This window comes from Somniosus microcephalus, chromosome 12 (assembly GCF_052327205.1).
Source record: "Somniosus microcephalus isolate GS21.2 chromosome 12, FLI_Smic_1.0, whole genome shotgun sequence".
In the NCBI taxonomy this organism is placed as follows: domain Eukaryota; kingdom Metazoa; phylum Chordata; class Chondrichthyes; order Squaliformes; family Somniosidae; genus Somniosus; species Somniosus microcephalus.
In genome coordinates this window covers 166,680,813-166,752,901 of record NC_140998.1, presented here as the reverse complement: position 1 = coordinate 166,752,901, position 72,089 = coordinate 166,680,813, and the positions used below count along the sequence as shown (strand labels likewise).

Below are 72,089 nucleotides of genomic sequence, written 5' to 3'. Positions count from 1 at the left end.
CAAAGAAGAAAAGCCTTATATTGTCTTTTGTCTCCATTCTCCTGTAGCTATGTTGGAGGCCCATTCAGTAAAGACACCCAGGCAAGCATTTATACTGAAAGTAAAAAGAGTACGCAAAGGTCAGTTTGTCATTACTCTTCTGTGACCCAGACTAAAAGGTAAACGCACCCAGAGTTCAGGAAGCATTTCAGCAGCACCTGTACAGCTCCAAGTCCTGGGTGCTGTGGAAACCACCTTGTTTATACAACAGGGCAGGTTCTGCAGCAGCTGAACCAACATAATAACAGCTTTGCATGTACAATTGTTTTCAAGCTGCAACTGTGCATATGATGTGCAAGGTACATGCTGTCCAGCAAGCCCAAAACCACTTCACTAGCCAAAAGAATATACTGTAGTCGCACAAGGCCACTGCTTCTCATTGTAAATCTAATCTTGGTTACACTGTCAACGGGACAGAGCTGCCTCCAGAGGCACCCACAGAAGTCACTGGGCGATGCAAATTGCCTCCGAGACAGCAATTCCACCTTTTTTAACTTGACCGCACTGCAAGAGATCCCCTCAACAACAATTTTCATTTCTATAGCGCCTTTAACATAGTGAAACTTCCCAAGGTACTTCACAGGAGCATTATCAGACAAAATTTGACATTGAGCCACAGAAAGAGATATTAGGACATTGGTCAAAGAGGTAGGTTTTAAGGTGAGTCTTAAAGGTGGAGAGAGAAAGGTAGAGAGGCGGAGACGTTTCGGGAGGGAATTCCAGAGCTTGGGGCCTAGACGGCTGAAGGCACAGCCACCAACTGTGGAGCCACGAAAGTGGGGGATGCACAAGCTGAACACAGAGATCTCGGATGGTTGTAGGGCTGGAGGAGGTGAAAGATGATAGGGAGGGGTGAGGCCATGGAGGGATGTGACAACAAGCATGAGGATTTTGAAATCGAGGTGTTGGTGGACCGGGAGCCAGTGCAGGTCAGCGAGCACAGGGGTGATGGGTGAACGGGGCTTGGTGAGAGTTAGGACACGGGCAGCAGAGGTTTGGAGGAGCTCAAGTTTAGGGAGAGTGAGAGACCAGCCAGGAGAGCTTTGGAAGAGTCAAGTCTGGAGCTAATAAATGCATGGATGTGGATTTCTTAATAGTTTCTACAACTGTTCGAGGAAAGGAGAACTTCGAGCTCCAGGAAGAATATGTCAAATGAAATTTTTCATATATATTTTAATACTTCAAATTTATATTAAAATGTTATTTTGCAGTAGTGTATATAGATATAATTTATTTATTTGATACATTAAATTAGTACAGAAAACTGTTTACAACATAACTAGTAATAAGCATTTACCACGATTTATCTTCTGAATTAAGTGAATCATAAATAAACTCCATAATATATAAAATGCAATCTTCGGAGTAATTTGCAACAGGACTTGTCTGTCATTGTTCATAATTTATATTTTAATATTCATAAATACAGTCTTTATGAATGACTAAATTTTCTGTAGATCTCATTATTTCCCTAACAGACAAACCAAACTATCTGTTTAGATGTTAAGATATCAGAAAACATACATTATGGATTATTTTAACAAGCTTTTCCAGAAATTCAATACTCAAAGCACACTGGAAGGTGATGTGCTGATTCTTTTACGGGCATATCCATGACAGCAATACAATCGTCGCTTGCCTTTAACATCATATTTTTAAGCAGTATTTTACGTAAGCGGTACAAATGGCCAGTTACAAGTAAATTCACAATGGCCCGTAGGTATTTTCCGATGCCTACGGGTGTGTACACACCCATGAGGACCTCGCAAGTGCCGGTTTCGGGCATGCGAAGTGCATGCACTGAAAACCGGCACTTCCGATCTGTCAAGAATCCTCTTGACAGATCCTGCGCCTGCCCTGGAGAAGGGCCTCTGCGGGTGGAGAGTTCCACTTTCTGCAGAACCTCCACCCGCTGAAAACCCTTAAAAATCTTACACCTGGTAAAAGCAGGCATAAGGTCTGCTTATATCAACATAAGAGTTTAAAAAAGTAAACAAATATTTTTTTCCCCCACTCATTTATAATTTAAAAATAGTTGTTTATTTTTAGCCCTGTAAAACACATTTAATTCTTTTCAAAAAATTAAATGTTTAAAATATTTAGTTTAATGTAATTTTAACTAATTTTAAAAACATGATTTAAAAAAATGCATTTAATGTTTTGATGTGTTTTTTGAGTGATCCCCATTCATACATTTGACTGGTCTAAACTGAGAGACCTGTCAAAAGTATGAAGGGGGATTCCCTTCCTCCATTGGTTCCCCATGGCCCACGTGATCACAGGGATGCTTGCGGACCGCATGCGCCCCTGGGATACCAGGGCCCTGCGCATTTCGTAGAGCAGAGACCCAGGAGCGGAAATGTCTGGACCTCCGCAGCCCTCAGGTAAGGGCGTAGATTTTTCCCAGATCCGAGGCCTCCGATCGGAAAATACAGGCCAATATAGCACAAAAAGAGCAAAGTCATTAGAACTTTGGGGGGGGGGGGCTGACGTTTTTGCTAATTTAAGTCAAAGCAGAAATTAGAATGCAAACAACTTGCATTTATATAGTGCCTTTAGCACAGCAAAACAACCCAAGGTGCTTCACACGAGCCGAATCAGATAACAACTGACATCGAGCCACATTAGGAGATATTAGGCCAGGTGACCAAAAGCTTGGTCAAAGAGCTAGGTTGGAAGGAGTGTCTTGAAAGGAGGAGAGATAGAAGAATATCATTTTTTACTCAGTTTGGTTTTTTTGGCCAAAATTAACAAAAACAGAAATTTTTGGCCCTTTTACAACCGAGGCCAGTATATGTTTAAGCCAAAATAACAACAGAAAATGCTGGAAATACTCAGCAGGCCAGGCAGCATCTGTGGAGAGAGAGACCGCGTTAACGTTTCAGGTCTGGGACCCTTCGGGTCGGCAGTATTTTGCTATTGCATGTTTAAGCCACCTCCTTTAAAGTCGCAGTCTGCATTTTCAGGTAAAGACAGAGCCCGCATTTAGCCACCTATCTGCAGTATCTCAGAACTGCAATCTCCACTGACCTCCAGTTCAATCTGTGAACCGAAAGGCGCAAGATTCCAATACCAGAAGAGTTTATACTGTGAAAAGCTTTAGGGGGGAAGTCAGAGTACAAAACATGTCAAATGTTGCTAGAAGATATTTTTATAGAACTCACACCAAGTGCAGTGAGACAATTTCATCAGCCAAGAGTAGTGTTAGCTTTGTTCCAATGCTTACAGAATGTTTTTTAAATCAACTAGACAAAATACAACTAAAATCACAAAATACTGAAAGTGTACTATTTTATGCTTGTTGCTGATCAAAGTTTGAGGAAAAAAAGTGTGCAACATACACCAACAGCTGAAACGTTCCCTCCAGGGATATTCTGACACGGTACAGTACATGAAACACTGTGCAATGTTTAGCCGACAGACCAGTAAGTTATGTCTTTACCAAGTCCTCGACAGAACTTTTCTTTCCCTCTCAGGACAGAAGTGGTCTACAGTTTCAAAACTTAACCACTCCCAAACTTTTTTCTGTGTTTTTAAAATGTTGTATCTTTTAAAAACCAAAGGAGAAAAAAAGTTTACAATTATATTTCCTGTCTTTTAGACTGATGTAATGGCAATCAGATGCCATTAAAACATGTTATTACATCTGCACTCGTTAGTGTTCACAAAAACACTATGGTAAAACAACTTAATCAAACAATCATTGTTTATATTACAGGTTTGAATGCAAAAAAAATTAGAAAATATTTACACTAAATAAAAGCAATGATGTTGCAGGTAACATGAATTGGCTCAGTCCCCAATCCAGTACATATATTTTCCACAAATATATATTTACATTTATGTTTGACACACTGTGCAGATTCTAGCCTATCTGGAATACTCGATTACGAAGAAAGCCAATTCGAATGAGCAAACTGCTGCAATAATAATACCGACCAGATATGTAGTTGTAACCAAATTTGGAAACACTTCTCTTTTTAAAAGACAGCTGTTACATCCCCCATTCCATCCCCACCCAAAGCTACAAACTGAAGTGGTATTAGTCCGATTACAATCTCACGTACAGCACAAAGTTATTTAGTTCATTAGGATCTGTCACCAAGCAATCAGAGACAAACTCAATTCTGAATGAGACATTGGGGTGAACTCTGGAAACTATCCCTAAAGGGAGACAATTAAATTCCAGCGATCTATCTCCACAACTCCCTGCTGTGCAGCACTTTGGCAGAACTCAGTCTGAGAAACACACAGTCCCAACTTTATAAAGCCACAATTTTAAGTTACTTCCCCCCCACGACGAGGTACCACAGACCCCCCCTCCAAACTCCGCACTTGGCTTTATTATTTTGACAGATACTGGATGCTCCCACTCTCTCAACCCCCCACTTCCCCACTCACTCACCCCCCTCTCTCCCCCTCCACTCCCCACCCCTCTCCTCTCCTTACTCACTCACCCCTCCCCTCTCTCTCCCCTCATTCTCTCACTCACTCACTCCCCTCTCCTCACCCCTCCCCTCATCTCTCCCCTCATTCTCACTCACCCTCTCTCCCCTCACTCACCCTCTCTCCCTCACCTTTTGCTCAGAGGCCGGACCCTCACGGCCACTTTCACATTCGCCATAGATGAGGGGAGGGGGCGCGGGGCTAATTTACTCCGCAGCCCTCAGGTCTCGGTGTCATTTTCCGCGGTTATAAGCAGGCCTGGCTGCCGCTGGCCCCGGGGTTGCTGTTTGTCCGGAGTTTGCTCGGCCAGCCGCCCTCAGGCCGCTGCCTCCACTCCCATCGGCCGGCTCGAGCCGCTGCCTGCCCCAGAGCCGGTCCGCGTTGTGCAGGGGGCGGGGCGGGCCCGCTGTCAATCACAGGGACTGGGCGGGGCGCGCCCGCATTCAATCACAGGGGCTGGGCGGGGCGGGCCCGCCGTCAATCACAGGGAGTGGGCGGGGTGGCCCCGCTGTCAATCAGAGACTGGGCGGGGCGGGCCAGCCGTCAATCAGAGACTGGGCGGGGTAGGCCAGCTGTCAATCACAGAGACTGGGCGGGGCGGTCCTTCTGTCAATCACATGGAGTGGGCGGGGTGGTCCCGCTGTCAATCAGAGACTGGGCGAGGCGGGGGATGGGCCAATCACATCCAAGGGTGATGAATACATTGGGACGGAGGACAAGTGTGATTGGGGCGGGCGGAATAGGGGGCGTGACTGACAATCGAACTGCTCGTCATTCACACTGACTGCCCGGAGGCGGGGCCGTGTTGCTTGTCAATCAGGCTGTGGGTGTGTGGACCTCCTCTTTAAGCAACGTTGACTTATGCTGAAAATCTCACGGCCCAGACGGAGCCCATTCGGCCCGTTGTGCCTGTGTCAGCTCTTTGAAAGAATTGTCCCATCAGTCCCACTCCTCAGCTTTTTCCCCATAACCCTGCCAATTAGTCTTCAAGTACATGTCCAATTGCCTTTTGAAAGTTCCTATGGAATGTGCCTTGGAGCTAGTGTGTTCCAGATAATAATGTGTGGAATAATTTCTCCTTATTTCCCCTCTAGTTCTTTTTGCCAATTATTATAATCCGTGGCTCTGGTTAGCGACCCACTTGCCAGAGCAAATAGTTTCTCTCTACTTTCTCTATCACAACCCCATATAATTTTGAATACCTCTATTCGGTCTCCCATTAAACTTCTTTGCTTTAAAGAGAACAACCCGAGCTTCTCCAATCTCTCCCTGGTATCATTCTGGTAAGTCTCCTCTGTACCCTCTCCAAGGCCTTGACATCCTTCCTAAAGTGTGATGGCCAGAATTGTACACAATCCTCCAGCTGAGGCCTAACCAGTGATTTGTGAAGGTTCAGCATGACTTTGTAGGAATTAACGAATAACGGAGATCGACACAAGAGAACAATTAAACAGGTCTTTACTCAACGGAGATGCCACGAGGACTGCTTGGGCAGCCCCGTGGTTTGCGACGTGACGTCATCGCGTTTACCCGCGTTTTCCCGCGCTCTTAAAGGGGCCACACCCCGTACATGCAAACTCTATATACAAAACACAGTAATGCCTAACACAATGGTACAGGTTTAGGCTGGTGTTAGAACATCATTAAAGAGAATTATATACAGTTAGCCAGAGTCATTCAGTGGTTCTGCCACATGCACCCCCCCAGAATTCGCTTTAACGGACAAAGTCAAACGGTGAGAGGGTCTGACGAGCCTGTCAGAATGACTCCTGTATTCTCGAGGCGGAGGCTGCTGGTCGGCTGGCGGTCTGGCGGGCGGTCGCGCTTGGTCTCCCGAAACGACGATGGGTGGCCGACCCCGCCTTGGCGGTTGTGCTGTCTCGGCGGGGCGGTCAAGGTCTAAATGTGCTGGCTTTAAGCGGTCGACCGAAATGTGGTCCGGTTTACCACCGACATCTACCGAAGGTTTTGTCCCCTGCTTCCAACACGCGGAAGGGACCGGTATATGGGGCCTTGAGCGGATCCCTATGTGCGTCATGGTGAATGAAAACGTATTCAGCCTTGTGAAGCTCCGTGGGAACGTGTGACCTCTGCAGCCTGTGGTGCGAAGTGGGCACCGGTGCGAAACATCTGGCCGCCTCTTAGTGACTAGCAAGCTGGGCAGACGCGGACCATGGCTCCGTCGATGTTGGTAAGAAGTCCCGCGGGACTCGCAGCGGCTGACCATACACAAGCTCTGCTGAAGAAGAGTGAGGGTCTTCTTTGGGGGCCATGCGAAGGCCCAACAGGACCCACGGTAGCTTGTCTGCCCATCCAGCGTCCTGGAGGCTGGCCCTCAGGGCGGTTTTCATTGACCGGTGGAAGCGTTCGCAGAGGCCATTCGCCTGTGGTGCGGTGCAATTTGACACCGAGTCCTTGGGCCACTGCGTTCCAGAGTTCGGAGGAAAACTGCGGTTCCCTGTCTGACGAAATATCTGCGGGCACTCCGAAACGGGTGATCCAGGAGGAAATGAACGCCCTGGCCACGTCCGCCGAAGTAGTGGATGACAGGGGGACCGCCTCCGGCCATCTGGTGGTGCGGTCAACCATGGTCAGGATGTGTGAAAAACCATGGGAGGGTGGGAGTGGGCCTACCAGGTCCACGTTGACATGGTCAAAACGTCGCTCCGGAACTGTGAAGGTGGCCAACGGAGCTTTGATGTGGCGCTGTACCTTGGCCTTTTGGCAGACCACGCAGGTGTTGGCCCAGTCGCGGACGTCTTTATGCATACCATGCCATACAAATTTTGCTGACATTAGTTTCTGAGAGGCCTTCATTCCTGGGTGTGACAACCCATGTATGGCGTCGAACACTTTGTGGTGCCAGACGACTGGCACGACAGGGCGAGGATCCTGTACGGAGACGTCACACAACAGCATGGTACCTGCCGAATGGAACTTGATGTCGGCCAACTGGAGGCCAGTGATGGCCGTTCCGTAAGCTTGGACTTCCGGGTCTGAGGCTTGGTCCGCTGCCATGACGGTGTAGTCGATGCCCAAATGAACCATATTGACAATCGCGCGGGAGAGGCAGTCTGCCACCAGGTTGTCCTTACCGGCCACATGCTGTATATCCGTGGTGAATTCAGATATGTAGGTCAGTTGACGCTGCTGTCAGGCTGACCATGGTTCGGCGGTCTTGGCCATTGCAAAGGTTAGCGGCTTATGGTCCACAAAGGTGGTGAAAGGACGTCCTTCAAGTAGGAACCGAAAATGGCGGATGGCCAGAAAAAGGGCGAGCAACTCCCGGTCGAACGTGCTGTATGCTCTCTCGTTCTGCCGTAGTTGACGACTGAAGAATGCCAACGGCTGCCACGTCCCGTTCACCCACTGCTGTTGCACGGCACCGACTGCGTAGTCCGACGTGTCGGTGGTGAGGGCGATGGTGGCTCCTGGCAGCGGGTGCGCCAGCATAGTCGCATTGGCTAAGGCGCTTTTGGTGTCGGCGAACGCTTGGGCCATGTCATCCGTCCAGTCTACCGGGTTCTTGCCAGTCTTGCCCTTGAAGGCCTCGTACAGGGGCTGCATGAGTAGTGCCGCCTTAGGCACGAAACGGTGGTAAAAGTTTACCATGCCTAGGAATTCCTGCAGGGCCTTTACATTCTGCGGGCGCAGAAAGGATGTCACCACCTCTACCTTCGAAGGTAAAGGAACCGTTCCCTCTGAGGTGATGCGATGCCCCAGGAAGTCAATTTGGTGCAGGCCAAACTGACACTTGGCCGGGTTGATAATCAGGCCGTGTTGGCTGAGGCGTCGAAAAAGGGTGCGTAGGTGACAGATATGTTCTTCCTTAGTAGGACTGGCAATTACGATATCATCTAGGTAGACGAAGAGGAACTTGAGGTCCCGCAGCACGGAGTCCATCAGGCGTTGGAAAGCCTGGGCGGCGTTCTTTAACCCAAACGGCATTCGTAAAAACTCGAAGAAGCCGAATGGGGTGATGACTGCGGTCTTCTGGACGTCTTCTGGATGAACTGGGACCTGGTGGTAGCCCCGGACGAGGTCGACCTTTGAGAACACGGTGTTCCCTGCCAAATGGGCAGAGAAATCCTGAATGTGGGGGATCGGGTACCGATCAGAAGTGGTGGCGTCGTTTAGGCGTCGATAGTCGCCGCATGGCTGCCATCCGCCGCCAGGCTTCGGGACGATATGGAGGGGTGAAGACCGGGGACTGTTTGACCGGCGAATAATCCCTAATCATTCCATGGTTGCGAACTCCGCCTTTGCGACCACCAGCTTGCCAGGTTCAAGGCGCCGGGCCCGCGCGTAGACCGGGAGGCCGTTGGTGGTGATGTGGTGTTCCACACCATGTTTCGTGGCTGTGGAGGAGAATGTGGGTCTTGTCAGGTCGGGGAATTCGCCGAGCAGGCGCGCGAACTCATCAGGAGTCGGGAACGCACAGGAAACGGTGCGCGACGTAGTGTTACTGCGGTAACACGGAAGAGAATTAAAAGTTGCTGCGTTGATCAGCCGCCGGTTCCTAACGTCGATCAGGAGGCTGTTGGCGCACAGGAAATCCGCGCCGAGGAGGGGCTGGGAAACTTTGGCCGTAACAAACTCCCAGTGAAAACATTGCCCCCCCGAGGCACACCTCCACTCGCTGTCTGCCGAAGTTCCGAATTGCTCCGCCATTGGCCGCTTCAAGGGTGGGGCCGAGATTCCCCGTCTGCACATCGAGGGCGGACGCTGGTAAAATGCTGCACTGCGCTCTGGTGTCGCACAGAAAACGACGACCGGAGAGAGTATCAGTGATGAACAGCAATTTTCCCGCGTTGCCGATCGCCATCGCGGCCGCGGGGTGCCCGTTAGACCCGGCCCTCGGTGGTCACAGTGTCAGTTGTTTTTTGTTTTGTTGGGGAAAACTGCAGGGAGGGCGGCAACGCTTCACCTTCGCGCCGAACTGCGCGTGGTAGAAACACAGCCGAGCAGGCTGACGAGCTGGGGCGGCGTCTGCGGGGGATGGGTGCCTGGTGGCGGCGCAGTGCTGCCGAGTTACAGCAAAAGTTTGTCAGCATCCGCAGCGAGTGTTGCACAGTCTTCAACTTCAGATCTGGCCAGGGCAGCTTGTACCTGTTCAGGCAGTTGGCGGAGGAAAATCTCGCGGAATAGGAAACATTCCCATTCTGAGCCCAGGAGTATGAGCATTTGGCTCATCAACTCTGAAGGCTTGGAGTCCCTGAGCCCGGGCATAGTGAGTAATCGACGGGCGCGCTCCAATTTTGTGAGCCCAAAAACCTGCAGTAACCGCTCTTTGAGAGTTTCATACTTGCGCTCCGTTGGGGGGTTTTCGAGGAGGCTGACGATCCGAGAGGCGGTAGAGCTGTCGAGTGCGGAGACCACATAAAGGTACTTGGTCTGATCCGCATCGATGTTCCTCAGGGCGAACTGGGCCTCGACCTGAATAAACCACGAGGGCGCTTGCTGCTCCCAGAACTGCGGTAGCTTTAGCGAAACGGCGTTTGCTTCCATGCCGTGCTCTTCTTTTGTGAAAACGTTCACAAAAACGGGGTCACCAATGTAGGAATTAACAAATTCCTACGAATAACGGAGATCGACACAAGAGAACAATTAAACAGGTCTTTACTCAACGGAGATGCCACGAAGACTGCTTGGGCAGCCCCGTGGTTTGCGACGTGACGTCATCGCGTTTACCTGCGTTTTCCCGCGCTCTTAAAGGGGCCACGCCCCGTACATGCAAACTCTATATACAAAACACAGTAATGCCTAACACAATGGTACAGGTTTTGGCTGGTGTTAGAACATCGTTAAAGAGAATTATATACAGTTAGCCAGAGTCATTCAGTGGTTCTGCCACAACTTCCTTGTTTTTATATTCAATGCCCCTATTTACAAAGCCAAGTATCCCATACACTTTCTTAACTGCCTTATTAACTTGCCCTGCCACCTTCAAGGATTTGTGAATATGCACCCCCTCAAAATGGTACCATTTACATTTTACTGTCTCTCCATGTTGTTTCTGCCAAAGTGCATCACTTCACATTTATCTGCATTAAATTGCATCTGTCATGTGTCTTGTCTTTTCACTAGTCTGTCAATATCCTCCTGAAGTCTGCTACTATCCTGCTCACTATTTACTACATTGCCAAATTTTGTATCATCCACAAACTTTGAAATTGTGCTCCCTATGCCCAAGCAATGGTCCTAATACTGGGGGACCCCACTGCATACTTCTCTTCAGTCAGAACACAACCATTTACTACTACTCTCTGCCCCCATCAAATTACGTACCCTAGTTAACCAGCATCCCTTTGATACCATGTGCTTCTATTTTCCAAATAAGTCTGTTGTGTGGTACTTTAATCCAATGCCTTTTGAAAGTCCATATATAGAACATCTACTGCACTACATAGAAACATGTTAGGAATTCTTCACCCTCCTTGCCTTTTACTCTTTTTTTTTACCCCAGTCTATATTAGGGTAAGTGAAGTCCCCTACTATTACTCCTTTATTATTTTTACATTTCTCTGAAAATTTGCCTACAGATTTGCTCATCTATCTCCCTCTCACTATTTGTGGGTCTATAGTAAACATCCAGCAATGTAACAGCTCCATTTCTGTTCCTCAACTCTAACCAAATAGATCCAGTCTTTGAACCCTCTCGTACATTGTCTCTCCATAGAACTGTAATATTGTCATGAATCTTATCATGACTCATTAAGTAACATTGGGCGGCCAGCTGGTGGCGCCGTCCAAGGAGTATAAATACTCGGGCATGGGCCCAGCTTGCTCAGGATGTTTCTGTAACCTGGAACTAGTGATGTAACGAGAAATCTCATGGTTTTGAAACAGTTGATTAAAGCCTTGTTTTATACGCAAACCAAGCACTCAGTAGTCTTTTTACATCAATTATCCTTAAACAAGACTGCCACCACAGTAACCCAGGAGCAAAATCATTGGGGCATTCATTTTCTTTGAACAATTTTTAGTTATAAAAATATTGGAGCTGGTGGTGAGTGGAGGAGTCTGTTCCACTGGATGGGGCGGTTGGAGGTGGGAGGCCAAGTGATGAAACCTCCAGGAATATGTCCAGCCAGAGTCCACAAACCTATCCTGTACTGGTGCATCTCTCACCTGAGTCAGAAGGTCGTGGCTTCAAGCCCCACCCCAGCGACTTGAGCACATAACCCAGGCTGACACTCCAGTGCAGTACTGAGGGAGTGCTGCACTGTCAGAGGTGCCATCTTTCTGATGTGACATTACACCGAGGCCCCATCAGCACTCAGGTAAACATTAAAGATCCCATGGCATTATTTTGAAGAGCAGAGGAGTTCTCCCCAGTGCCAAGTTCATTATTTACCCCTCAATCAACATAACTAAAACAAATTATCTAGTCATTTACTTCATTGCTGTTTGTGGGACCTTGCTGTGCACAAATTGGCTGCTGTGTTTCCTACATTACAACAGTGACTATACTTCAAAAATATTTCATTGACTGTGAAGCGCTTTGGTACACCCTGAGGTTGTGAAAGACGCTGTAGAAATGCAAGTCTTTCTTCCTCATTCTACATTTTTCAGTACAGGATATACTTCAAATTAAAACATCCTGTAATTGTTACTTTTTGGTCATATCTATTGCTACCCATTTTAATGTTACCTTGGAAAAAAACAGTAAAATTATATTTCGGTAATAAAATATTGCTTCATAGTTTGTATATAAATCTTCTTTGGTGACAGTTTGTGTGTAAATCTGCTGTCACCCAACAATTTAGGACACCACCAGTACGAGAACATGATAAGCAAGTCACGGTGCTTGAATGAAAAGAATCCCTTCATGTAGAAGAATCTTTGATTTACAAATATATCACAATGTGCTTTGGGATTTCCTGGCTACGTGATCCAATGAAGCTGGTCATCACTTGATGAATCCGAACATGGCCACAAGACAATGAGTCAGTCACAGCACCAGCACATCTCAAAGGCACTGACCAAATGTAAGAACACGAATGGTGTAACTCCACCTACCCGGCACATGCAAAGCAATCTTCCACAAATTTCTTCGACACGCAAGCTTCATGTTAAGCTAACTTTCGTACGTGTAACTAAAAATGAAAGTGGCCAACAAATTTCATTCAAATATTCTTACGAAGGCAGTATTAAGAAATGTGACAATTGCGAATACTGGAAACAAAAAATGAACATTGGGTTTTGGTCAGCACTTGAAAGAGAAAGATAGGACCATGTCTCGATGAAAGGCACCATCTGAATCTTTAACCTGCCTTTCTCTTTCAGATTGACTTGCTGTACATTTCCAGCACTGATAATAAAACTAGCCATTGAAACCCAAATTGTGCTGTGGTTCAGAGCTATATACTGATCACAGGTGTTACTGCATTATAGGTTAATGCATTAAGGAAAAACTGGAATACCTTTACACAGAATCACAGACTCTACAGTGCAGATAGAGGCCATTTCAGCCCATCGAGCCTGCACCGACACATATCCCACCCTATCCCCATAACCCCATGTATTTAGTCCCCTAACACTAAGGGTCAATTTATCATAGCCAAATCAACCTAACCTGCACATCTTTGGACTGTGGGAGAAAACCGGAGCACCCGAAGGAAACCCACGCAGACACAGGGAGAATGTGCAAACTCCACAGACAGTCGCCCGAGACCAGATTTGAACCCGGGTCCCTGGCGCTGTGAGGCAACAGTGCTAACCACTATGCCACCGTGGTTAAATCTATAAACTATGGGAATTTGTTGGAAGGCTTTTTAACTTGACTCATGAGAGGAACAGCTGCATTCTGCCACCTGGTGGACATTTGATAAGAAATTTCTGTGCAGCAAGGTCCGTTAAGAAAATTAACGTGACTATTTAAATAAATGCCTATCTTCATTGCCTCTGTGCACAGAAAAGTTGCTGTGCTTAAGTACCCAGGACAAGAAAAGGCCATCAGGCCCAAACATGCCCACCCCCTTAGTTTCATCCCCATTAAATCAACCCCCCACCCCATCTACTGCGAAAGGCGTAGAAATAGGACCTGTAACTACTTCAGGAGTCCGGTGTCAAAACAATCCTTTCCCACCCTCGCCCTAGAAGGCTTCAAATCCCTTAATTATTTTCCAGAATAATTTACTCTAACCTTTCAGAAACTGTGATCAGCTGATTTTCCAGGAAAAGACTTGCATTCATAACTCGCATTTATATAGCGCCTTTAATGTAGTAAAACGTCCCAAGGCGCTTCACAGGAGCGTTATCAGATAAAATTTGACACCGAGCCACGTAAGGAGATATTAGGACAGGTGAGCATAAGCTTGGTCAAAGAGGTAGGTTTTAAGGGGGGTTTTAAAGGAGCAGAGAGTGAGAGGCAAAGTGATTTAGGGAGGGAATTCCAAACTTAGGGCCAAGACTGCTGAAGGCACAGCCTCCAATGGTGGGACAAAGGAAGTTGGGGGTGGACAAGCAGCCAGAATTGGAGGACAGCATCTCAAGAGCTCAACTATTTCAGGAACCAAGCCTGTTGCAAAACTCACTGATGCGGCGCTCTCACTTTGGTTTGTTTGAATAGTTTTCAGTAAGTTAGTTTTAGTTGCAAAGAGTTGTGTCATCCTGGGTAGACAACAGGTGTTTACACCTTTTAAATCCAACAGTTCCACCAGATTGAAGATCCAACAGACCATCTGGTTGTTATCAGCAGCATCTATCATTCACGTAGTTACATATAAGTGCATTGGGTCATTCACCTATTTTAAAGGTGCTATTTAAATGCAAGTTGCTGTTTCTCATCATTCCTTTAGGGCCTGCAGATTTTGGATTGTTGAGTGTCATCACTGTCACAGTACTACTTGTCTGAAAAACTCAGTTTTGGCCAACTGGGACTTTATGCTCGAAAGGCAGTCTCGGATCATCTCATGTGGAAAGGTTGCGGGTTTTCTCCAAGATCATATTCCCAGCCTGTGCACCCTCTTCATAAGCCCCACTTTGTCTCCCCTCAATGATCCCCTGGAGCACACGCACAGGACCTGCAACTGAGAGGGCGAGGCAAACAAATTGCTCCCCGGACACCTCCGATACTTGGGCCTCCATGGGAAATGGAGAGTAATCTCCGTTTGAATTTATCTGGAACCTGTGTCCTTCTGTTGCTACCGCCCCAGAGAATGGCAGAGAAAGGAAACGCAATGGAAATGGGCTGGAGGGGAGGTGGTAAATCAAACTCATGCCCTGCTCTGAAGTATTACAAGGAGTCGTGCCAATCTGAAAAGTTTAGATCTTGGTTTTAAAAAGTCAAACACTTGAAGAACCTTCAACAAAAAATCAGCAACTCGTATGATTTATCTTTCACATTTTCCTCATTTATTAGAAAATGGTACTTTAATAAATAGCTTAATAAAAATGTGTACAAAATGTTCATTTGCTTAGGGTAAGAGATTTAATACTATACAGCCAACCAAACAATGAATTATTCTGTTCACCCACTATTGACAGTATCAACAATCCCATGTGTTTCGAGTAAGGCCTCTGAACTGGCTGAAAAGACTTGCCTTGCTGTACAAAGTAATAAAATGTATTCATTAATTATATATACACACAACTGACGTGGCTTTATGGCTCAATATGCACTGGAGGTATTAGCCGCCCAACACACAAACTCATTACCTGAAGATTAAGCGATTTGCATGTTTGTGACAGAAAACTCGCGCTATGACAGAATACTGACACACTGGAATGCAATGACACAATTAAAAATACCGGCACAAAGTGTGCCCAGGACACAAGCACACATTTAAACGTAAACAAGTGCGTCGCAGAAACACTGCTGAGCCCAACTTGAGAGAGGCATTAAATGTAAGATACAACTTATATGATATAGTTTCACCTGTATTTAAAACCAGGTTAGAATCTCATTTACCTGCTACAGACAGTTACTGCTATTAAAACACACACGCACGCAAAAAAATCATTCACATCATGTTGTAAACAGCGTTTTGAACAAGTGTTGAGAACATGCTCAGAGAGAGTGCAGGAAAAACATAATGTACAAGCCATGATATCCCTTGGTATTGTTCAGATAAACAAATTCAACATGGGAAAAAGAACCAGAGGGGAGGTGAGGAGAATTTTTTTTTTTACACAGCGAGTTGTGATCTGGAACACGCTGCCTGAAAGGGTGGTGGAAGCAGATTCAATAGTAACTTTCAAAAGGGAATTGGATAAATACTTGAAAATGAAAAAATTGCAGGGCTATGGGGAAAGAGCAGGGGAGTGGGACTAATTTGGTAGCTCTTTGAAAGAGCACAGGCACGATGGGCCGAATGGCCTCCTTCTGCGCTGTGAGATTCTATGACCGATGTTTTGTCAAATTACACTATTTGATCGCGGGATCTTCAGCAGAGAATGAAAAAGGCAAACAGGTCAGTGTAAACATCAAGTTTATGTATAATGTAAAGTATGACACGCTCCGAAATGGGTTTCCAAGGCAGCCGAGTTTATGGTATCATTTAAACCCCTTGATGCGTTGCTGCCTCGAAACCCGCAGACTGCATCTTCAGCCCTAAATTTAGGCATTTCTAAACTGCTGCCACTGGAGGTAAAGGGGTTCGCCCACTATTGCCAGCACTGTAACACTGTACCACACAGTGCTTTTATGTCCTGCAGTTCCTCATACTACTGAGCATGTGCGCTAACATTGGGCCAAGACTCTGTCACAATTCTGCTACAGTCTCTGCCTAGAAACACAAAATAAAGAATTGTCACAAGAACACAACTCAAGTTACAATCAGAACTTGTATTTCAAACTATCCTGCAAGTATTTTATTTTGTTCTTAACAGCCTTGAGTATTTTTGTAAACCAATGCAGATTAAAAAAAATATATAAAATGGAAGGAATTTAAAAAATATTAACTTTGCGCTTGCTGTTCTCCCCTCCATCTGGAACACGCAACAGATAGCTTCATGGCGGAGCATGGGAGCTCTTTTTTGATCGATTGTTGTGAAGAGTGTCAGCCGTAGCTGTATGGCAGCGCTCTCGCCTTTGAGTCAGAATGTCATGGGTTCAGGTCCCACTCCAGAGACTTGAGCACATAATCCAGGCTGACTCTTCAGTGCTGCACTGTCAGAGGTGCCGTCTTTCGGATGAGACGTTAAACCGAGGCCCCGTCTGCCCTCTCAGGTGGACGTGAAAGATCACATGGCACGATTCGGAGAGCAGGAGACTTCTCCCTGGTGTCCTGGCCAATATTGATCCATCAACCAACATCACTAAAACAGATGATCTGGTCAATATCACATTGCTGTTTGTGTGGAAGCTTGCTGTACGTAAGTTGGCTGCCGCGTTTCCCTACATTACAACAGTGACTACACTTCAAAAGTACTTCATAGGCTGTGAAGCGTTTTGGGATGTCCTGAGGTTCTGAAAGTTCTTTATTTTTCGATGGGGTAATTGTGGCGATGATTTTGTGTGTGCTGATGTAGGGAAATCACAAGCCGGTTCTTTACAAACATGTTTATGATTTTGTTACAGTGAGACACACAGAGAGAAATTAATTCCCAGCCCCACACTGCAGTAATACAACAACCTGGGAAGTAGGAATCTCAAATACAGGAGGGCCTGACCTCGTCAACTAAAAAATAAAGTTATTGCTAAGATTTTTAAAAACTACTAGTTAAAATGAGGTTGCCTACAATTCAGCCTGTTAATTGATCCAAATATCAGAAATTCTGTCCCAATCATTTTTGCGCAAAGCACTATAAAAACTGCTTTAAGAACATCGGAGCTTAGGGTCACACAAATAATTAGGTGTTTCTTCCCTGACAACTGAGAAAATGAAGGAAGCAGAAAACAAGAAACGAAATAGTCACCCTCACCCCGACCTCCTGTGATTCTGAAGCTCCGGCCTCATTTACATTCCCCAGACCAGCTGCAGGGGGCCCGACCCAGCCCACCAGATTCGGCAGAGGCAAATGGGCCGAAGCTGCCACCAGGAAGAAAAGTTGCGGGTCGGGGGTGGTGTTGCGATCGCGGAGGTCCCGGGGAGGTTATTTCTGTGGGTCACTCCTGTTCACCCAGGGCCTACAAAAATAATTCGATACCTACTTTTGTCGGGCCTTGTCTCCCCCATTGCCTGTGAGACTGGTCGGAGTGAGCACGACGCAGGCTCTGTCCGACCAGTTCCAACCTAAAATGGCAACCGGAGTCTTATTTACGTTCTAGGACCCTGATTCCCACATTAAAAGGGGCCCATCGCCTGCAACAGGCAGGTGTTTTGGACACCCGGCGGGAGGCCCTTTTCAAAATGGCGCTGGTGTCACCGACCCCATTCCAAGGCCATTCCCGAGCCTTTAATCCCAGGTGAGGGCCAATCAACATCGACCAGTGATGGAGAATTAGAAACAAAGAACCAGACAACACTTCTTAATTCACAGCTGTTTGTTCTCTTTGATCTGCTGCAGAAATGCACCCGAGGTCCTCAAAGTGTTAACAGAGCCCATCTCAATAAAATTTGCACGCATTTTGAAATTGTTTGCGTTTTATGCTCGTTACATTTAACCGTCAAATAAACCCTGATAATGCAAATAAGGTTAGGCACCAAGTGACTTGGGTCTACACTGTCAATAATTATTTGATTAAAATTATAATACTTTAAGCCCATTTTTATTTTGAACACACTTTCACCAAGAAGCCGTTTGCTCCTGCATGTTTTTGCAGTCGGGAGTTTCCTCAGCTTAAAATGTTTAGCGGCAATCGTAAAACTAGGTCAACATTTTGATTTTAACTCCGATTCAAGTAAGATAAAAGTGCTTTCCTTTTCAAACTGTGCTTGAAAAAGTGCCAATTTATTTGAGTTTATTAAATTGCAAAATACTGTTAAAGATTCTTTCATGTTAAAAGCCAAGAAGGTTTATTTTAGAGAGAAGTTTCGGTGGTAACGCTGATCATGGATTGAGAAGCTTAAAAAGTGAAGTTTATAAAACTGTATGGAAGCAAACAGTGTATTTTATTCCGAGGCGACATTATCACACAGATTTTAAAAAAATCACCTATCCCTGAAAAAGTGCAAGACAATTCTGTTTAAAAAAAAAATAAAAATAACTCTGAAATTAAATATAAATCAGTGGAAGAAACTCATTAAAAGAAATATATATTTTAAAAATAAGTTGTGTTTTTGCAACAATCCATATTAAGAAGGATTTTTAGCCTTTGTCAATGACCAACTCCTAATACCTGTACACTCAATCTTCCACAGCACAGACCTTCCTTCTGTTCACACAGGCTCTAGGAACACATTTCAAAATGATACAAGCACAACAACTTCATAAATACTGCCTTTGTACCCAACCCAACTTAGAACACGAAAACAAGTCCTGCCAATTTGCGAAAAATCTTCATTTGTTTGAAAGAAAAAAACCCTGCAATAATCAACGTCAACTTGTATCTTTAGATGGAAAAAGAAAATAATCGGTACAATTGTAAAAATCGTGGACATCAGTGCCAACCAACACATGATCGGAGACCTAGGCCATGTGGGAACATGCTAAAGGCAGTGAAAAACTAGGGCTACAATGACCGGGGCTCAATATTGCCTTACAATAGTGACGAGTCAGCCAGCGACTTAATAAAGAAAAGGTTCCCCGCGTAATCCAGTCATCTCTTTGCGTAACACTTAATGGAGGATTATCGAGGAGTGAAACCATCTGATATGTCTGCAAATCTTCAGAGTGTTAATAAATAATGCTACTGTACGACACTAGTTGTGTAGATGTCAGCTGCTTTATATATATAATATATATATAGCTCAACGTTATAACCTCTTTCTACGCAACTGGTATTGTACAATAACCTGTGTAGGCACTGTCCAAGTAACTGTACAGCACTTGCATCTGTAACTTTCTGCACTCAAGTCACAAAATGCACGCTAATTTTGCTTCCAGCTTATTCTTCCTGTCTTTCAATGTTCCCCTAGTCGCCTAAAATACTGTTGACTGCTTCTTCCAAAGTGGAGGTCCCTGCTCCAAGAAGGCCACCGTCATGTTCTGGTTCCATGAAGTCCCCCGAGGAAGCCATAGGGGAGAACTGAGGGATGTCCAGCTCTGCTGAATTGGGAGGCTCGGTTGTGGACTGCTCCTCCTCAGAGGTCTGGAGTCTCTGTAGGTCCAGAATGCTGTTGATGGCGCTCTGTAAGTGTTCGTTGAGCGTGCTGTCCTGGGGGCTGTCGCTGGAGAAACTGGCATTGTCCACGGAGTCAGACTTGCGACGTTTGGGCTGCGGGAGCGGCAGCTCCCAGTGCAGGTCATCCGCTGAGCCAACCTTCAGCAGACCCTGCGTCAGCGCATCTTCCACCTCCGCAAGCTCCTTCATCAGGTTGCTTGTGCTGTCATCGGTCTTCCCTCCCGGCAGTCGCTCAGTTTTGTCCTGCATCAAGTACTTGAAGCCATTGCCTGCAGTCCTGTCGTTAGAATTCAAAGGTTGAGCTCCGTTGTCCACTCTGCCTGAGCCAAGAGCAGCTTTTTGGTCATCTTCATGTTCATTCGATCTGTGAAACTCAGAACTGTTTTGCGGGAGGGATGTTTTACTTTGGTCGGGTACCAAACTTGGAGTGCAGCTAACAGGACAATTCCTTTCACATTTTGCAAGATTGGTAAGATAGCCCCTTCCTTCCGACGTATCCCTGGGGTCCAAATGGTCCAGATGACGTTTCTCAGCTGGAGGAGGGACTGTGCGATTCAGATCTCCATTGCTTTGGCTAAGGGGGGTCGTGGCGAGGGTGCTAGGGCCTCTGGTTCCTGAGCTTTGTGGGACCTGCGGAGGAGAGAGCGGATCTAATGCTGTGTTGTGGACAACCTTGCTGTAACCCGCCTCCTGCTTTATCTTCAGCTTGAGACCGCCTCTGCTACTGGCAACATAAGTCTTCAGAGGCTTGGGCCGACTTGGCAGGGCCTCCATCTCCACATCTCCCGTCGGGGAGGCTGTTGCCCGGGTGACAGAGGGCGAACTCCTGGCCTGTTTGATAACCAGCTTGGTGGCAGTGATCTGTGTTGAACTTTGAACAAGCTCGTTGGGAGCTACAAGGGTGAAAGAAGGGCCTGGCGGAGTGCTGGCAATTCTAGGCTTGAAAACTGATGAGATATACGCATCTAAAAACAAACCAAACAAACATTGAGAACTCTACAGCCACATTACGTTCAAAGTAAGTGCATTTAAAACAAAACAACTTGCATTTACATAGCGCCTTTAACTTAGTAAAACGTCCCAAGGTGCCTCACAGGAGCGTAATCAGGCAAAACTTGACACATAAGGAGATATTAAGAGGTAGATTTTAAGGGGCATCTTAAAGGAGGAGAGAGGTGGAGAGCGTAGGGCCTTGGCAGTTGAAGGCACAGCCGCCAATGGTGGGTGGATGAAAATCGAGGATGTGCAAGAACAACAACTTTCATTTATATAGCGCCTTTATCGTTGTAAAACGTCCTAAGGTGCTTCACAGGAGTGTCATAAAACTAAATTTGACACCGAGCCATATAAGGAGAAATTAGGGCAGATGAGGTAGGTTTTAAGGAGCGCCTTAAAAGGAGGAAAGAGAGGTGGCGAGGTTTAGGCAGGGAATTCCAGAGCTTAGGGCCTAGGCAACAGAAGGCATGGCCACCAAAGGTTGAGTGATTAAAATCAGGGATGGTCAAGAGGGCAGAATTAGAGGCGCGCAGATATCTCGGGGGGCTCGGTTGTGGGGTTGAAGGAGATTACAGAGATGGGGAGTGGCGAGGCCATGGAGAGATCTGAAAACAAGGAGAGAATTTTTAAATCAAGGCGTTGCCAGACTGGGAGCCAATGTAGGCCAGCGAACACAGGGGTGATAGATGAATGGGACTTGATGCGAGTTAGGACACGGGCAGCAGAGTTTTGGATGAGCTCAAGTTCATGGAGGGTGGAAGATAGGGGGCTGGCCAGGAGTGCGTTGGAATAGTCAAGTCTGGAGGTAACAGAGGCCTGGATAAGGAGACTTGAAGTGACAATTTCTGAGCTGACAATTTTATTTTTAAATTCTTTTCTTGCACCAAGTATTCCCCCTCCCCCTCTTCCATGAAAACATTGACTCCTTGGTGGGGAACAGTTCCACAGGCAGCAGGTACTGTCCAGTACCTCACTCAGGTGGTCCTTGTATTACCCAAGCATGAATCTTGACAGTGAGTGTTGATGGACTATTCGACTGTATGGCACATTGTGGTGATCTTGGTCCTGTCCTCATTTGAGGTGCACACACAGGCCCTCAGAGAAGGAGGTCACTCTATAGCAATCAACAAGATAAAGAGGAGATTTACCAGAGATGTGGAGAGACTAGAGAAGCTGGAATTGTTCTCCATAGGAGAGATTTAATAGAGGGGTTCAAAATGATGTGGGGTTTTAATGGAATAGACAGAGAGAAACGGTTTCCAGTGGCAGAGTGGTGAAAGGACAATTTTTTTACGCAGCGAGTTGTTATGATCTGGAATGCTCTGCCTGAAAGGGCGGTGGAAGCAGATTCAATAATAACTTTCAAAAGGGAATTGGATAAATACTTGAAAGGGAAAAATTGCAGAGTTATGGGGAAATAGTAGTGGAGTGGGATTAATTGGATAGCCCTTTCAAAGAGCTGGCACAGGCACGATGGGCCGAATGGCCTTCTTCTGTGCTGAATGATTCTATGATTCTAACTACCGATAAGGAAGGCCATTTGGCTCATCCTTAGCTCACCCATCCAGAAAGACCATACCGTCCCTCACTGCAGCATCTGACTGCTGAAGTCATTCAGGATTTTTACTTTCACTGCTCTGCATGAACTGATCCAAGTGTTGTGTGAAAACCTTCCTGATATCAGTCCTAAATTTGCCTATTACGAGTTTAATCCCTTGTCCTACTCTCCCAGTTTAGTTTGAAGTAATTTTACTGCATTTCGGAATCGTTTGCGACCTGACACGCCTCAGTAAGATCAGCTCTCGATCACTCTCTTTCACAGTTTAATAGCCCAAGTTTCTCCAGTGTTTCCTCATCACTCACACGTCTAACTCTCGGGAGTATCCTCGTGACTCTCCCAGTGTTTGAATGTGCCGGCACAAGAGGCGACATTGGTCTTGAGCAGTCGCGTGAAATGGGCCTTAGCAAATCGGCGCTCATCTTACACACCGTGTCAGCAGTGGCTCAGTGGGTGGTACTCTCAGCTCAAAGTCAGGAGGTTGTGGGTTCAAATCCCACTCCAGGGACTTGAGCACAAAATCTAGGCTAACACTCCAGTGCAGTGCTGAGGGGGCGCTGCACTGTCGGAGGTGCCGTCTTTCGGATGAGACGTTAAACCAAGGGCCCCGACTGCCCTCTTGGGGAGATGTAAAAAATCCCATGGCACTATTTTCGAAGAAGAGCAGGGGAGTTCCCCCTGGTGTCCTGGCCAATATTTATCTTTCAACCAACATTGCTGAAACAGATTATCTGGTCATTATCACATTGCTGTTTGCGGGATCTTACTGTGGGCAAGTTGGCTGCCGCGTTTCCCACATTACAACAGTGACTAGACTACAGAAGTACTTAATTGGCTGTAAAGTGGTTTGGGACGTCCTGAGGTGGTGAAAGGTGTTCTATAAAAGCAATTCCGTTCTTCATTTTTTATAATCTAAAAATAACTGCAACACTTTTCCGAAGATATAAACAGCCGTAGATCACTTGAGTAACGTGTTAGACACCAGACACACCTCCAGCCAAATCTGCATTCTCTTGCCCCAGAGTTTGGTTGGGTTTGCCACCACCCAACACAACTGGCCCCGAGGTGCTGCAGATGACTATTTACCCTGACCCACTGGCAGTCTCTTGCCAGCTTTAAATTGCACATGAGCTTCAACTCCCCCCTCCAAGTTTGCTACCGTTGGTATATTTGAAGAGCCATCTCACCAGGACTGTCCCTGGCCAGTTGCTTAGCTTCCAGGAAAGCCACCTTTTCTTCTTGAATGAACATCCGATCGATCATCACCATCTCAGCGGAGGGTTTTGTCCTCTGAACAACGTACAGAAAACAAAGCAGTAAACACCAGGGACTGAGAAACATAGGAACAGGAGGAGGCCATTCAGCCTCTCGAGCCTGTTCTGCCAATCAATTAGATCATGGCTGATCTGTACCTCAACTCCATTAACTCACCTTTACTCCATATCCCTCAATACCCTTCCCCAACAAAAATCTATCAATCTCAGTCTTGAAAGCTCCAATTGACCCCCAGCATCCACAGCCTTTTTGGGGGAGAGATTTCCAGATTTCCACCACCCTTTGTGTGAAGAAGTGCTTCCTGACATCACCCCTGAACGGCCTCGCTCTAATTTTAAGGTGAGGCCCCCTTGTTCTGGACTCGAGGAAATAGTTTCTCTCTATCTACCCCATCAAATCCTTTAATCATTTTAAACACCTCGATCAGATCACCCCTCAATCTTCTAAACTCAAGGGAATACGAGGTTTATGCAACCTGTCCTCTTAATTTAACCCTTTAAGCCCTGGTATCATTCTGGTGAATCTCAGGAGCTACAACTGGACTCAGTGCCCCCAGGCTAGGGAGAGGGAGAGAAAAAAGCCAAGGTTCTTACTTCTGTTCAGTATCCATTGACCTCTGCTGGAGAGTGTTGCTATTGAATGAGGGCAGGATCTAGCTAGTCTGTGATATTTCCTTAGCTAGTCTGTGATATTTCCTTGTCCTCTCTCTCTCTCCTCTCCTCCTGTGCATGAATCCCTTAGCAACACTCACTGTCTTGGCTAACGTGAAGAAGGGTCACTGGGTCGAAGTACTGGGCGATCATCCAACACCTGTAGTGTCATTATCCCAACAGGATTCAGTACCCTGGTGGCCTGCATCCCTTTTGAGTAGAGCACTTCACTTAAAGTAACATAAACGGCTTACCCTGGACTCCTCGAAGAGCAACAGCCGGTATTTGTTCAGCATGGCCTGCGTTCGCTTGAGGAGTTGTGTTGATACTACCTCAAACTCTTCATCCACTGGGAGAGAAATAATCAGACGTACTGTGAGAAAGCTACAAAGATAATGACAGCACTAAAGCCTACATCTTGTGAGACTGCAATAAACTTTAAATTTCAGACCAGTGGAAGTCAATTCATTCAATTATACTTGCATTCAGTTGCATAGCAATACAAACTGCACTTTATCCACACAAAACCTTGCAGCTTTCTGGCATCCATGTTTTTTTTCTTTTTAATCTCAAGAGAGCTCATTTCTGTCATGAGTAATGTCAAAGCAGTTCTTAAAGGGTAGAGAAAACAGTACAATACTTGTGGGGGAGTCCAAAACTAGTGAATAGAAATACAAGACAGTCACTAATAAATCCAATAAGGAAGGCAGGAGAAACTTCTTTACCCAGAGACTGGTGGGAATGTGGAAGTCGCTACCACAAGTAGTTGAGGCAAATATCACAGATGCATTTACGAGGAAGCTAGGTAAGCACGTGAGGGAGTAAGGAGTAGAAGGATATGCTGATAGGGTGAGAAAGGGGGCGATGAAGTAAATAGAGTGGGAGGAGGCTCATGTGGAGCGTAAACACTGGCATGGACCAGTTGGGCCGAATGGCCTGTCTCCGTGCTGTAAAATTCTATGCAATTCTCTGGAGTCCTCGCTACTGTATTTTAGCAGTTTATATTGCCCCCTGCCTTTTACCATGGCATGCATACTCCCTTGCCAACAGGATGAATGGAAGACCAGTTCTCCGCTGGGCTTTCATGCCAATCTACAACAGGTGGCTGGGAGATGCAACATTTTGGCTTGGGATATCGTGCCTTCTGACATTTCCTCCCTTGTGTGGAATCATCTGGTCTCTTGGTACCTCTTCCAACAGCACAGCTAAGTGGAGGGGTCGAGAGAGGTGGTGGTGAGGTAGAGCTGGGTGTCGTCACCGTACATGTGGAAACTGACACTGTGTTTTCGGATGATGTCGCCGAGGGGCAGCATGTAGATGAGAAATAGGAGGGGGCCAAGGATAGATCCTTGGGGGACACCACCAGAGGTAATGGTGCGGGAATGGGAAGAGAAGCCATTGCAGCTGATTCTCTGACTATGATGAGATCAATAAGAATGGATTACCGCAACTAAAACTTTTTTTTTAAAGTTAAGCAGCAATTCACCATTTTTTAAAAAAATGCATTATTTTTAGTTTAATAATCCAGATACTGAGTTCGCTCTGTGATTGTGTTTAATATTAGCAGTGAATACAATTCACTAAAGTTCACATCAAGAATCAGATAATAAAGGCCAACAACCCACCTAACTACATTGGCCAACAGTTCACTGGGGCAAAGGTCATACATTGTTCATCCCCCTGTAGCAAGAGACAGTTGTAGAAGTACCTTTGTTGAAATCCACGTTAGATGGCAGTGTTCCCTTGCATACATGATAGGGCAACAGTCTGAAAACAGTGTCCTCAAAGGAATTAAAAGGAGTGTTGCAATCGGGTTGCATAACAGAGCGCTGGTCCTTGCAGAACTTTTCAAGTAACCTGTTTGTGCCACAATTTTTAAAAAAAGTTACTACCAACACCGATAAACAGATTATCTGGTTATTATCACATTGCTGCTTGTGGGAGCTTGCTGTGCACAAATTGGCTACCGTGTTTCTTACATTTTAACAGTAACTACACTTCAAAAGTACTTCATTGGCTGTAAAGCGCTTTGGGACGTCCTGAGGTTGTGAAATGCATGTTCTTTCTTTTGTTTACTTCTCAAGAACTTAATAGAGCAATATCTTACAATATCTTACCTATTTGTGGATGAAGAGTCAATACCCAACACTGCAGTTCACAGGAATTGAACGTGGCGGCATGATGAATTTCTCCTTCGTGAAGCAGACAGGCACCAATTGAATCCCAATGTCTTCAAATCAAGCAGGAGTGGAAATGGCATAACGATTCTGACCTGACAGATGGGACCATTTTACTTCGATGCGGGCATCCTAAATAAGTGCCGAGTCTTCCATTTAAGTGAATTCTTTCCCCACTCAAGCACACCAATTGTATGATTTCCCCAACCAAGTTCTAACTTGTTCCCAAGTTTCTAATGTGCTCCTTTGGATGCAGTCAGCAGGAGAGCTACAGGAGCAAGGCAGCTTGATCACTCCTTTAGAGAAGGAAAGCTGCCGTCCTTACCTGGTCTCGCACCAACATGGTTGACACTAAGCTGCTCCCCCCCTGAAGTGGCCTAGCAAGTCCCTCAGTTGTATCAACCAGTCTCCCAGCGGTTCAAGGAGAAGATCCACCTTCTCGGGCAACTAGGAATGGGAAATAAACGCCGGCCTTGCCAGCGATGCCCACATCCCGAGAATGAACAAAGAAAAAATTCCCAGGTGTTCCTCCCTCAATTCCTTCCACTTAATGTCCCTCAATCATGAACTCATTCTGTGGGGATACACGGCACATAAAAATCACACCTCACCACTCTGTGGCATGCAGGATTCATACACACATTGTTAACTTTGGCCGATGGTGTACAGTGGGTGATATCGAATTGAGCGTCCATTTTACAGTCCGCCCAATTTACCCTTCCATTGACTTCAACAGAAAGGAAACTCGGACAGGATGTATAATAGGCGGCCAATTTGATATTGTCTGTTTTACACCATCACTCACAGTTAAAATTACTCGCCCCACCCCGCCGCACCACTCACAAGCTTAAGACAATGGAAAGGCTAATTAACTGGTTTTAAACTTCGAAAAACATTTTTAAAATTATGCTTAGTATATACAAGCTTCTTTAGTTCAAAGGATCTAGTGATCCCTGATTTCCTGTCTTTATAAATAGGGGAATCCTTTTTTTTTATATAAACACACCGAACTCGCCAAACAATAATTTTTGTTACAAACAGCAAATCTTTACAATGTGTGTCATACTGTCCTTCATTGAACCTGTTAGAAAGGTTCAACTTGGGTTTACTCAAAAGCAGAATTTTATTTGTTTCTTTCTAACCTTTAAAAGAGTTAAACACTATTGTGTGCCCAGAATAATCCCACGTCCTGGATTCTGTAGAATTTGATTTTGCCACACATTCACAATGCGTGGAATAGCTAGTTTGTACATGTTCCTTGAGGTAATGATTTATGGAATGGGCACACGGAACCAACTGCCTCAACCAATGCTGCTTTTTGATGGGGAGACAGGGTAGAGGACGCCGATATAGAATCATACAGCACAGAAGGAGGCCATTCGGCTCATCGTATCTATGCTGGCTCTTCGAAAGAGCTATCCAATTAGTCCCAGCGCCCCCTGCTCTTTCCTCCATATTTCCCCTTCAAGTGGAAGCACTGATGAACTTTCTGTCCTCTCTGTCGGTGGGGCATTGGAACCCCATTTGGTACTGGACCCGACTATTTAACCAAGATCAATAAAATTACCAATTGAGGAATAAGTGCTGTTCGACATGGGGACTCCAACCCAACTCTCAGAGTCCGCAGCGTATTCTGCTGGACCAGCACACTAAACCACTGCCTCATCTCAGAACCACTATTCTGACATATCTGAATCAAGTCAGTTTCCAGAGGCAAGGTTGTGGTAGATGGCAATGGGTTATTTTAAGACTCCTTGTGCAGAGCTAGAGGACACAAGTACAGAATTAACAAGCTCAGAGATCAGGCTTTTTTTTTGCCATACACCAAAGGGTAATGGGAGAAAACTGGGAGAACACAAGAAAAAATAGTTCACATTGCCAAGAGTACGTGCAAAAAGCGCAAAGCAGTTTCAGATGGAGTTGATGCACTTACAAGTCTCCTCTGCTCAGAGTGGTTGCTGCTGATTGCTTCAAGTTCCCAACTGGTTCTTCAAACTGCAAGGTATAAAAACAAAATGATTTTATTTCAAAATGTAACAGAATAAAAAGGCAATTTTTTTTTTAATGGACCAACTTCCTGGAATTTGCACACAAGATTGTTCAAAAGTTTGTAAATTTACAATGGTAAATGTACAACAGCGAGAGTAAGAAGAAAGTAGGAAGTTGCTGTATGAGTCCATCAAATGAGGATGCACTAACCAGCGCTGATTGCAAGTTTCCTGCAGTTGTAATGCGGGCGATCCCTTTCCCAACCATTTGAATTTGGATTGGCCCCTTACTTAGGGCGACATTCAGGCCTGTGAGGTTGCTGATCATACCAGGTGTTGCCTACAAAACAAAAGGTAAATCGCGTTCCTAGAAGGTTGCACGAGTATAGGAAGTTCAACGATAAGTTATTACAAAATATGATTATTTAAAAAAAAAAGATGGTCGTGGTCTAAATCTAACTATCACATTTTACTTTCCTTCTGGGATTCATAGGACCATAGGAATGGGAGGAGGCCATTCAGCCCCTCGAGCCTGTTCTGCCATTCAATCAGATCACAGCTGATCTGTATCTTAACTCCATCTACCCGCCTTGGTTCTGTAACCCTTACCTAACAAATATCTATCAATCTCAGTTGTGAAATTTTCCATTGACCCTCAGCCTCAACAGCTTTTTGGGGGTGAGAGTTCCAGATTTCCACTGCACTTTGTGTGAAGAAGTGCTTCCTGACATCACTCCCTGAATGGCCTCGCTTTAATTTTAAGGTTATGCCCCCTTGTTCTGGATTCCCCCACCAGAGGAAATAGTTTCTCTCTATCTACCCTATACAGACCATGCACTTCTTTGTCATAGAGTTATACAGCACAGAAAGAGGCCCTTCGGCCCATTATGTCCACACCGACCATCAAGCCTTGTCTATTTTAATCCCATTTTCCAGCACTTGGTCCGTAGCCTTGTATGCTATGGCATTTCAAGTGCTCATCTAAATGCTTCTTGAATGTTGTGAGGGTTCCTGCCTCTACCACCCTTTCAGGCAGTGAGTTCCAGATTCCAACCACCCTCTGGGTGAAAAAGTTTTTCCTCAAATCCCCTCTAAACCTCCTGTCCCTTACCTTGAAACTATGCCCCCTGGTTATTGACCCCTCAACTAAGGGGAAAAGTTCCTTTCTATCTACCCTATTTATGCCCCTCAATCAGGTCCCCCCTCAGCCTTCTCTGCTCTAAGGATAACAACCCCAGCCTGTCCAGTCTCTCTTCATAGCTGAAGCGCTCCAGCCCAGGTAACATCCTGGTGAATCTCCTCTGCACCCTCTCCAATGCAATCACATCCTTCCTATAGTGTGGTGACCAGAACTGCACACAATATTCCAGCTGTGGCCTAACTAGCGTTTTGTACAGCTCCATCATAACCTCCCTGCTCTTATATTCTATGCCTCGGCTAATGAAGGGAAGTATCCCATATGCCTTTTTAACCAGCTTATCTACCTGTCCTGCTGCCTTCAGGGATCTATGTACATGCACACCAAGGTCCCTCTGATCCTCTGACCTTCCTAGGGTCCTACCATTCATTGTCTATTCCCTTGCCTTGTTAGTCCTCCCAAAATGCATCACCTCACTTTTCAGGGTTAAATTCCATTTGCCACTGTTCTGCCCATCTAACCAACCCGTCTATATCGTCCTGTAGCCTGAGGCTTCCCTCCTCGCTATTTACCACGCCACCAATTTTCGTGTCATCTGCGAACTTACTGATCGTACCTCCTGCATTCGTATCTAAATCATTAATGTACACTACAAACAGCAAAGGACCCAGCACCGATCCCTGCGGTACACCACTGGACACAGGCTTCCAGTCACAAAAGCAACCTTCGACCATCACCATCTGCCTCCTGCCACTAAGCCAATTTTGGATCCAATGTGCCAAATTGCCCTGGATCCCATGGGCTCTTACCTTCTTGACCAGTCTCCCATGCGGGACTTTGTCAAAAGCCTTACTGAAGTCCATGTAGACTACATCAACTGCACTACCCTCATCCACACACCTAGTCACCCCCTCGAAAAATTCAATCAAATTGGTTAGACATGATCTCCCCTTGACAAAGCCATGCTGACTATCCTTGATTAATCCTTGCCTCTCCAAGTGGAGACGAATTCTGTCCCTCAGAATTTTTCCAATAATTTCCCTACCACTGATGTTAGGCTCACTGGCCTGAAATTCCCTGGTTTATCCATACTACCCTTCTTGAATAATGGTACTACGTTAGCTGTTCTCCAGTCCTCTGGCACCTCCCCTGTGGCCAGAGAGGTTCTGGAAATTTGTGTCAGAGCCCCTGTAATCTCCTCCCTTGCCTCACACAGCAGCCTGGGATACATCTCGTCTGGGCCTGGGGATTTATCCACTTTTAAGCCCGCTAAAACCGCTAGTACCTCCTCTCTCTCAATACTAATTTGTTCAAGTATATCACAATCCCCCTTGAGAAGACGGGGGAGGGGAGGGGCGAGGAAGGGAAGAGAGAGGGCGTTTCCATGACCTCAACCAAACAACCTCAATCTCACCCTTGCCATGTAGAAAAGAATGAGTGAAGACCAACAAAATAATTGTTCATTGCTAAGCAGAGGGAGCAATGAATTGGCAGAATTTTACTGGAGTTTGAAACGGAACTTTTAGTGCAGTCTGGGCGCACTTTCAGTTTTCTACCTCAATTTGAGAGAGGGAAAAATGGAAAATCAATGCGTGAGTTGGAGTCGAGATTCAGACAGTTTGTTGCAGCTTGAAGTTCAAGTAAGACCAAGTAAAAACACAGAGGCCTGGATTTTAACTCGGGACAGGTGGGTGGGGAGGCCCAGAGTGAGCGATAAACCGCAGGAACGGTCTCGGCAGTCGGGCAAGTCTAGGGGATGGGAATCCCGATCGTGGGGGGAATGTGGGGGGGGGGGGGAGCCTAGCGTTTCCTTGTGCACTCCTGTTCTCTGCTCTATTTTAAGTGCCTCCCGCCACAACCATCTCCTGCTCAGGCCTCAGATTAAAATGACAGATCGGGTTCCGTTCCATCTTAACTGCTAACACCCCCGTACAGTGTCACCCACCCCCCTCCCCCGCCGCCTGGCATCAGGTTAAAATGGCAGATCAGGATGCGCTCCATATTAACTGTCTCCCCCCAGCTCCTTGGTTTCTACCAGGGCCACAGAGGGAGAATTAAAGAAAAGAAAACCATTCTTGGCAAATACATTCCATACTGGATGCTAAATGTTTACACGATTGGGGATTATATGTTGCCCACAATATGCAGGGTGAAAAGTTTAATTGACAGAACTGAAAAAATATTAAAATGTCTTCCAACACTCAAGAGAAGTATATACAAAGAATTAAGACGTCTCAAGTTGCTCACTCGCATTCACGCTCAGTGACTCTTCAAACCTTTCCACAGAATTATAGCATTTTATAGTCGAGAAGGAGGTCATTTAGCCCATCGTGTCTGTGCTGGCTCTTTGCTCGAGCAATCAAAAAATAACCCTACTGGTTTGCTCTTCGTGTAGCCTGATGTCTTTCCCTGCTTCAAGTATTTATCTAATTTTCCTTCAAAAGCAATGATCTCTGCCTCATCCACTTCCTGTGGCAAAGCATCCCTTGGTTCAATAATCCTTGTGAGAAGAAGTATTTCCAAACCTCTCTCCTCATTCTCTGACATCACCGACTCCCCAACCGGAGGAAATTGTCTGGCCATATTTACTCTTGTCAAAACTCTTCATAATTTAAAAAAGCTTCCATTGAACCTCATCTTCACTTTTTCTGCTTCAGTGGAAAGAGTCCTATCTCGAGTCTCTCCTCATTCCTGGCATCATTCTGGTGAAGCTACACTGTAAGCTCTCTATGGCTTTAATATCCTTTCTATAATGGGGCGCCAAAACTGCACACAGTACTCCAACTGTGGTCTACGTAATTTTCTATACAAATGCATCATTACTTCTTTACTCTATGTCCCACCTATAATACCCAAAGTGCTATTGGCCCTTTTTATGCTTTATCTTCCGGCACTCGCACATTCAGGGAATTTTATATTTGAATACCCAAGTATCTTTGCTCTTCCATCCTTCAGCATCTGCCCATTGAGTGCATACCCTAATTCATTGTTTTTCCTCCCAAAATGTATCCATTATGGTCTCTAATGTATGTCATAATTAAGGGGTCATTGTTAGACCCATGGTACATTGTGCCACACTTGGCACATCATTGGGTGCAGATTTTGGTTCACAGAATACTATCTTTTCACTGTATTATCAACACAAATTAAAAGTATTGGGGAGAACCCAACGAATAACACTTTTGCACAACAAAGCAGTTTTTTTTTAGTATTTTCCTTATATTTAATTTGCAAGGCTGATCAATATAATTTTCCTTCAATTAAGATGTCTATGAAAACTATAGCGATGACGCTAAAATTCACAAACTTTCAAGACTGCAAAGACAACTTGCACAACTGAAGCAGACCCAGGCATATTCCGTTACTCAGAAACATATCAGTTAAAGTAAAAAAAACAACTTGCATTTATAGTGTCTTTAACATGGTAAAATGTCCCAAGGCACTTCACAGAAAATTTGACACGAGCCACTTAGGGCAGGTGACCAATAGTTTGGTCAAAGAGGTCGGTTTTAAGCAGCGTCTTAAAGGACGAGAGAGAGGTGGAGAGGTTTAGGGAGGGAATTCCAGAGATTAGGGCCTTGGCAGCCGAAAGCTCTGGAATTCCGTCCCTAAACCTCTCTGCCTCTCTCTTCTCCGCCAATGGTGGAGCGCTGAAAATCAGGGATGTGCAAGAGACCAGAAATGGGGGAGCGCTGAGATCTCAGAGGGTTGCAGGGGTGGAGGAAGCTACATAGATGGGGAGGGGTGAGGCCAAGGAGGGATTTGCAAACAATGATGAGAATTTTAAAATCGAGGCATTGCCGGACGGGGAGCCAATGTAGGTCAGCGAGCACAGGGGTGATGGGTGAACGGGACTTAGTGTGAGTATGATGGTTGAAGTAGGCGGTCTTGGTGATGGAGCGGAAATGGGGTCGGAAGCTCAGCTCAGGGTCAAATAGGACGTTGAGGTGGCAAACAGTCTGGTTCAGCCTCAGACTGTGGCCAAGGAGAGGGATGGATTCAGTGGCTAAGGAACGAAGGTTGTGGCGGGGACCAAAGACAATTTCGGTCTTCCCAATATTTAATTGGAGGAAATTTCTGCTCATCCAATACTGAATGTCAAACAAGCAGCCTGACAAATACAATGGCCCTGAATTTGCAGTCAGAGGCTTCCCGCGGGAAATACCTCCGATCCGCAAATAAAATGCCCGCGTACCTGGTGGTCCGGGAGGTACGGAGACTCGCAGTCCTGGGCCTCTCCGGATACCCACTGGCAGGGGCCCACATATCCCAGGGGCGCAGGTGGATCGCAAGCGCCCCTGAGATCACGTGGGCCGGACCAACGAATGACAGAAGCGGATCTCCATTCATTCTTATCAGGATTCTGGAAACCCCATAAGTATGAATGGGAATAGCCCAAAAAATACACCTAGACATCAAATAAATTTTAAAAAATCACATATTTAAAATTAATTAAAATGGCATTTAATTAAATATTTAAAAAAAATGTTTTTTGAAAAATAAATGTACATGTTTTAAAGGGGCTAAAAATAAACACCTTATTTCACAGGTTTTTAAATGTATAAATTATTGATAAAATTTTATTTTTCTCTATTTTAAAACTCTTACGCTGGTAAAAGTAGACCTTATGCCAGCTTTTACCAGGCATTCGCTGGGCAGAAGTTGTGCAGAAAGCCCAATTTTCTACCCACGAAGGCCCTTTTCCCGGGGATGTGGATAAAAGTTCCGGGTTTTAGCGCATGCCTAAAGCCGTAACATGCGCGGCCCTTACGGGCGCGTACACACCTCGTACACACCTGTAGGGGCTGCAAATTACGGCCCAATAAGTTTATTCCAAAAATACCTTAATTTCTGGCTGAGAGCTCCAAGTTATAATTCACAAAATCAATGTGAAAACCAACTCTAAAGTACAAGTAACAAAAGCTTTAAACTGATAACCAACAGATGACTTAATGGCCCAGTAATTCGGGTCCCAATGCGTGAGTACGGACGGGGTACTCACGCGTAGGCCCGATGGAAGTGCCGGTTTTCAGCATGCACAGCGCATGCGCGGAAAACCGGCATTTCCTTTCCTCTGAACCAAGGGGTTCAGAGGTCGAACGCGTGCGCGGAGGAGTCTGCACGTGCGCGCTGAAATTCCTTTTTTTTAAAGGTTTGCCCGTGCGTGAAGGCCTCAACTTTTTACGAATGAAAAAAGCAGACTAAGGACTTAGTTTTAAAAGGTAAGTGGTCTAATAATTAAAGTTAGAATTTTTTTTACACAGGTTTATTATTTTTAAAGACTTTACAGTAAGGTAAGTGTATTTTTAGACCCGATTTCTTAAAAAATTTATTTTTCCAGAAATTTGAATAATTGTTTAAAATAGTTTTCTTACAGTTATTAATAGTTCATTTAATTAGTGGGATTTTGTTTAACTTTTATTTGAAGTTTAAGTACTGTTTTGGGCGCCCGGAGTTTTATTGGCCCAGTAATTCGAGTCCCAACGCGTGAGTACGGACGGGGTACTCACGCGTGGGCCCGATGGAAGTGCCGCTTTTCAGGATGCACAGCGCATGCGCTGAAAACCGGTATTTCCTGTCCTCTGAAGCAAGGGGTTAAGAGGCGGAACGCGTGCGACGTTTCATGCAGTGCGTGCGCGCTGAAATTCCTTTTTTTTTTAAAGAGTTGCCCGTGCGTAAAGGCCTCCGGGTTTTACACGTGAAAAAAGCAGACGTAAGTACTTAGTTTTAAAAGGTAAGTGGTCTATTAATAAAATTTAGAATTTTTTTTCCACAGGTTTATTATTTTTAAAGGATTTACAGTAAGGTAAGTGTATTTTTAGACCCGATTTGTTAAAAAATTATTTTTTTCAAAAATTTGATTAATTGTTTAAAATAGTTTTTTTACAGTTATTCATAGTTCATTTATTTAGTGGGATTTTTAAAAAACTTTTATTTGAAGTTTAAGTACTGTTTTGGGCGCCCTGAGTTTTCATGAGTTTGACAGTTCTTACTATCAAACTCATGAATGAACTTTTGCAACCTCCGATTGGTTGCCCAGTGCTCACGTGATCCCAGCCGGCTCATTGAACTAACTGCGCCGCTGGATCACGCAAGCACAGCCCGCCGGGAGCTGAACCGGGCCACTGACAGGAAATCCACGCAGGGCCAGGCTTCAACTGTCGGCGCGCTATGTAAGTGTAGGTCGGGGCCTTGCACCCGCGGGAAGCCCCCGACACCAATTTCTGGGCCATTAAAGTTCTAACGTTCAGAGGGTTACAATATACTGTAGGAGCTGCGACCTGCGCTCGCTCACTCCAACTCAAAGGCACCGCAGCAAAGGGTGGCTCCCCTGTCGAAAATATCAGCTGAATCAACACAGACTGAGCAACAAACCTGGGACTTTGCTGGTTGGCGTGGCCCAGTTCCACACTGAGTGGTGGGCTTGCTCTCCCAGCTGGTTTGATGCTGCTGTCCTCTGGTGAATTACGAAATCAACAGCTTCATATCAGCCGTGCGATTCGTAATCAGTATCTGTTCCAACTCGTCACGATAGAGGGAGCGATTCAAACCAAAAAAAGTGTGGGGCGGTAGGGGTAAACACGATCTTGGCAATAAAACGCTGAAAGGTGTTGGGACTCGGCACTTCTAACAAGAGCGCATGATGGTGTCACACCGAGAGTTTACTTAAAAGAGGGGAAACGTCCAAGTGTCGAAGATAATGGGAACTGCAACTATTTTTAATTCACAAGATTCATAACAGCAGCTTCATTTGAAGGCGAAGCTTTTAATGTGGCAATTACAGCACAGGAGGCCATTCAGCCCGTCATACCTGTGCTGCTGTTAGCTCTTCAACTGCAGCTCTCCACTCCAATCACATTTCCCTGCCCTATCCCCGTATTCTTTCATATTCTGCCTTTTCAAATCCTTACCTAGTTCCCTTTTAACTGGTGTTACAGTCTCTTCCTCAATCGCCCCCTGTGGTAAAACATTCCATGTTCTAATAACCCTCTGTGGAACGTCGGAGCAGGAAGAGGCCATTCAGCCCCTCGAGCTTGTTCCGCCATTCAATTAGATCACGGCTGATCTGTATCTTAACTCCATCTACCCGCCTTTGTTCCCTAACCTTTAATAGCCTTGCTTAACAAAAATTTATCAAACTCACATTTGAAATTTCCAATTGACCCTCAGCCCAACAGCTTTTTGACCAGCGGGAGGGGGGGAAAGAAGAGTTCCAGATTTCCATTATCCTTTATGTGAAGAAGTGCTTCCTGACATCACCCCTGAACGGCCTGGCTCTAATTTTAATTAGATCATGGCTGATCTGTATCTTAACTACATTTACCCGCTTGGTTCCATAGCTCTTCATACCCTTGCCTAACAAACAGGTAAACAAAAGCGCGACCGAGATAAACGTGGTCCTCCGGTTTCCACGTGGCTTCTACAAGGGCGAGTTAGGAAGGCTGAACTTCGGGTGAAGACTGCCGTGAGGTGAAGGTGCTTCCCAGTCGATTCCTTACCTGCACTGTAGACTGCAGCTGTGGCTGGACAAGTGGTTTTAAAGTGAATTGTCTGAACCTTCCCTTGCCATTGTGGAGACGCTGTCCTTGCAGAGCTTGCGCGTGACAACACACTGAGCCACCCACAGCAGTCGAGTCTGGTGGAAGACAGAATTAAAACCAATTGTCCATTTGCACTGTACTTAAAGAGGAACTAAACACTGGTGGGCAGAAATCCATTCCTTTCCCAGTGATGACGAACGCTTCTCTCCACTTGATCAATGGGAATGCTTCTTGGTTGGTTCTTATTCCTTTGGTCAGAGTATTCCATTAATCGGTGCCACGCTTACCTCTAAGAATTATGCAATCTAGGGTTCTTAGTTCCTGTGTAAATTATACCTCCCCTCCCTCCCTCCCTCCCCCAGCAACACCCTACAAGTTTGACCGCTTCAAATAACATCATCATTGGGGCTGGCTTTACACAGGAACTGCAAGTCTGAAATTACATTGCGCACTAATAATTCTCAGCAGACAAAGAGCACTCCGACCAGGAAAAAAATAAGAAAACATTTATTAAAAATTAGTTGACGAGGAGAGAGAACAATGAATGGAGTTACTCCACCACTGGGGTTCAGTTCCGCTTTAAGAAAGGTGCAAAGACTGTTCGACTAGTTAGAATCATTGAATCTTACAGTACAGGAGGCCATTCAGCCCATCGTGCCTGTGCCGGCTCTCTGAAAGAGCTATCCAATTAGTCCCACTCTCCCTGCTCTTTCCCCATAGTCCTGCAATTTTTTCCCCCTTTAAGTATTTATCAAATTCCTTTTCGAAAGTTCCTATTGAATCTGCTTCCACCACCCTTTCAGGCAGCGCATTCCAGATCACAACAACTCGCAGCGTAAAAACAACTCTCATCTCCCTGTGGTTCTTTTGCCAATTCTCTTAAATCTGTGTGCTCTGGTTACCACCCTCCTGCCACTGGAAACAGTTTCTCCCTATCTACTCTATCAAAACCCTTCATCATTTTGAACACCTCTATTAAAACTCCCCTTAACCATCTCTGCTTTAAGGAGAACAACCCCAGCTTCTCCAGTCTCTCCATGTAACTGAAGTCCCTTATCCCTGGCACCATTCTGCTAAACCTCCTCTGCACCCTCTCCAAGGCTTTGACATCCTTCCGAAAGTGTGGTGCCCAGAATTGAACACAATACTCCAGCTGAGGCCTAACCAGTGTTTTATTGTTGTGGAGTAAAATGAGTGGGTTAACACACCCACTGGCCAAACTCTTCAAATACTTCATCAAAAAAGAAGCACAAGATCTGATACTGCTGGTCTCAGAGCAAATGTCTCTCATGCTGAGAAGCCAGGGTTAAAGTCTGGTGACTCTTCACTAAATGAAGACCCTCGTGGTGAATTCATTAAAATTTGACAGAGAAAGGCATGCATTTTTTTAAGAAAATAAAGTACAATCTGAGAACCTTCTGACACTTTTCCAGCAGTCACTAATTCATCTTAGTGGCCTGGATATATCTCTAAGGCTTCTTCAGCAGCAACTCCCATGACCTCCACCACCTAGAAGGACAAGGGCAGCCGGCGCAGAGAAACACCACCACCTCCAAGTTCCCCTCAGAGTCACACACCATTCTGACTTAGACATATATCCCCATTCCTTCATTGTCGCTGGGTCTATATCCTGGAACTCGCTGCCTAACAGCACTGTGGGAGTATCTTCACCAAACGCACTGCAGCGGTTCAAGAAGACGGCTCACCACCACCTTTTCAAGGGCAATTAGGAATAGGCAATGAATGTTGGTCTTGCCAGCGATGCCCATATCTCAAGAATGAATAAAACAATATATATTCAAAATCTTAAAACCAACAAAAGACGAGAAAATAGTAGGACTTTAGAAACAAGGATTAGAATATTACAGTAATATAATAGCAATGTTCAGCATTCTGATGCAGTGCCAATTCAATCAAATACCACTTACCACTCCAAGGTGTACAATAGCACAGAATCAATTACTTTTGCGTGTATGTACATAATCCCACAGATGTATACATGTAACACTCGTTCCATGGTCCATTTTGACCTGCCTGATAATACATCCAACAGATAGCATCATTACTGACATGACAGCATTGGTAGCAGTGACCACCGCACAGTCCTTGTGGAGATGAAGTCCTGTCTTCACACTGCGGACACCCTCCATTGTGTTGTGTGGCACTACCACCGTGCTAAATAGATTCAGAACAGACCTAGCAGCTCAAAACTGGACATCCATGAGGCGCTGTGGGCCATCAGCAGCAGCAGAATTGTATTCCACCACAATCTGTAACCTCATGGCCTGGCATATCCCTCACTCTACCATTACCATCAAGCCAGGGGACCAACCCTGGTTCAATAAAAAGTGGAGAAGAGCATGCCAGAAGCAGCACCAGGCGTACCTAAAAATGAGGTGCCAACCTAGGGAAGATGCAACACAGGACTACATGCATGCTAAAAAGCAGAAGCAGCATGCTATAGACAGGGCCAAGCGATCCCACAATCAATGGATCAGATCAAAGCTCTGCAGTCCTGCCACATCCAGCTGTGAATGGTGGCGGACCATTAAACAGCTAACGGGAGGATGAGGCTCCATGAATATCCCCATCCTCAATGATGGTGGAGCCCAGCACGTGAGTGCAAAAGACAAGGCTGAAGTGTTTGCAACCATCTTCAGCCAGAAGTGCTGAGTGGATGATCCATATCGGCCTCCTCCTAAGGTCTCCATCATCACAGAAGCCAGTCTTTAGCCAATTCGATTCACTCCACGAGATATCAAGAAACGGCTGAGTGCACTGGATACAGCAAAGGCTATGGGCCCCAACAACATCCCAGCAATCGTGCTGAAGACTTGTGCTCCAGAACTAGCCACACCTCTAGCCAAGCTGTTCCAGTACAGCTACAACACTGGCATTGAACTAACAATATGGAAAATTGCCCAGGTATGTCCTGTCCACAAAAAGCAGGACAAATCCAATCTGGCCAATTATCGCCCCATCGGTCTACTCTGAATCATCAGCAAAGCGATGGAAGGTGTCGTCGACAGTGCTCTCGAGCAGCACTTACTCACCAATAACCTGCTCACTGATGCCCAGTTTGGGATCTCCCAGGATCACTCGGCTCCAGACCTCATTACAGCCTTGGTCCAAACATGGACAAAGGAGCTGAATTCCAGGGCTGAGGTGAGAGTGACTGCCCCTGACATCAAGGCAGCATTTGACCGAGTGTGGCATCAAGGAGCCCGAGTAAAACTGAAGTCAATGGGAATCGGCGGGGGTGGGGGGGGGGAAATCACCACTGGCTGAAGTCATACCTAGCACAAAGGAAGATGGTTGTGGTGGTTGTGTGGTAAACCACTGTATTGTATATTGCCACCTCTGGGTGGCGCTGTGTATGGAGGCATGCCTCAGCTGACTCCACCCACCACTGTGTGGGTTTCGTTCAGACTTGTTCAGTCACTCACGAAGAAGCATGGTCTCTTCTTAGCTAATAAAAGCCTTATTCATCTCTTCTTTCGACTCATCATCTCTTCTTCGACTCATCACCTTTTATGAAGTAATTGATAAGCGTATCAATTTTATTAGCTAAAAGTTAAATGGCGACACCTGAGGAGCAACAACAGCAACGGATACAGCAGACATTGCTGAGAGCCCTCAGACCACCACGCCTGGACCTCGACCCTCAAGATGTGGGTGCATCAGCCAAGTTTGAACACTGGCTGAGCTGCTTTGAATCCTTCCTCGCAATCTCACAGGTTACAGAGGAGGATCACAAACTGAAAATTTTGACCGCCCAGGTGAGCCATCAAGTATATATGCTAATCCGGGACTCTAATACGTACGTGGCGGCCCTCGAGCTACTAAAAGGGCAATATACGCGCCCAGTGAACACAATTTACGCCCGACACCTCTTGGGATCCCGCAGGCAGCAACCGGGAGAATCGGTAGGGGCATTTGCACGGGCGCTACTGGCACTCTGCAGAGACTGCGATTGTAAAGCGGTAACGGCTGTGGAGCACGCGCAGGGACTCGCCTGTGATGCCTTCGTCAGGGGCCTCCAGTCAGACCACACCCGGCAGAGACTGCTAGAAAGCAAGGAACCCGACCTGAAGACGGCCATTGCCCTTGCGCTCTCGTTAGAGGAGGCCCACCGAAACCTCGAGGCATACCCCCGTAACGGCGCCGAGACATGGCAATCGAAACCGTGGGACATGGGACCGCCGCCCCCGGCACCAACCGCTGCAGCGACCCAACCGAGACAGCAGCCTCCGGTAAGAACTGCTTCGATGCCCAGTAACCAGGCCCAAAAATGCTATTTCTGTGGCCAGTTAAAACATCCCAGAGCGCACTGCCCAGCTAAGACAGCTACCTGCTCGGGCTGCGGGAAGAAAGGCCATTACGCTAACGCCTGCAAGGGGAAGCCAGCCAGCAGCGCAGCGTGCGGGCCGTGGGAGCAGCCATCTTATCCGCCATTTTGTGTACCCCCGGCCGCATGGCATCCGCCGCCATCGTATCCAACGCACTCAACCGCCATTTCGTCACCGGAACCGACCACCGTCTCGGCGGATGACTATAGTGACTCACTAAGCCACATACTGGCCTCCGTGACGCTGGATCAAGGCCACCCTCACCATCTATCCAGCTCCATGATGGATATCGCGGTAAACGGCCGCGCCACCAGTTGCCTGATCGACAGCGGGAGCACAGAGAGTTTCGTCCACCCCGACACGGTACGTAGCCACTCCCTCACGATTCTGCCAACGCACCATCGCATTTCTATGGCGTCCAAGTCCCAGTCAATGGACATCAGCGGCTACTGTGTGGTGACCCTGTCAGTAGGGGGCACTGAATATCAAAAATTTAAACTGCTAGTCCTGCCCCGTCTTTGCGCTGCCGTCCTGCTAGGGTTGGATTTTCAGTGCCACCTTAAGAGTGTCACACTAGCATACGGTGGACCCCTCCCCCCACTCACAGTCTGCAACCAACAACTTTTAAATCGCCCGCTGCAAACCACCTGCAGCCTTTCCACATTAAAAGTCCCCCCCCCTCCCCTGTTCGCTAACCTCACCCGCGACTGTAAACCCATCGCTACCAAAAGCAGGCGGTACAGTGCCGGGGACAGAGCTTTTATCAGCTCTGAGGTGGAGCGGCTCTTGAAGGAGGGCATTATCGAAGGTAGCACTAGCCCCTGGCGAGCCCAGGTTGTAGTCGTTAAAACCACTGCAAAACGCCGCATGGTAATCGACTACAGCCAAACCATAAACCGGTACACCCAGCTGGACGCGTACCCCCTCCCTCGCATATCTGATATGGTCAATCAGATTGCGCAATACAAAGTATTCTCCACCATCGACCTTAAGTCAGCGTACCACCAGCTGCCCATCCGCCATGAGGACCGCCAGTATACTGCCTTCGAGGCAAACGGCCGCCTCTACCACTTCCTTAGGGTCCCCTTCGGCGTCACCAACGGGGTTTCGGTCTTCCAAAGGGAGATGGACCGAATGGTTGACCAGAACGCGCTGCGGGCAACCTTCCCCTATTTGGATAACGTCACCATCTGCGGCCACGACCAGCAGGACCACGACGTTAATCTAGCAAATTTCCTCCGTACGGCCCAACGGCTGAACCTAACGTACAATAAGGAAAAATGTATGTTTCACACCAAGCGCCTGGCCATCCTCGGCTGCGTGGTGGAGAACGGAGTCATCGGGCCCGACCCCGACAGAATGCGCCCCCTAATGGAGCTACCCCTTCCCCACTGCCAAAAAGCACTGAAGAGATGCCTGGGGTTTTTCTCCTACTACGCCCAGTGGGTGCCCCTCTATGCAGACAAAGCCAGGCCCCTCATCAAAGCCACCTCCTTCCCCCTGACACCAGAGGCGTGTGCAGCCTTCACTCTTATCAAGAACGATATCGCGAAGGCCGCAATGCACGCGGTGGATGAGTCCATCCCCTTCCAAGTGGAGAGCGATGCCTCCGACTTCGCCCTAGCCGCGACCCTTAACCAGGCGGGCAGACCCGTGGCCTTTTTCTCAAGGACCCTCCAGGGCCCCGAGACGAGACACTCCTCCGTCGAAAAGGAGGCCCAGGCTATTGTAGAAGCGGTGCGTCACTGGAGGCATTACCTGGCCGGGAAACGATTTACCCTGCTCACTGACCAGCGTTCAGTAGCTTTTATGTTTAATAATAAGCAGAGGGGTAAAATCAAGAACGACAAGATCTTGAGGTGGAGAATCGAACTCTCCACCTACAATTATGATATCTTGTATCGGCCAGGGAAACTCAATGAGCCCCCAGATGCCCTATCACGTGGTACATGCGCCAACGCGCAGAGTGATAGGCTGCAGTCCCTCCACAATGACCTCTGCCACCCGGGGGTCACCAGGTTTTTCCATTTTATCAAATCCCGTAACCTGCCCTACTCCATCGAGGAGGTCAGGACCATGACCAAGAGCTGCCAAATCTGCGCCGAGTGCAAACCGCACTTCTATAGGCCGGACAGAGCAAGCCTGATCAAGGCCACCCGCCCCTTCGAACGCCTGAGCGTCGATTTTAAAGGGCCCCTCCCCTCCGCTGACCGCAATGTGTACTTCCTCAACATAGTTGATGAGTACTCCCGTTTCCCCTTTGCCATCCCTTGCCCAGACATGACCAGTACCACGGTCATCAAGTGTCTGAATGACATCTTCGCTCTGTTCGGGTTCCCCAGCTATATACATAGCGACAGGGGCTCATCGTTCATGAGCGACGAACTTCGGCAGTACCTGCTAACAAGAGGTATCGCCACGAGCAGGACCACCAGTTACAACCCCCGGGGGAACGGCCAGGTGGAAAGGGAGAACGCGACGGTTTGGAAGGCAGTCCTCTTAGCACTAAAATCTAAGGGCCTTCCGACCTCCCGCTGGCAGGAGGTCCTCCCTGCAGCGCTTCACTCCATTCGGTCACTGCTTTGTACTGCCACTAATGCGACCCCTCATGAGAAAATGTTCGTTTTCTCCCGGAAGTCTACATCGGGAACCTCGCTACCGGCATGGTTGACTTCTCCTGGGCCCGTCCTACTGCGGAGGCACGTGAGGACGCATAAAACGGACCCCCTGGTCGAGCGGGTGCACCTCCTACACGCCAACCCCCAGTATGCCTGGGTGACATACCCAGACGGGCGGGAGGACACGGTCTCCATACGAGATCTCGCACCCTCGGGTACCCCTGAATTACCACCGTTATCCCCCTTACCACCGTTATCCCCCTTACCACTGTTATCCCCCACCACCCCTCCCAACCCAACCCCTGCAGACGGCATGCCAAAGCCCCAGGAATCTTCGCCAACCACCCAGACACCAGACCCGACGTCGGATGCTGCAACACCACCGCCGCCACCACGACGATCAGGACGTCAGACAAGGCCTCCTGATAGACTTAACTTGTAGTACCCTTCACCCCGCCGGACTTCACATTAAACAAGGGGTGAATGTGGTAAACCACTGTATTGTATATTGCCACCTCTGGGTGGCGCTGTGTATGGAGGCATGCCTCAGCTGACTCCACCCACCACTGTGTGGGTTTCGTTCAGACTTGTTCAGTCACTCACGAAGAAGCATGGTCTCTTCTTAGCTAATAAAAGCCTTATTCATCTCTTCTTTCGACTCATCATCTCTTCTTCGACTCATCACCTTTTATGAAGTAATTGATAAGCGTATCAGGTTGGAAGTCAATCATCACAGCCCCAAGACATCGCTGCAGGAGTTCCTAAGGGCAGTGTCCTAGGCCCAACCATCTCAGCTGCTACATCAATGACCTTCCCTCCAACATAAGGTCAGAAATGGGGATGTTCACTGATGACTGCACAGTGTTCAGTGCCATTCGCAACTCCTCAGATAGTGAAGCAGTCCATGTCTGCATGCAACAAGACCTGGACCACATTCAGGCTTGGGCTGGTAAATGGCAGGTAAACATTCGCACCACACAAGTGCCAGGCAATGACTATCTCCAACAATCGAGGGTCTAACCACCGCCCCTTGATATTCAACGGCATTACCATCGCCGAATCCCCCATCATCAACATCCTGGGGGTCACCATTGACCAGAAACTTAACTGAACCAGCCACATAAATACTGTGGCAACAAGAGCAGGTCAGAGGCTAGCTATTCTGTGGCGAGTGTCTCACCTCCTGACTCCCCAAAGCCTTTCCACCATCTACAAGGCACAAGTCAGGAGTGCGATGGAATACTCTCCACTTGCCTGGATGAGTGCAGCTCCAACACTCAAGAAGCTCGACAACATCCAGGACAAAGTAGTCCCCTTGACTGCCATCCCATCGACCACCTTAAACATTTACTCCCTCCACCACCAGTGTACCGTTGCTGCAGTGTGTACCATCTAGAAGATGCACTGCAGCAACTCGCCAAGGCTTCTTCGGCAGCACTTCCCAAATCCGCGACCTCTACCACCTAGAAGGACAAGGGCAACAGGCACATGGGAACACCTCCTCCAAGTTACACACCATCCTGACTTGGAAGTATATCACTGTTCCTTCATCGTTGCTGGGTCAAAATCCTGGAACTCCCTCCCTAACAGCACTGTGGGAGTCCCTTCACCACACGGACTGCAGCGGTTCAAGAAGGCAGCTCACCACCACCTTCTCAAGGGCAATTAGATACAGCACAAAAGATACAGTAGCAGAGTTCCAATGATGAAACTCTATGTCCATGCCACAAAAAAAATTACAGCTATATTTCAGCTCTCCACTGCTAAAACATTTTTTTAAATGTTAAACTTATCCAAGCTCTGGCTCCGCACCAACATTATCTTAGTGCAAGACTGATCGTTCCCTGACATGTACGACACAGTGGGTAATGCATAATGTGTGGGGTAATGGGAAATGGATTACTGCGGGGAAGCTGTTTGTGACTTTCTGGTAACTGGGGAAAGTGCATTCGGCCCTTAGTGAGCTTAAAATTGGCATCCTTCCCAGTTCCTCCAACGGCATCCTTTGCCCCAAGGGAGGATAAGTGCCTTTAACCACTTATCACAACTGATCGTTTCTTGGCCAAGTGTGTGGAGACAGGTGACCTGATCGCAGGCCTCAGTCAGTCCTGTGAACAGTGAAACACCTCACGATTAGAAACTCCTGTCCCGTAAGGGAACATCTGAGATTGGGAATTCATTGAAGGGAGTGGGGGGGCGGCGGGGTGGTGGGGCGGGTGCGGAAAGAGTGAGGGTTTTATTCCCACTTTCCATCACTCCTTGGTGTAGCAGTGATGGCTGACGCACTAGTGATATCCCCTTTCAACTGGTCCACTTCTATCCTACACTGCTGTCATGAGCCTGAACGTGTCCAAACTACCTCCAGATGAATAACTGGATATAGCTGGTTGAACCTTTCTAATCTGCCGCCAGGAAAGCAAGTTGTGTGGGGGCCGGGATGGAGGGGTGGTCACGATCACACAAAATGGGGGTCCTGCTCCTCCAGGGCTCACAAGAATAACTGGATACTGACCTTTGGCTGGGCCCCTTGGGTTCCATCATCCGTGAGATTGGTCAGAACAGGAGCACGGTGCACACTCTGACCTAAAATGGCAACCGAGGTCATATTTATTTTTTATTCATTCATGGGATGTGGGCGTTGCTGGCAAGGCCAGCAATTATTTCTCATCCCTAATTGCCCTTGAGAAGCTGGTGGTGATCCGCCTTCTTGAACCGCTGCAGTCCGTGTGGTGAAGGTACTCCCACAGTGCCATTAGGGAGGGAGTTCCAGGATTTTGAACCAGCGACGATGAAGGAACGGCGATATACTTCCAAGTCAGGGTGGTGTGTGACTTGGACGGGAACTTGGAGGTGATGGTGTTCCCATGCGCGTGCTGCCCTTGTCCTTCTAGGTGGTAGAGGTCACAGGTTTGGGAGGTGCTGCAGAAGAAGCCTTGACGAGTTGCTGCAGTGCATCTTATAGATGGTACACACTGCAGCCATGGTATGCCGGTGGTGGAGGGAGTAAATGTTTAAGGTGCCAATCAAGCGGGCTGCTTTGTCCCGGATGGTGTCGAGCTTCTTGTGTTGTTGGAGCTGCACTCATCCAGGCAAGTGGAGAGTATTCCATCACGCTTATTTGTGTTTGCTTAGGTGTTGCAAAGGCTTTGGGGAGTCAGGAGGTGAGACACTTGCCACAGAATACCCAGCCTTGGAGCTGCTCTTGTGGCCACAGTATTTATGTGGCTGGTCCAGTTAAGTTTCTGGTCAATGGTGACCCCCAGGATGTTGATGGTGGGAGATTCGGCGAAGGTAATGCTGCTGAATGTCAAGGGGCGGTGGTTAGCTTCTCGCTTGTTGGAGATAGTCATTGCCTGGCACTTGTGTGGCGTGAATGTTGCTTGCCACTTACCAGCCCAAGCCTGAATGTCATCCAGGTTTTGCTGCACATGGGCACAGACTGCTACATTACCTGAGGAGTTGCAAATGGAACTGAACACAATGCAATCATGAGCGAATATCCCCATTTCTGACCTTATGATGAATGGAAGGTCATTGATAAAGCAGCTGAAGATGGTTGGGCCTAGGACACTGCCCTGAGGAACTCCTGCAGCGATGTCCTGGGGCTGTGATGATTGGCCTCCAACAACCATAACCATCTTCCTTTGTGCTAGGTATGACTCCAGTCAGTGGAGCGGCATTCCCCTAATTCCCAGTGACTCCAATTTTACCAGGGCTCCTTGATGCCACACTCAGTCAAATGCTGCCTTGATGTCAAGGTCAGTCACTCTCACCTCACCTCTGGAATTCAGCTCTTTTCTCCATGTTTGGACCAAGGCTGTAATGAGGTCTGGAGCCGAGTGGTCCTGGCAGAACCCAAACTGAGCATTGGTGAGCAGATTATTGGTGAGTAAGTGCCGCTGGATAGCACTGTCGACAACACCTTCCATCACTTTACTGATGATTGAGAGTAGACTGATGGGGTGGTAATTGGCTGGATTGGATCTGTCTTGCTTTTTGGACTTGGACGTGGGTGTTCAGGGCACAATTTCAAAATTTGTAGATGACACAAAACTTGGAAGTATAGTGAACAGTGAGGAGGATAGTAACAGTCTTCAAGAGGGCATAGACACGCTTCTAGAATGGCCGGACACGTGGCAGATGAAATTTAATGCAGAAAAGTACAAAGTGATACCTTTTGGTAGGAAGAACGAGGAGAGGCAATATAAAACTAAAGAGTACAATCCTAAAGTGGGTGCATGAACAGAGAGACCTGGAGTTTTATGCACACAAATCGTTGAAGGTGGCTAGGCTGGTTGAGAAAGCGGTTAAAAAAGCATACGGGATCCTGGCCTTCATAAATAGAGGCATAGAGTACAAAAGAAAGGAAGTTATTATGAACCTTTATAAAACACTGGCTTGGCCTCAACTTGTCCAATTCTGAGCACCGCACTTTAACAAGGATGAGAAGCCCTCAGAGAGGGTTAAGAAAAGATTTACGAGAATGGTTCCAAGGATGAGGGACTTCAGTTACGTGGATAGACTGGAGAAGCTGGGGTTGTTCTCCTTACAGCAGAGAAGGTTAAGAGGATATTTGATAGAGGTGTTCAAAGTCATGAGGGGTCTAGACAGAGTAGATAGAGAGAAACTGTTCCCATTGGCAGAAGGTTGAAGAACCAGAGGACACAGATTTAAGGTGATTGGCAGAAGAACCAAAGGCGATATGAGGAAAAACTTTTTTACGCAGCGAGTGGTTAGGATCTGGAATGCACTGCCTGAAAGGGTGATGGAGGCAGATTTAATCGTGGCTTTCAAAAGGGAGTTGGATAAGTACCTGAAGGAAAAATTTGCAGGGCTAGGGGGAAAGGGCAGGGGAGTGGGACTAGCTGAAGTGCTCTTGCCTCCTTCTGTGCTGTAACCATGCTATGATTTTTGTGGTCAGGACATACCTGGGCAGTTTTCCATATTGTCAGGTAGATGCTAGTGTTGTAGCTGTACTGGAACAGCTTGGCTAGAGGCGCGGCTAGTTCTGGAGCACAAGTTTTCAGCATGATAGCCGGGATGTTTTCAGGGCCCTTAGCCTTTGCTGTACCCAGTGTGATCTGCCGTTTCTTGACATCATGTGGAGTGAATCGAATTGGCTGAAGATTTGCTTCTGTGATGGTGGGGTGTCGGGGACCTCGGGAGGAGGCCAAGATGGATCATCCACTCGGCACTTCTAGCTGAAAATGGTTGCGAATGCTTCAGTCTTGTCTTTTGCACTCACGTGCTGGGCTCCGCCATCATTGAGGATGGGGTGCTCATGGAGCCTCCTGTTATTTGTTTAATTGTCCACCATCATGCATGAATGGATGTGGCAGGACTGCAGAGCTTTGGTCTGATCCGTTGGTTGTGGGATCGCTTAGCTCTATCTCTAGCATGCGGCTTCCGCTTTTTATCAAGCATGTAGACCTGTGTCGTAGCTTTACCAGGTTGGCACCTCATTTTTAGGTACGCCTGGTGCTGCTCCTGGCATGCTCTTCTACACTCCTTATTGAACAAGGGTTGATTCCCTGGCTTGATGGTAATGGTAGAGTGAGGGATATGCTGAGCCATGAGGTTACAATTCTGCTGCTGCTGATGGCCCACAGCACCTCATGGATGCCCAGTTTTGAGCTGTTCTGAATCTATCCCATTCAGCGCGGTGATAATGCCACACAACACGATGGAGAGTGTCCTCTGTGTGAATAAGGTACGGTAGCGTAGTGGTTATGTTACTGGATTAAGTAATCCAGAGACCTGGACTAATAATCAAATCCTACCACAGTAGTTAAGGAATTTAAACTCAGTTAATTAAATAAATCTGGAATAAAAGGCTAGTATTAGTAATGGTGATCATGAAAATACCAGATTGTTGTAAAAACACATCTGGTTCACTAATGTCCTTTAGGGAAGGAAACAGCAATTTGTGGTTGACAGTATTGGCCTAGCAAGCCACTCAGTTGTATCAAAGCTGCCACGAAAAACTATAATCCACACGGACTTCAGCAGTTCAAGAAGGCGGCTCACTACCACCTTCTCAAGGGCAATTAGGGATGGGCAATGAATGCTGGCCTTGCCAGAGATGCCCACATCCCATGAATGAATTAAAAAAATAAGGGGCCTTCACAAGGCCTGTGGGGTGGTGACTCCTGCCAATGCTGTCATGGACAGATGTATCTGCGGCAGGTAGACTGGTGAGGATGAGGTCAAGTAGGTTTTTCCCCTTCTCTCACCACCTGCCTAGTCTGGCAGCTATGTCCTTCAGGGCTCGGCTGGCTCGGTTAGTAGTGGCACTACCGAGTCACTCTTGGTAAGGGACATTGAACTCCCCACCCAGAGTATGTTCAGTGCTTCTTCCAAGTGGTGTTCAATATGGAGGAGTACTGATTCATCAGCTATGGGAGGACGGTAGGTGGTAATCAGCAGGAGGTTTCCTTTACTTCCTCGGACCCTGATTCCCATATTAACAGGGGTCTATCACCTGAACCAGGCGGGTACTTTGAACACCAGACAGCTGGCCCCTTTCAAAATGGTGCCAGCCACATCGTGGGGTTAACAAAGTGGTGACGCCACAGGTGCTGTTGGCGCCCCGTTAACACCAGGCAAAGGGGATCAAAATCCACCCCTTGGTGTTTTGGGCTTTTCCTGAGGAAGCAAGCTGCGCAGAAACCCATATTCCAACTCTGCATTTGCTCTTGTTTAAAGGTTACTTGCGCCCTATTATTTCAGGGGCAAGGAGACTGGTTGAAATCTGCTGTGTACCTTTGAGACTGACAAATGGAAAGGGCTTGTTTCAGCGGCAGCAATACCAGGGCCAAGTGAAGGACTTCAAGTTGGTCTGGTGTATGCTTAGATTCAAAGTGTATAGAAAAGTATCTTCCACTGAAGGCCTCTGCAAGAACACTTTCAGTATCGACATGGTAGTGATGGTCATTGAAGCAAAATTTTAATGTGGTGCATTCCAGAGATTTAAGGCGGCTCGAGAGTTTAAGTTTGTTTCAGTATTCTGTTACATCCATTAAAAAAGAATCCTGTTTTCAGCAGTGGGTGACGTAATAAAACTCACTACGCACTTGGTTTGAGCATAAAGCAAGGCTTTAATCAACTTGTTTCAGAACATGGAGGTCCAGTTGTACTTCACTAGTTCCTTGTCTTACAAAATGTCCCTGGAAAGCTGGGCCCACGCCCGAGTATTTATACTCCTTGGACGGCGCCACCAGCTGGCCGTCCAGTGTTATTTCATGAGTAGTTTCTTGATGAATGATGAGATTTATAACAGTGGGCTTAATTAAAGCTTTTATATTTTCTTCAAGCAACAACTTGAAACATGTACAGATGGAACAGCATTATCTGAAGCACAGGCACATGATGATGGTGGGGGGGGGGACCTACAAAGTGGACACTCGGACACTCTTTTTGTAGAGGTGGTGGGGTCAATTCAAACCAATCCTGGTTTCAGGATAAGCTGGATAGAAACGGTGCAGCTCTGTCTGACGCAGCCACCACGCTGCTGGAGGTCTGGGTTTTAAAAAGGTGCCCAAGTTCCAGTTAGTGCAGATTTCTTCAGAGCACTATGCATTGGATCAATTAAAAAGAAAAAAACGAAGTTAAATTGCTGCAATGGTGAATTGTTTTCAAGGAGCATTCATACAGTGTAGTGTTCTGTTCTATTGGTGCCCTGTGCACAGGGCCACCACTCCAGAAGCACTATTGTGAACTTCTCATGTGCTAGTAGAGGCTCGAGTGGAGCATAAACGCCGGCAGGGTCTGATTGGGCCGAAGGGCCTGTTTTCGTGCTGTATATCCTATGTAATCCTAGGTAATATTCCAGTCAGGGAGAATGGTCAGATATCCTCGATACAAGGAGCCAAGTGCACAGACTACAGCAGAGATCCTTCATGTTCAAGAGCCGAAAGGAGCCAAGAAAAGGACAAAAATCAAGGGGCAATCGACCACGATGGAAAAGTAACAGAATCCAATTTTTTTTTAACCAAGAATATTTCATGATACTCAGGGATCATAGAATCTTACAGCACAGAAGGAGGCCATTCGGCTCGTCGTGCCTGTGCTGGCTCTTTGAAAGAGCAGTTGTGCTCAGTCCCACATCCCCGCTTTTTGTCCGTAACCCTGCAAGTAGCTCATCCTCCAGTAACCGTCCAACTCCCTCTTAAAATTATTTATGGAATCAGCTTCCACCACCTTTTGAGAGTGTTTTCCAGATCCCAACAACTCTCGAGTGAAAACATTTCTCCTCATCTCCCCTCCAGATCTTTTGCCAGTGATTTTAAATCTATGTCCTCTAGTTATTGACCCACTCACCAGCGGGAACATCCTTTCTCTATCAAAACCCTTCATCATCTTGAAAACCTCTATCAGTTCGCCTCTTAACCTTCTCGGTTCCCAGGAGAACAGAGAAGGATAAGAGGTGGCTTAATTATTTTCCGGTTCCTATGTTCCTATTAGTGTAGAAATGCTTAAAGTGCTGGCATCAAATTCCTTTGTCCACAACAGAAGTCTTAAACCATTTCAAGTATACAGGTTAACAGCTCAGTTCAAAATGGACAAAACTTTCATCTGAACACATTAACCACTCATACACTAATATTTTCACAGGGTCATTTCAAGGACTTAATATGTAAATGCAGTGAAAGCCTAATTCCTACAGTAGGAGAAACCGTTTCCACTGGCAGGAGGGTCAGTAACCAGAGGACACAGATTTAAGATCATTGGCAAAAGAACCGGGGGCGGGGGGGTGGGGCGTGGTGGGAGGGTGGCGGGGGAAAGAGGAGAACTTTTTTTTTTACACAGCAAGTTACGATCTGGAATGCACTGCCTGAAAGGGTGGTGGAAGCAGATTCAATCATAACTTTCAAAAAGGGAATTGGAAATATATTTGAAGGGGAAAATAATTGCAGAACTAAGGGGAAAGAGTGGGGGAGTGGGACTAATTGGTAGCTCTTTCAAAGAGCTGGCACAGGCACGGTGGGCCGAATGGCCTCCTTATGTGCTGTTTCATTCGATGAACGTCTGATGTCTACTCAAAGGGTGTAGGAAGCCTCATGTTCAAACTCCAGCTTAGACTATAGCTCATTCTCAGCTTCTTTTCCAGCTCTTGGAAGGTAGCTGAACACAATGACTTAATGAGGAGTAAGAAGCTGGTATGGCTACCCCGGGACCATGAAGTGCAGAACACAGATTGCTAAGCAAAAACTATTCTGCCCTTTCAACTGAATGAAACACAGTACTGGTGGACAGGGAGGCCTGAAGTTCAGGAGAAAAGGGAGCAGGGAATATGAATATATTTTAAAATGGTTATTGCATCAGGTGGTGATATTGAGGCAATGCCTATGCCTGACGAGGCCCGGACTGCAGACTGAAGGTGAGGAGAGGTGGGCCCACAGTGTTGATTAGTGCTGGTTACTCAGTTTGAGGTGGCATGTGTGATTGTACTTGTGTCTGGCCTCAACTGAGGATGAAGCTGTTCGGAGATAGGAGGCTGGTCTTGAAGGGAGGTCAATTCAAAGCTAATCTGCGGAAACAATATTTCAGTGAGCAAGTGGTCAATCTAAGGAACTGGCTCCCTCGGGAGACGGTGGAAACAGTTAGCTTTGATTCAGTCCAATGCAAATTAGATTATTTCTTTCAGAAAATAACATTTTGGGATCCAGTACCTGAGTAATTTGAGACATGACATGTGATGAGTGTAGCGTGCTTGGGAGCAACAGGTGACTCTGGACCTATGGTTCCCAAAGCTCTCCAGCACTGGGGTCTCCATGCCTCATGCCTGGGTCTGTTGTGGAGAAATTGATAGAGATGGATTACAATGATTGGTCAACAACTCCATCATCATTGTATCATGTGACTACCAGGATGGTAGAAGGTGACCTAGATGGACCGTAGGACTTTATTCGTCCAGCAATTCCAATGAACTTGTGGCTGATGAGGTTAGCCTGAGTTTGGGATGTAGTTTTTGCCTGTTGTGTAGGGATTAGCAAAGGCAGTAAAATGTAACCCTTCAAGGAAACCAGTAAGACAATGCACATGGAAAATAAATGAAGTTCTGAGAAGTAAAAATCTGAGCGCGAACGTCACACCTAACAGAACATCGGGTTCGTTGCTTCAACAGGGGCACGATCACCGGTGGTGGGTGGAGGGGGGTGGGAACACGACCACCGAAAAATAAGGAAAGGCTGAAATATGTATCCTTTACAAGAAATGGCAACCTGCTGCTCCATGTTTCTCATTTGCCAGCCTCAACTGTGGACTCAGTTTCACTGCTGTGTTAATTCGTAACAATGTCTAGGCTTATCTGCATAGTTTATGATGTAAAAAAATAAACTTCCTTAGATTTTGAAACCAGATAGATTTCTGCACAAAAGATATTGGCCTAGAAATTCAGTATAGCCACTTTTGGGGCGGTAAAGTCGGGCGGCCGCTAAAGTTTGCGCCCGGCGCAAAGTCGCGCCCCCTTCGCCGATATTCAGTCGCATCGCCCCAAGAGGTTGCTGCTGCGCTAAAACAGGCGATGCACGACTATCTTTAGGCGCTAAGCCGGCGGTGCTGAGCGATACCCCCGAGGCTGGGCGCCGCGCAGGTGCGGCGAGTTCTTGATTGACGGCAGACACTCTGGCGCCGGTCATCTCTTAAAGGGGGAGGGTGGATTTGTTTGCCTGCCACGCCCTGCACACTGCAGCCCTCAACCTAGGCCTGACCACTTCAGCTTCACCTGTACAACGCCCAGGACTATGGAGAAGGCCAGGGAGAGAGCGCAGCGCTTCAGCGACGGAGACCTGAGGGTGCTGGTTGGCGGAGTGGAGCGCTGGCGCCATGTTTTGTTCCCAGAAGGTGGCAAGAGGCCGCTGCCCAGTGCCTACCGGAAAGCCTGGAGGGAGGTGTCCAACAGGGTGTCTTCCAACAGCGTGGTTGCCAGGACTCCTGTGCAATGCCGGAAGAAGTTCAACGACCTCACTCGGGTTGTCAGGGTGAGTACCCTTTCCAGTGTCCTCCTCATCCTTGCATGTGCACCTCACATTACGGGCAAAGGGACCTGAAAGCCCTAATGGCCAGTGTTAAGTCTGTGTGTTCTAATTATTGTTAATAAGAATCACTGCACACAGACCACAAGAATAAATTCAACAGGTCTTTACTAGTCGAAGGTCAGGCTGAACTGCCCAATAAATCATTACACAGCACTTATATACCGGTGTGGTCACCACCGGTATTACAGTGTACAGCAGCCAAGATAAAGTAGTGCATCTCTTAAAATAGTTCTCTTAAAGGTGGAACGGTTACATACACCACAATCCTCCCTTTATAGCTTAACAATATATATTCCCCATTTAACATACATAACATATATACACAACTTCATGTAAAAACAGTTCACAGATTCAGTCTCTGAGGAGGCCTCCTGATCCGAGACGGATAACGCCTTTCAGGGGTCTCTGGTTCTCGTTGCTGGGGTGACTCATCTAGTTGATCCCCTATGGATAGGACATCATCATCAGGTATATTCACTTCTGAGGTAGATGCTTCAGGTTCACTAACTTCCTCCACGGTTGTCTCTGTCGTAACCATGGGCTCGACCCTTGTTCTCGATCCCACCAGTTGGTCAGCATGACGTCGCATTACGTTTTCACCAACATCTACCGTGTACATCAGGGGTCCTTGTCTGGCCCGAATTGTTCCAGATTGCCATTTCTCATTTTTATAGTCCCTGGCTAACACCGGTTGTCCTATTTCAAAACTCCGAGTGGGCTTGTTATTGATATGCTGGAACTGTTTGTTTTCGACTTCCCTCCGCACATTTGGTTTTAACAAGTCCAACCTGGACCGCAACCTCCTGTTATAGAGCATCATGGCAGGACTTTGGTTTGTTGTTGCATGGGTGGCGTTTCGATATGCCAGTAGGAAATTGTCCACCTTGTGTTGCAGTGGAATCTGATCTTCGCTCATGGCCTTTATTGCCTTTTTGAACGTCTGTACAAACCTCTCGGCCAGCCCATTCGTAGCTGGATGATATGGGGCAGAGGTATAATGTTTCACCCCATTCTTCTTCAGGAATTTCTGGAATTCCTCTGACACGAACTGTGGTCCGTTGTCTGAACATATTTGCTCTGGCAATCCATTTCTTGCAAATATCGTTCTTAGCACCGCGATCGTCTTCTCCGAGGTAGTGGTAGTCATTTTAATCACTTCTGGCCATTTAGAATGTGCGTCCACCGCAATTAAAAACATGGAGTCCATGAATGGACCAGCAAAGTCAATATGTACACGTTGCCATGGGGTTGAAGGCCATTCCCATGGATGCAGCGGTGCAATTGGAGGTGCATTTTGGACTTTTTGGCACCCTGAGCAGCTTTTCGTCAGATCCTCTATCTGTTGGTCGATACCCGGCCACCACACATAAGCCCTAACAAGGCTTTTCATCTTGACTCCCCCCAGATGACCTTCATGTAGTTCTTTTAGAACTCTCTCTCTTAACTTAGGAGGGATAATCACCCTTGTTCCATACATCAATGTTCCCTGACAGATGGACAGCTGTTCTCGTCTTGCTGAGAATGCCGGTAACAGTGGATCACCATGGGCTGGCCATCCCTTTACTGTCAATTCGTAGACCCGGGACAGTGTCGGGTCATTCCTAGTCTCCCTTTCAATATTTGCATTGGTGACAGGTAAACATTCGATGATGGTCGAGTGAAATAACTCCACCGGGTCAACCGTCGGTGCCTCCTCCTCAGTAGGTAGTGGCAGGCGCGTCAGCCCATCAGCATTACCATGCTGCTTTGTACCTTTGAATTCTATCTGATATTGATGTGCCCCTAGGAAAAGGGACCATCTCTGGAGCCTCTGTGCTGTCATCACCGAAACACCCTTCTTAGGGTTAAAAATGGATACCAACGGCTGGTGGTCTGTCAGCAGTGTAAACTTCTGGCCCTGCAGGTAATGATTAAACTTCTTTACTCCCCACACAAGGCTGAGAGCCTCCCTATCTATCTGAGCATAGTTGCGCTCAGCGGAGGTCAATGATCTGGATGCAAATGCGACTGGCCTTTCCAAGCCATTTGGCAACTTGTGTGAGAGTACTGCTCCAATACCATAAGGAGAAGCATCACAAGCTAAACGAATAGGTAGCGTTGGGTTGAAGTGAGCCAACACTTCCTCTGAGGTGATCAATGCCTTGCTTTTGCGAAAGGCCTTCTTACAGTCCTCGCTCCACTTCCATGGTACTTCTTTCTGCAAAAGAGCGTTCAGCGGGTGCAGCACCGTGGATAGATTTGGCAGAAACTTATGGTAATAGTTAATCAACCCTAGGAACGACCTCAACTGGGATACATTTTCCGGAGCGGGAGCCTTCACAACAGCTTCGATCTTGTCAGGTGACTTGTGCAGCCCCTCCTGGTCAATGACATGACCACAGTACGAGATCCGTTTCTGAAAGAACTCACATTTCTGGCGATTAACTCGAAGTCCATATTCCTTCAATCTGGTGAGCACCAGTTTCAAATTTGCAAGGTGTTCCTCATCGTCATCTCCTGTAATCAGGATATCATTCAAGTAACATTGAGTGCTTGGAATTCCCTGTAATACCTGCTCCATGGCCCTCTGCCAAATTGCTGGAGCCGAAGCCACTCCAAAAACCAGTCTATTATATCGATACAAGCCTCTGTGCGTGTTGATTGTGAGATACTGGAGCGACTCTTCCTCAACTTCCATCTGTAAGTACGCTTGCGCCAGGTCTATCTTGGTGAAGTGTTTCCCGCCAGACAATGAAGCAAAGATATCCTCAATCCGCGGAAGCGGATATTGCACCGTGTGAAGCACCGGATTAACCGTGATCTTGAAGTCTCCACAGATACGGACCTTCCCCGGTTCCCCTGGCTTGTTACTCGATGAACGCTTCATGACGGGAACAATGGGCGTGGCCCACTCACTCCAGTCCACCTTAGACAGTATTCCTGAACGTTCTAGCCCTTCCAGCTCAGCTTCCACAGCAGGTCGTATCGCATAAGGTACCGGTCTGGCTTTGAAAAATTTTGGGTTTGCATGTTCTGCAATCTTGATTTTTGCCGTAATTCCTCTCAGTGTTCCCAGTCCCTGTTGGAACACCTCTTTAGCCTCATCCAATATTCTGGACAATCGTTCAGGTTTGACATCTTTTTTTCCGGAATCTACCGTTATTGCTTTTAGGGAGTGCCAGTCCATATTTATTTTCCTGATCCACTCCCGTCCCAGAAGTGGTGGACCTCCCTCAGGTAGTACATATAAGTCCATTCCTTGGTGTTCTTTGCCCTTGTGTACCACCTTGACTTTTATCTTTCCGATGGGGTATACTCTTTGCAATATATGTCTGCAATACTATCTCCGTATCCCGTAGGGGAATATGTGTGAATAACCTTTTGTAATCTTGCTTATTCATGACCGTCAACGCCGATCCGGTGTCCAATTCCATCTTCACTTGGACTCCTACTATCTGAAGTGTGACCCAGATAGTTTGTAGGTCAGCTTCCTTACTCACATTGTGAATTCTCAGACTACCCAGTTCCTTGCTGTTGGAGTCTGAATCCGAATTCTGTTCATCCGAACTCTTCTCAGCCACCTTATGTACCTTTCTGCACTTTTCCTGCGGTGACTTTTTGTTGCTGGTCTTCTTTCCTGACCGGCATACTTTAGCTATGTGACCAAGCTTGCCACATTTTCTACATTCCTGATTTTTAAACCAGCATTGGTTCTGATCGTGTGTTGTCTTTCCACAACGATAACATTTCGCTGTACCCAAAGCCATTTGATCTACGCTGAGTACCGCTGCCTTCAGCTGCATTTCCGCAGTGCCTCTCGCTGCGGCTTCGTGCGATGCTGCAATAGTGACAGCCTTATCAAGTGTAAGATCATTCTCTTCAAGCAGCCGCTTTTGTGTTCCTTCTTTCGACAATCCACACACGAATTTGTCTCTCAGTGCCTCTGTCAGTCTTTCCCCAAACTGACAGTATTTCGCTAGCTTACGCAGTTCAATTAAATACTCTGCGTTGCTTTCCTCTTTCAGTTGCGTTCTCGCATAAAATTTAAATCGTTCCGCTAACATCAGCGGTGTGGGGTTCAAATGATTTCTCAGGACAGCAACAATATTAGCGAAAGCCTGATCCGCCGGTTTAGCTGGTGATAGAAGATGCTTCAATAGCCCGTATGTCTTCGCACCCACTGAGTTTAGTAAGGTTAGTGCTTTATCTTCATCTGATATTTTATTTGCCTTACAATAAATCTCTATGCGTTCTACATACGTGGCCCAATCTTCAACATCGGCATCGAAATCGTTGATGTTACCACGCTTAGGCATCCTCGCAATCCACCACCGTGATAGAAGGGATGATCACTGCCTGTTGCTGATGGAAGGCTTCGTGTCAGGATTCTTCCTTGCTCTTCAGACCCGAGTCTTTTCTCAGCAGGATGATGAGGGCGGATGCCTCTTCTCGACGCCCGTTAAACTGCCTTGGATATATCTCTGCCGCAGGGTAAGATCGTCATCGTCGCCGCTGTTAAGTCTGTGTGTTCTAATTATTGTTAATAAGAATCACTGCACACAGACCACAAGAATAAATTCAACAGGTCTTTACTAGTCGAAGGTCAGGCTGAACTGCCCAATAAATCATTACACAGCACTTATATACCGGTGTGGTCACCACCGGTATTACAGTATACAGCAGCCAAGATAAAGTAGTGCATCTCTTAAAATAGTTCTCTTAAAGGTGGAACGGTTACATACACCACAGCCAGCCCTCATCCAGCAGCTATGGGACTGGCATGAAAATCAATTGCACATTCAGCACTTTACACACTGTCCAAGCTATTCGACCATGGGAGGCATTGCAGACAAGATCAGGGCTACACACTGTCCAAGCTATTCGACCATGGGAGGCAGTGCAGACAAGATCAGGGCTACACACTGTACTTAGAGGCCGTCCTTTCTCTTGCAGGCCAAGGTTGCGCACAACCGGCACAACCGAACTGACACCGGCGGAGGCCGTCCTGACCTCAAAGAGCTCTCCGACCTCGACCAGCGTGTGGAGCGCATTATGGGAGGCCGGCTGATTGGCCCCGTCGCCAGTGGAGATGCCGACCCTGTTCTGGGCACCAATGGTAAGGGCATCACCTTTTGGACCTCTCTCGTTCCACTTGCGCATCAGATCAGCATCCTTTGCCACTGTCCGACCAATGCGGTGAATGGCACCACTCATGCCTCCCTCGCTGCCGCCCTGTCCTCACTCTAAAGCTACTCTTGTGTCTTCCTGCTTTCAGATGGTGAATCACCAGGTGAGGAGGCGGGCCCTCAAGCTGTCACTGTCAGCCCTTCGGAAGACGAGGAGGAGGAAGAGGAAGCCGGCCCATCAGTGCCACCCTCAGCCGCGCCAGCCCATGGCGATGTAGGGGACACGTCTTCCCTGGAGGGGAGCCGGGGGGAAGGGTCGGAGGAGAGTGAAGCTCTGGGGCCCAGCGGCCTGCAGCAACGCGGGAGAGGTGGGGAAGCTCGGCGGACTTCTCCCCAGAGGGTGAGTGCGGCCTCCAGTCCTGCGACGGTGAGCGCAGAGGAGGTGCGCCTCCTAGAGGAAATGGCCGTCCAGGCTGAGCGCAGGCACACTGAGCTCATGGCTGCAGTGGCAAGGATGCCTGACTCCATAGAGTCACTGGCAAGCAGTGTGCAGGAATTCGGGGCAGCACAGGCCAGGAGTCTGCAACAATTCAGTGCAGCACAGGCCAGGAGTCTGGAACTATTCAGTGCAGCACAGGCCAGGAGTCTGCAGGACTTCGCGGCAGCACAGGCCAGGAGTCTGCAGGACTTCGCGGCAGCACAGTCGGCTTCTAGCCAAGTGCTCAGTCGTGCCATCCATTCACTGGCTGGTGTCATGCGGACACAGACCAGGGCCACACGGGCACTAACTGCTGCCACCCTCGCTGGATCAGCCAGGCATCGCCAGGGCACTTGCCGCGCAGCAGCAGCCCAGCAGTCTGTCCTTCAGCTGTTTGCTGCGCATGCTGCAGTGCTGGCCCGTGCGAGTGCCAATGTGTCAGGCGACCAGCGAGCACCTGCGATCTGCCAGGTTGCCACCATTCCTGCAGCCGACACTGCCACTCCGCCATTGCAGCTGCCACGAGCTGCTGGACAGACTGCTGCCGCCCAGCCAGAGTTGGAGTAGTCAGCAGCCGGCCACTCCAAGGCCAGAGCTGGTGCAGGCCGACCCCCAAGGGCATCTACCGTCTCGCCATCTGCCCCTCAGCAGCCTTCCCCCAGCCTTGCTGCAGCCACTGGGCTCCCATTGAGGAGGAGCAGCAGGGCGGGCAGGGGCCAGGCAAGGATGCGCAAGGCATCGCCCTCGCAGGGCAAAAAGTAGAGGTATGCACAAATGCCTGGTGCTTGTTGTAAGGCCGACACTGGTGCAGTTGTTTTTGTGTAAGGCCGAGACTGGTGTCTTTCTTTATTTTTGTAAGGCCGAGACTGGTGTCTTTCTTTCTTTTTGTAAGGCCGAGACTGGTAGTTTTGTGTTTTTGGAGGGGGCTTCTCCACATGAGCATGTAATGTGGGAAGGGCAGAGGTTTTCAATAAATTATTGTTGTTAAATTGCAGTGTGCATGGTTTTTTGGTTAAGTCCTGGTTGCCCTGCTCGGCTGAGGGCTTGTGGAGCGGCTACATTCATCTGCTGACATTGGCACAAGCCAGTCCCTAAGAGGGGGCCTAGAACCGACGTTCAATAAGCCGGCGACAGGCGGCCCTTGCACTTTCTGCCTCCCTCCTGTGCTGGTCCTCCTCCTCCTCCTCCTCAGGTGGTCCTCCAATCTGTGGTGGCAGTGGCTGAGTCCTGCGGATAGCCAGGTTGTGCAGCATGCAGCAAACGACCACGAAATGGGAGACTCGCTCCGGCGAATACTGTAGGGCTCCACCGGAACGATCCAGACAGCGGAACCGTTGCTTCAGGACGCCGATTGTTTGTTCGATGATGTTCCTGGTCGCTTGATGGCTCTCGTTGTATCCCTCTTCAGCAGGGGTGCTGGGCGCACGGAGCGGGGTCATCAGCCAGGTACACAAAGGATAGCCTTTGTCCCCGATAAGCCATCCGCGTGGGTAAGGCTGGGCCTGGAACATGTCTGCCACAGAAGTCTGTCGCAGGATGAAGGCATCGTGGCTGCTGCCTGGAAAGCGGGCATTGACAGCTAGGATGAGCTGCCTGTGGTCACACACCAGCTGGACGTTCAGCGAATGGTAGCCCTTCCGGTTGCGGTAATCCTCGGCATTCTCCAGAGGTGCCCGCAAAGCCACATGCGTGCAGTCAATGGCGCCCTGCACCATGGGGAAGCCCGCAAATGCTGCAAAGCCCATTGCACGCTGTTGCTGCTTGGCAAGGGCCATGGAGAAGGAGATGAACTGACGTCTCCTTTTGAAAAGAGCATTGGTCACCTGGCGGATGCAGCAATGCACGGCGAACTGGGAGATGTTGGCAATGTCCCCAGTAGCGGATTGGAAGGAGCCGGTGGCATAGAAGTTGAGAGCCACCGTCACCCTCACTGCCACCGGCAGAGACGTCCTGCTCCTCAGCTGTGGCTGCAGATCACCGCCAAGCAGCTGGCAGATCTCTGTGACCACGTCCCTTCTGAATCGCAGCCTCCGAACACACTGCTCCTCAGACATGTTGAGATAGGAGAACTGCTGGCGGTATACCCTGGGTGGGTAAGGCCTCCTTTGCCGACGCCTGTTGCCCCCTCTCCGTCTAGCCAGGGCTGCCACTCTCTCACGGCGTCTGTGAGCCCTTTGGATGTAATTGAGAAAGCCTGCGTTGACACCCATTGCAGCCCCCATAATATGCTGGCAAACAATGAGATGTCAATGAAGGCAAAGACTAGTGGAAATCTGTGGCCTGAAGCCAGAAGTACCTGTCCGAGTGTTGGGCCAAAGCAGAAAGCTATCTACCTTGGTCTCTCTCCAAAGATCCGTTTCGCAAGAGGGAGTGCTGCGAAATGGCAGCCTTTTATATTGCAGGAGGAGTGCCCTTTAATTTGCGCCCCCCGCGCCCCGCATCGGCTGAGCACCGTTCCACTTAACAGTCGCTAGGGGCGCCAGGCGCACAATGGGGCGTTGCCACTGAAGTTCCGGTTGGGGGCGCACAAAGGGCGTTGCACGAGGAAATGACGTCATGATCTGCGCGCGCAGCTGAGCGCGCGCAAAGACTTTGCACCGCCGCTAAATCTCGAGTGAAGTTGGGGCGAGGCGCAGTTCTCGCTGCGCCCGGGCGCTACCCGCCTAGCGCCCGACATCTACTCCTCCTAAGGCGCTAACGGCTGGCGCAACCAACTGAATTTCTAGGCCATTTTGTTTCTCAGCGTATCTTACAGTCCCAACCAATGCTTCCTGTAAGCTGCGCTTTGTCCTTTTAGTACGCGGTCCCTTTAAATTTCAGAGCATGTGCGGTAGTTACATCGGAGAAGCTGCTGAGTGGCATGCGCAGGACCGTTGCCATTACTCCGCGGCCAGAGGGAACATTAGTCCCAACCACATAGCGTCCATGCATATGGTGGGCAACCGTTTATACCAGAAAATTAACGCTCACCATTTACCATCAGCGTAGGAGACAATTTCAAAGGCACCGTATTAAGCGACCCTTCTATTTCCGGCACTTCAGCAAACTCTTCGCACCTTCGTTGCTGATGGAGAGCATTTGAAATCCTCTAAAAGTATCCTGACATTTCAGTGGCAAAATGAATTAAACAAAAAAAGGAAACTGTACGGACTTGTGATGCAATGAAAGAGGTCAGAGGGCAACTGCCTACAAACTGCCCGGGCCAATCGCAAGGTTCCCGAACCGCTGCCTCCGTGTTTGTGAATGTGTTTTCAGAAATTAACATTTAATAAAGGGCGTTATTCAAATACATTAAAATCAACTTAAGTGTCACCTTTAATGATATAGGATTTGGAGTGTAGGGTTCCTGCAACCGGTGATGGTTTTACCACCCAACGCTTATCGCGGGCCGATGGGGTTAATGCCAATACGCCCCTATGTACGGTGCGGACTGGAGCAGCTAACTTTTCGAGTCTCAAGTCCATGCACCCTCCGACAGTACAGAAGGTGAGTGGACCATAGCTCCCAGGCCTCTACTCTAGTTGAACAGTGTGGTCGGGTAGTTAAAATGGCAGAAGGGAGGGGTTCTTAAGGCTAAAGGGATCAAGGGATATGGGGAGAAAGCAGGGACAGGGTACTGAATTTGGATGATCAGCCATGATCTCATTGAATGGCGGAGCAGGCTCGAGGGGCCGAATGGCCTACTCTTGCTCCTATCTCCTATGTTTCTATGTTTTGTGCCTCATTCCCACCCACGCCAATTTTAACTGTGTGAAACAGGAGTTGGGAGGGCTAAACCCTCCAGCCAGGCAGGGGCCTATTTCGAAAGAAAGACTTGCATTTCTACAGCTCCTTTCACAACCTCAGGACGTCCCAAAGTGCTTTACAGCCAATGAAGTATTTTTGAAGTGTGGACACTGTTGTAGAGAAACACGGCAGCCAATTTGCACGCAGCAAGGTCCCACAAACAGCAATATGATAATGACCAGATAATCTGTTCCAGTGATCTTGGCTGAGGGAGAAATATTGGCCAGGACACCAGGGAGAACTCCCCTGATCCTCTTCAAAATAGTGCCATAGGATCTTTTACATCCACCTGAGAGAGCAGACAGGGCCTGGGTTTATTAACGTCTCATCCAAAAGACAACACCTCCGACAGTGCAACACTCCCTCAGCACTGCCCTGGAGTGTCAGCCTGAATTCAGTGCTCAAGTCTCTGGAGTGGGACTTGAAACCACAACCTTCTGACCCAGGCGAGAGTGCTACCAACTGAACCACGGCTGACACTTAAAGGTCTTCTGCAACAGCAATCCTATATAAAACAATTGGCTCCAAAAGTAAGCCTTATAATAAGAGATGATGTACTTGTATTATCTGATCAGGACATCTGAATACTGAGATTGTTGTTTTCGCATCAAAACACACTTCCCTTGGAGAACGGTGTGAAGTAGTGGGAGAATTTGCAGGCTAATTAGAAGACCTACAGGCAGTGACGTGATCACTCCTTCCATGGCCGTAACCATCGTTGTACCAGCCCATAGCATGGTTAGTCCCATACAGTGGGAGGGTTTTGGTGGGCTCCCAAAATCCTGATGAATATATAACACATTTCCTTCATACGTGGATTGTATACCGCGTAACTAGAGTGAATGGGAAGGCTGTACTGGAATTCTAAACTTGGATCTGATCTACGCTTTAATCCAGATCCCCCTTGGACCAGGGACCTCAGATGCTTTAAACCACGAAGACTTAAAGAAGTGACGGATTTTTCTTTGAGAGTACATGCGTCATAATTTGCTGGTGATCTTCACCATTGACAATAGCAATGTTTGTAATTTTGTCACACATGTCCTCTTAACCTGCACATAAATAAGCAACATAGATCAGAATGGCACAAAAACAACCAAAATGCAAAAATATTTGAACTGACATTTGCCCCCCACCAAACCACAGCAACCTGCATTTATATGGTGCCTTTAACAGAGAAAAACACCTCAAGAGTGCTTCACAGAGAGGCAAGGCAAAAAATGGGTGTTGAGCCAATGGGGAGGATATTAGGAAGGATGGTCAAAAGCCTGGTCCAACAAATGGGTTTTAAGGATGGTCTTTAGAGGAAGAGAGGCAGAGAGGTTTGGGGAGGGAATTCTAGAGTGTGGGGCCCAGGCTGCTTTAGGCACGGCCGCCAATGGTGAGGCAAAGAGGGGATGCCCAAGGGGCCAGAGTCAGAGGAACAGGGAGCTGGGGGGTTATAGCACTGGAGGAGGCAACAGAAATAGGGAGGGGCGAGGGCATTTACAAACGAGGATAAAAACTTTAAATTTGAGGAATCAGGTGACCGGGAGGCAATGTCGGTCAGTGAGCACAGGGGTGATGGGCGAACGTGACTTGGTGCAAGTTAAGATATGGGCAGCAGAGTTGTGGATGAGCTGAAGTTTACAGAGGGTGGAGGATGGCAGACTGGCCAGGAGAGCATTGGAATAGTCAAGTCTGGAGGTGACAAAGTATGAATGAGGGTTTCAGCAGCAAATGAGCTGAGGCGGAGGCGGAGGCGGGGGCAGAGACGAGCGATGTTAGAGGTGGAAGTCGGCAGTTTCAGTAAAGGACTTTAAAGGTTACTGGACCCTGACTTCAACTGAAAACTCATAAATTCCCTGTTTTTCTTGCAGCACAGATCGTGTTGATAATCCCCTCAGAGGCTAAGGAATGAATAACAGATTTGGTTGCTTTTTGACTTCACCTGTCTCTCAAAACGGTGGAATTGTTGGGGCTACATGGATGGTTGTTTGTGAGTGGTGGAGTGCTCCAACTCAGTGAGAAAACCTAACAGGACCAGTCGAGGCTTGAGGAAATTTCCTGCTCCATCAGTTAACCGGCACAGACACGATGGGTCGAATGGCCTCCTTCTGTGCCGTAAATTTCAATGATTCTATGGTAAGTTATGTTCTGCAGAGGACTGTAAGCCGGATCATCCCTACACTTCCAATTAGGAACATCGGAACTGGAGGAGGCCATTCAGCCCCTCGAGCCTGTTCCCCTATTCAATTAGATCATGGCTGATCTGTATCTTAACTCCAGCTACCCGCCTTGGTTCCGTAACCCTTAATACCCTTTGCTAACAACAATTTATTAATCAGTTCTGATGAAGGGTCCCAGACCTGAAATGTTAAGTCTGTTTCTCTCTCCACGGATGCTGCCTGGCCTGCTGAGTATTTCCAGCATTTTCTGTTGTTATTAACAATTTATTAATGCCCAGCTCCGACGGCCGTGCCTTCAGCTGTCTAGGCCCTAAGCTCCGAAATTCCCTCCCTAAACCTCGCTGCCTCTCCCCTGCTTTAAGGCACTCCTTAAAACCTACTTCTTTGACCAAGCTTTTGGTCACATATCCTAATGGCTCCTCACATGGCTCGGTGTCAAATTATTGTCTGATTACGCTCCTGTGAAGCGCCTTGGGACGTTTTACTACGTTAAAGGCGCTGTATGAATACAAGTTGTTGTTGCTTTGAAGGAGGAGAGCAATGAGGATCTGACAGAGGGTAAATTGAGCTTCAATAAATTAATAAATCTAGTGACAAAAATCACAACCATAACAGATTTATTATCAGAACTCTTACTGGCTTGGCTTCAGGACAAAGGGAATGAATCTGTAATCGTGCAATTAAAACTGCTGCGAGTTGGAATCAATTCATACCTGGCTTGCCAAAGCTGGCAGGAAGTGGCTGGACTGAGTCTGAGGTAATACTGTTTGGTTTTTGGGCTCCATTAGAACAGTGCTTGCTGGCACGAGGATGCTATTTGTTTGCACTGCAGGTCCAATCCCACTGCTGACAATGACAGACGCTGGGACACTGTTGGCCATGATTGGCGCTGCCAAGCCGTTGGAAGAGGTCAGTGAGAGGCCTTTCTCCTGTTGGAGCTTCAGTGCCTGCTGGTAAAGGAGTTGTTGCTTTTGCTCTTTCTGTGATTGAAAAGGTAAAAAAAATATATTAAATAGACTGGTGTAGACTCAAGAGAAACCATCTTTATCAATGATCTAGATTTAAGCATGCCAATGGTTCAGCTGGTAAATGTACTTCCCAAATTACATAGAATTTACAGCACAGAAACAGGCCATTCGGCCCAACTGGTCCATGCTGGTGTTTATGCTCCACACGATCCTCCTCCCACCTCTCTTCATCTAACCCTATCAACATATCCTTTTTTCCTTTCTCCCTCATGTACTTATGTAACCTCCTCCGATATGCATTTGTGCTATTCACCTCAACCACTCAATGTGGTCGTGAGATCCACAATCTCATCACTCTCTGGGTAAAGAGATTTCTCCTGAATTCCTTGTTGGATTTATTAGTGACTAGCTTATATTTATGTCCTCTAGTTCTGGTCTCCCCCACAAGTGAAAACACCTCTTTGTCTACCCTATGAAACCCCTTCATAATTTTGAAGACCTTTATCAGGTCACCCCTCAGCCTTCTCTTTTCTAGAGAAAAGAGCCCCAACCTGTTCAGTCGTTCATGATAGGTATAACCTCTCAGTTCTGATAATATACTTGTAAACATGGTTATCATCCACAGAAACACAAATAGACCATTCAGCCCCTCCAGCCTGTTCCACCATTTAATTAGGTCATGGCTGATCGGTACCTCACCTCCATTTACCTGCCCTTGATCCCCTTACCTAACAAAAATCCATCAATCGCAGTCTTCAAATTTCCAATAGACACCCCCAGCATCCACAGCCTTCTAGGTGAGAATAGACAGTGAGTAATACTCATTTTTTATTTACTAATCAGAAATGCAATTGGCCACATCGGGATTCCCAATTGGCCACATGTGGCTGGTGGTATTAGACACCACTGGCTGAAGGTGGGAAAATATTGCATTCCTGTAGCATGCCTCATCTTTACGAGCGTAAAACATTACCAGGACTATATCAATGCATCTCCTACAATATCAAGGGACTGACCTGTTGGAAAAGCAAAAGCTGGTCAGCATTGAGTGCCGATCCTACGTCTTGCTGGTTGATGAGTTTGTCAGTGTTTTCAGCCAAAGTGTTGCTTGGTTGTGAGGTTGCAACTGACAGCGGAGTAGGCTGCTGCATTTCCACCAATTGGGACTGAGATTGGGCCTGTGTATGTGGATGGCACTGAGGTGGAGTGTGTGTCTGCTGCAGCCTAAGAGCTGACGTTAACTCTGCATCAGTGGAAGGCTGTGGCTGCACAATACTGCTCTTGGAGGAATTGGTGCTCAACTGCTGAACGTTCATGGCTTGTCCTAAAGGGCCAGTGTTGTTGAGCACAGTTATCTGATTTGGCAGTGAGACACCCTGTACAACAGTTTGACCCGGCTGTACTACCTTGCGTTGACCAGGCGGGTGCGACTGTGAAGCAAAGCCAGCGCCTAGCTGGGTGGGCATCTGAAATAGCGTAGACGGAGCCAGCTGACCAGGCTGTAGTTGCAGAGGTCCAGATAATATATGCGCTGTTCCTTGGCCGACTGTCAGCTGAGTGTTCGACGCTGCAAAAACCTGGCCAAAGTTGGTCTGGCCAGTAATCAACTGTCCAGCAACATTTTGGGCAGTCAGGATCTGGGCAGGCAAGGACTGGTTGGTGACTAATTGGCCAGAGGGTCCCTGACGCCCCATAACGTGAGTCGCGGCTGGCTGTCCAGGGAGACTTGGAGCTGCAGCACTTTGGGCAGTCAAAATAGTTCCAGCGTGAATTGCAGAAAGTTGCTGGGGCACGCCGACTGCTGATGCGCTGGCCAACTGCCCTGGTAAAATAAACTGGCTTTGACCTGGGATCACAGCCTGAGGAACTGACTGAGGCTGGATCACTATACTACTCCCCTGGTTCAGAACTTGAACACTGACTGGTTTGCCCACATTGGGCTGCACTTGTTGCGGTTGTTGTTTGATCAGGTTGGTGGCAATAGTCTGCGCGACTGCCGGGCCTTGCGTTGATAGTAGGACGTTCTGACCTGGGGCCCCTGCTACAAAAGTCAAGTTCTGTTGAGCTTTCTGTTGCTGTAGTGCGGCCTCCGTCTGAATCTTTAATGCGGTCTGAAGAGCAGAAGAGTTTGGGCTAAATGAAGGCTTTGGGCTTATTTGGACAAGTTTGGGTTGGATATTCACACGGTGCTTTGGCTGAATTGGAGTGGGAGTCCTCTGAATAATCACATTTTGGGTCGATACTGGGGCGTGAACCACCTGGTTACTGACAGCCGGTCTAACAGCGACCTGTTGTGTTGGGTGTGTGAGATTTGCATTGGCGAAGAGCGAGTTTCCATTTAGATTGGCGCTCGCAACATTCTTTTGGAACGGTGAAGATATTGATGAGCTTAGGGTCACCTGATGCTCTGAAGGTGAGGCCGACAGGTAACTCCCTGAAGAAAGAGCAGTCATCTGTGATGACAGGCCAGGTTTGGCGATCAATTGCTGATGATGCTGACCGATGGACATCATGGCAGTTTGACCACCGTGCTGGTCGACCATCTGAATCTGTCCAATCCCGGAGGTTCTGGGGCTGCCATTGGACATGGCCTGAATACTCGCTATTGGCTGTATCGCGACACTGTTCAGTCCGACCTGTTGAATCAAACGTTGCACACTAATGGTTTTATTGACAAACTGAGCGCTCACTGGCTGTTGAAGCAGAGGCTGTTGTGTGATTACAGCAGGTTGCTGTTGCTGGGGTAACCCGCCGAGATCTGTGCCGACACCCCCGAAGAGCTGGAGATTGCCTTCGGCGGCTTGGGTCGCAGGGTGCGGTTGGGAGTAGGGCTGCATCTGGAGCACGCTGGCCGCCAGGTCCGCTTCCTCTTGCAAGGTCTGCTGCGTGATGTTGGCCTCCTGCAAACTCTGCTGCAAGATATCGCAGGGCTCCTCCGCAATCTGCTGAACGCCAGAGCTAGCCGGTGACCCGAGGATGTCATCTTCAAGGAAGGAGATGTCGACGCAGCTGGTGGATGACGGTACTTGGCTGCTGATTCCTTCACCGGCCGAAGCTACTTGGCCCTGTAACTGAAAGAGACATTTTTCTTTTGATATAAACGGTTGGACTGCCAAGCGTTGAGAGAGGGAGAGAGGGATTGAGCGAAAGGAAGAAATGTGATAGGAAAGCACTTGAATAAAAGACCCCAAAACAAAACATTTTCAGATTTGTTGCAGAATGAATTCTGTATAATCTTTAGATTTTCTTGTGGGCCCCAATTTTTCTTTACTGCTGACTTTTTGATCGGTTTTATTTTGGGGTCTCCCATTCAAGTGCTTTCATAAGAACATAAGAAATAAGAGCAGCAGTAGGCCATAGGTCCCCTCGAATCTGCTCCGCCATTCAATAAGATCATGGCTGATCTTCGACCTCAACTCCACTTTTCCGCCCGATCTCCATATCCCTTGATTCCCCTAGAGTCCAAAAATCTATCAATCTCAGCCTTGAATATACTCAAAGACTCAGCATTCACAGTCCTCTGGGGCAGAGAATTCCAAAGATTCACAAACCTCTGAGTGAAGAAATTCCTCCTCATCTCAGTCTTAAATGGCATACCCCTTATCCTGAGACTATGCCCCCAAGTTCTAGACACTCCAGCCAGGGGAAACAACCTCTCAGCATCTACCCTGTCAATCCCCTTCAGAATATTGTATGTTTCAATGAGATCACCTCTCATTCTTCTAAACTCCAGAGAGTATAGGCCCATTCTACACAATCTCTCATCATAGGACAGCCCTCTCATCCCAGGAATCAATCTAGTGAACCTTCATTGCACCGCCTCCAAGATATCCTTCCTTAGATAAGGAGACGAAAAGTGTGCACAGTACTCCAGGTATGGTCTCACCAAGGCCCTGTACAATTGTAGCAAGACTTCCTTACTCTTATACTCCAACCCCCTTGCAATAAAGGGCAACATGGGATTACGGAAACATGGTTGCAGGGTGAGCAGGGCTGGGAGCTTAACATACAGGGGTATTCAGTATTTAGGAAGGATCGACAAAAAAGAAAGGGAGGAGGGGTAGCATTGCTAGTAAAAGAGGGGATAAATGCAATTGAAAAGAAGGATATTAACTCAGTTAATACAGAATCTATATGGGTGGAGCTAAGAAATAGCGAGGGGCGAAAAACATTAATAGGAGTGGTATATAGGCCTCCAAATAGTAAAATAGAGGTTAGGGAGGGCATCACGAGGGAAATTAGAGAAGCGTGCAATAAGAGCACAGCTGTCATCATAGGTGACTTTAACTTACATATAGATTGGACTAGCCTAATCAGTAAAAATAATGAGGAGGAGGAATTCCTTGAGTGTTTAAGGGATGGTTATCTGGATCAATATGTCGAGGAACCAACTCGGGAACAGGCTATATTGGACTGGGTACTGTGCAATGAGAAGGGACTAATCAGTAATCTTGTTGTACGGGGACCCTTGGGTCAGAGCGATCATAACATGATCGATTTCTCACTCGAAATGGAGAGCGAAGAAATTGACTCAGAGACTAAGGTCCTGAATTTAAACAAGGGGAATTATGATGCCATGAGACGGGAACTGAGTAGGT

At 47.5% G+C, this 72,089-nt stretch overlaps 2 protein-coding genes across 2 annotated transcripts in view; both read right to left on the bottom strand.

Annotated features, from left to right (window-relative positions):
• The window catches only part of stard9 (StAR-related lipid transfer (START) domain containing 9), a 284,572-nt gene extending 279,718 nt beyond the window's left edge, over positions 1–4,854 (bottom strand). Inside the window, exon 1 of the mRNA XM_086003792.1 lies at positions 4,617–4,854. Coding sequence (XP_085859918.1) covers positions 4,617–4,663 — 47 coding nt within the window. The 5' untranslated portion in view covers positions 4,664–4,854. The remainder of the gene's footprint in view (positions 1–4,616) is intronic.
• A 9,967-nt stretch (positions 4,855–14,821) lies between these two features.
• LOC147109690 (BRD4-interacting chromatin-remodeling complex-associated protein-like) lies at positions 14,822–70,694 on the bottom strand (the record flags this gene model as incomplete). The annotated part of the gene is made up of 8 exons (XM_086002353.1): positions 14,822–20,622; positions 23,399–23,501; positions 24,391–24,485; positions 25,845–25,993; positions 28,247–28,308; positions 28,513–28,641; positions 67,237–67,503; positions 68,508–70,694. Coding segments are annotated over 8 exons (4,167 nt in total), but the record flags the coding sequence as incomplete, so codon positions are not given.
• Positions 70,695–72,089: the final 1,395 nt, after the last annotated feature.